Raw genomic sequence first — 72,089 nt, 5'->3', positions numbered from 1 at the left:
AAGTACATTTTTTGTCAATGTATCATTGTATTATTGCCACAACACTTACAAAACCTAATGCCGTTACCAAAGAGAGAAATGTGAATTCACAAAATGAACGCATGCTGTGCCATCATGGTGGTTTAACGTTAAGCTAGTCAGTCAATGAAACTCCACCTGACATGCTAGCAAACTCTTTTCAAACTCGAAATCATATTGAGTAGCTAACGCTACTAGAAAAGAAAGATTTCTACATTCTGTTTATTTGGCAAGATTATGCCAAAACATATTTCTGAAAGGACTTCAGATAAGTTAACGTTATTCATGTTAGCGTAACTCCGTTTTTACATGCTAACTAACAGTGTCCAAGTTAACTCGCTATGTATAAACGTTAGCTGTGGACAAGGCTACGGCAACTTGGCAGGCAAATCCATAGAAAGTCATTTAACTAACCAGACTGCATAGCTATTGCAACATTATCGCTAGCTCTAAAAACACAGATAACTTCGTTGCAAGCTTTCTATTGGAATAAAACGTTTATATACCTCAATATGCTTCCGCAGGTTAGACGTTGAGTTTTTTTAGGCTGTGATGTGGTTTGTTTTCGGCAAACAAAGCAAACATTTAAAACAAAACGTATCTTTAATCCTTTCAGAAAACTGAAACATGGGTTCCAAGTATGGCCATGAGTGCGTGCATTCCCCAGAAGTACCGCCTCCTTCCATTCTGCTGTCAACTGATTGTGTTAAATAATGCTGCTGAGAAATCACTGAACTTGATTTTATACAGTCTATGGACGTGACATGACCCTAGTGATTACTGATAGACTGCCTCAGTGTCACCTGCGAAAAAAACATCACGTTTTAGAAAAGAAAAAAACATCCACTTTCAAATCTGCTTCATAGTAATGAGTAACGAGGACCTTGACAGAAATGTAGTGGAGTGAAAAGTACAATATTTGCCTTTCAAATGTAGTGAAGTTAAAGTCATAAGTTTCCCAAAAAATTAATACTCAAGTAAAGTGCAGATACTCAAAGTGTACTTAAAGGAGATACGCAGAGCCTTTACATTTAAATAAATTTCTGAGTGGATAGTATCTCCATCCTTGACTCTTGTATGCTGCATAAATGGGAATTAAAAATATATATGTTTGAGAGTTAAAATCGACTGCAAAGTTGGCATTCGAGCTGCCCCGCTGAGCCAGCCAGCCCTGAGTGCATGACGTCACAGCGGTAACCGGTTTTAAGGCCGAGGCCTTTGACAGCTATCGATCAAAGTCATATAAATAAAAATTTATGGTGAAAGTAAGAAATACCGTTACTGACTTGGTCAGAGACTGATTTGACTTCATTGATTGTGGGTTGACTCTCATTAAAACAGGATAGGTGTTATAACTTATGCAACATACATGTACATGCATGCATTTTCACTGATAAAACAAAAAAGGCTAATTAAATAATCAGATTAACTGAGACAATCACATTCTGAAGCAAATTAAATAATCTTATACCGGTAACTTAAACACACAATACAAGTTAAATGTATTAATCTAAATACAGATAAACAACATGTTGTTTTTTTTACCCAAATGAGAGTCGGAGCTTACCCGTCTGTTCTCGCTTCTTGAAGGCCGATCTTGCGGCCGATTGTTTTGAAACAATCTGACTTTTAGTTGTTCGTTCAGTTCTCCGTTCATTCGCTTCTTCCACATAAGGGCGAGATGGCAGCAATATCCAGTTTAGAAATAAGACAGCTGGTCCACTCATTCACTGTTTTCTTCATACTGTGTATTCCGCCATTACTGCTCGGCTCAGGTAATTACTAAAACCCGGGACGGAACGGGACGTCACCGGTTTTAGCAACAACTGCAGGGAGGTCACTACCCGAGCGATATGTCTCGTTCCGTCCCGGGTTTTAGCAACAACCCTCGGCTCACTCCAGGAGGACTGGTGCAACTGAACTCACTTTCCTTTTAAAAAAAAAATACTTTCCTTTTCTTGTAGTTTTCTTTTCCTTTAATTGTTGGGACTGCACCCTCTTTCAATACGGGCTTATAGCCAGCACTACTCAACAGATCAGAGGTCTTGTATGAGTCTTCAGTAAAATGTGCAGAGCAGAGGAGAGACCACATCGTAGGCGCCCAATATGCCTGTGAACAACTCGCAAAACGCTTCCAAATCTTTGCAGTTTGAACATTATTGGGTCATGAATGCAACGTAAATCCACCTTCTGTCGTGTTGCTGCACTGGCCAGCAACACATCTATGTGGCATGGCGATAGACTGGCTCAAAATGGAGGATCGGAGTTGCAGTCAGCTCTGTGTTTTAGTATAGCGGAAATGGCGATGAGACCGATAGACTTCCTGCTGTGACGTCACAGATGTCAAGGTCATTCACTCAGACCGCTACCTATATGAATCACTTTAATCGTAAAAATTACTATATTAGATTTATTGTTAACACTTAAAACTATTCCTGTGCCATTCTTGAGGTTTCAAGGCATTTATAAATGAAAGTGAGGCCATGGCTCTGCGTATATGCTTTAAGTACAGTACTCAAGTAAATGTACTTCGTTACTGTCCCCCTCTGGTCATTAAGCATTACATATATAATGTGGTAATTAATAATTGAAACTATTTCACATTTCTGGGCAAATTTTATTTTATTCCAAGCATGTTTTTTGAATTAAATGAATAAATGTTCATTCAGGGCGGCACGGTGGTGTAGTGGTTAGCACTGTCGCCTCACAGCAAGAAGGTCCGGGTTCGAGCCCAGTGGCCGGCGAGGGCCTTTCTGTGCGGAGTTTGCATGGTGTCCGCGTGGGTTTCCTCCGAGTGCTCCGGTTTCCCCCACAGTCCAAAGACATGCAGGTTAGGTTAACTGGTGACTCTAAATTGACCGTAGGTGTGAATGTGAGTGTGAATGGTTGTCTGTGTCTATGTGTCAGCCCTGTGATGACCTGGTGACTTGTCCAGGGTGTACCCCGCCTTTCGCCCGTAGTCAGCTGGGATAGGCTCCAGCTTGCCTGCGACCCTGTAGAACAGGATAAAGTGGCTAGAGATAATGAGATGAGATGAGATTAAGTTAATGTGTTCCCCGTGCCTGCTCATTTCACTGTTACCCAAATATGCAGTCAGGATTATTTTAACTCCACAATGCCAAATTGGCAGTGTTCTCCCGTGTGTGTGTGTGAGAGAGAGCGAGCGAGAGAAGTTTTGATCTGTGTGTACCTAAGGAGGTTGAATTGACCTCCCTATATAAATGGAGGTCAATTCAACCTCCTGAAGTACACACTGATCAAAACCTCTCTCTCTCTCTCTCTCTCTCTCTCTCTCTCTCTCACACACACAATGTTGGAGGTGCAGAAATGTGTCTCAGGTATGACACTAAATGAGATAATTGCTCGCCTAATGGAGTTAAATTTGAAAATGTGGTGATATCAGTGTGACATTACGATATCCATACATATTTATATAACATATTGAAATTAATTCATGTTTTTTGTATATTTATTTAATAATTAACTTCATGTACTTGCAATGTACAAGAAAAATAATTTAACACCAGCTGCAGATTCAACACCAGTTTCCCCCGTTGACTGTGAGAATCCCTCAGAGGCACATGCACATTCTGTGTATTCGGCTGCAAGCGAGTTGCTCTTCGTTTTGAACGAGTGGTCCAGGTCCCTCGTAAATTCAGAGCGAACTAAAGGACTACTTGGGTTATGATGATGTTCGGGAAAACCACGTTAGCTTGATGATGGATCTTAGGAGGTAATTAAAGACACTATTGGCCTTAAGAGGCTTTCGGGAAACCCACCCCAGGTCAGCTGAACTCATGCACAGATCTGATGCATGGCCAAGTATATACATGCATCATGCAGGACTGGGCATAATGTTAACATTCAATTCATTGACATACAGTTGATGAATGAACTGTAGATGATAACACAGCAGCCAATCATACTTATTTTCAGTCCAAATCTATCCACTGAACCATCATTATATGGGCGGCATGGTGGTGTAGTGGTTAGCAGTGTCATCTCACAGCAAGAAGGTTCTGGGTTCAAGCCTAGCGGCCGATGGGGGCCTTTCTGTGTGGAGTTTGTATGTTCTCCCCATGTCTGCGTGGGTTTCCTCTGAGTGCTCTGGGTTCCCCCACAATTCAAAGACATGTGGTTAGGTTAACATGGGGCAGCCATGGCCTGAGGTTGGGCTGACGTGCCCTTGAGCATGTGTGCAGAGAGAGAGAGAGACAGAGAGGGGTTTTGATCTGTGTGTACCTAAGGTGGTTGAATTGACCTCTCTCTCTGTGTCATATATATACAGTGGTGCTTGAAAGTTTGTGAACCCTTTAGAATTTTCTATGTTTCTGCATAAATATTAACTAAAACATCATCAGATTTTCACACAAGCCCTAAAAGTAGATAAAGAGAACCCAGTTAAACAAGTGAGACAAAAATATCATACTTGATCATTTATTTATTGAGGAAAATGGTGCAATGTTACATATCTGTGAGTGGCAAAAGTATGTGAACTTCTAGGATTAGCAGTTAATTTGAAGGTGAAATTAGAGTCAGGTGTTTTCAAATCAATGGGACAACAATCAACTGTGAGTGGGCACCTTGTTTTATTGAAAGAACAGGGATCTATCAAAGTCTGATCTTCACAACACATGTTTGTGGAAGTGTATCATGGCACGAACAAAGGAGATTTCTGAGGATCTCGGAAAAAGTGTTGGTGATGCTCATCAGACTGGAAAAGGTTACAGAAACATCTCTAAAGAGTTTGGACTCCACCAATCCACAGTCAGACAGATTGCGTACAAATGGAGGAAATTCAAGACCATTGTTACCCTCCCCAGGAGTGGTCGACCAACAAAGATCACTCCAAGAGCAAGGCATGTAATAGTTGGCGAAGTCACAAAGGACCCCCAGGGTAACTTCTAAGCAACTGAAGGCCTCTCTCACATTGGCTAATGTTAATGTTCATGAGTCCACCATCAGGAGAACACTGAACAACAATGGTGTGCATGGCAGGGTTGCAAGGAGAAAGCCACTGCTCTCCAAAAAGAACATTGCTGCTCATCTGCAGTTTGCTAAAGATCATGTGGACTATTGAAGGCTATTGGAAAAATGTTTTGTGGATGGATGAAACCAAAATAGAACTTTTTGGTTTAAATGAGAAGCATTATATTTGGAGAAAAGAAAACACTGCATTCCAGCAGAAGAACCTTATCCCATCTGTGAACCATGTTGGTGGTAGTGTCATGGTTTGGGCCTGTTTTGCTGCATCTGGGCCAGGATGGCTTGCCATCATTGATGGAGCAATGAATTTTGAATTATACCAGCGAATTCTAAAGGAAAATGTCAGGACATCTGTCCATGAACTGAATCTCAAGAGAAGGTGGGCCATGCAGCAAGACAATGACCCTAAGCACACAAGTCATTCTACCAAAGAATGGTTAAAGAAGAATAAAGTTAATGTTTTGGAATGGCCAAGTCAAAGTCCTGACCTTAATCCAATCGAAATTTTGTGGAAGGACCTGAAGCGAGTAGTTCATGTGAGGAAACCCACCAGCATCCCAGAGTTGAAGCTGTTCTGTATGGAGGAATGGGCTAAAATTCCTCCAAACGAATGTGCAGGACTGATCAACAGTTACCAGAAACATTTAGTTGCAGTTATTGCTGCACAAGGGGGTTACACCAAATACTGAAAGCAAAGGTTCACATACTTTTGCCACTCACAGATATGTAATATTGGATCATTTTCCTCAATAAATAAATGACCAAGTATAATATTTTTATATCATTTGTTTAACTGGGTTCTCTTTATCTACTTTTAGGACTTGTGTGAAAATCTGATGATGTTTTAGGTCATATTTAATCAGAAATATAGAAAATTCTAAAGGGTTCACAAACTTTCAAGCACCACTGTATTGTGTGTACATAAATTCAACCTCATTAGGTACACACAGATCAAAACCCCTCTCTCTTTCTAACCCACAACTGCTCCATGGGCACTGTAGCATAGCTGCCCACTGCTCTGAGTATGTGTGTGTGTGCGTGCTCATTGCTCACTTGTGTGTTCACGGCTTCAGGTGGGTTAAATTCAGAGGTTAAATTTCACTGTGTGCTTGAGTGTATGTGTGACTTCTAAAGTGTGAAGAGTGTAAAGGCTTCTTGGCATTATAATTAACTTTGTTGCTGGCACTGGTTGACTCCACTTGTACCTTTAGAGAGAAGAGTCACTGCAAATCAATACAAAGTTTGAACATTTCTATCCTGATGGGTGTGGTGCCTTCCAGAACGGCTCTTTCCACATCCACAGGGTATGAAGGCTCACTGAATGTTTTCATGAAGACGAAAATGATGCAAGTCTTATGCTGTGGCCTTCACAGTAACCAGGCCTTTTCAACACAACTGAACACATATGGGAGAATTTATGGTGACATGTTAGACAGCGCTCGACCACACCATCATCAAAACCTCAACTGATGAAATATCTTTTGGAACAATGGCGTTCATTCCTCCATTACAGTTCCAAAGATTTGTAGAATCCATGTTAAGGTGCACTGAAGTCATTCTGGCAGCTCTTTGGTGTTCCAACTCTGTGCAAATAAATAAATAAATAAATAAGTCTTCAAGAAGAAGAAATATAATAGGCTTAGTAATGCACCAAAAACTGATCAAATTAAAGGTTCAAAGATATATTTTAAAAATAAAACTTTTTTTTTTTTCAGGGCTAGCCAAATCTCAATTCAGTTAGTGGGACATCACACTATTTGGGCTCCTTGCACAAGATGCCTCACTTATCCAATCTATTGTTTATCTTGGTCTTTCTCTTGAACAAACCTGTAAAATAATAACTTTATCCCCAACAGTTACATCCATCCAAGAAGTGTAATAAATACTTAAGACCCATTCCATCAGCTCGCTATTGGTTCACTGTTATTATTTACACACATCTGGTTATTTAAGGTGTGAACTAAGCAAACTATATAAACAGTAAACACACATTTCCCAAGGCGTTATAGTGAATTTCATCTCTTTCAGTGAAATTCCTCTTCAACAATAGTGCTCATTGTCACAGAGCTGAGCTGTATAAATGGAACGGTTGCTTTAATGTCTAGATTACAGTCTTTAGTGGATTAGTGTGATGTGGCAGGAATGCAGAGACACAGAGTCTTCTTCAGCTTCTTCATCAAACCTGCTGTAGTCCCATAACTAATGACTCTATGGCATAATAGGAGGTTATTTGATCTGTTATGGTTTATTCAGGGTACTGTAATCACCCATTAAGTCTTTTCAGCGCTCAAATTGGAACAAAAGTTGGAAGAGTTGCTTGTAAAGGCATATGACACATGCTTTTGACCTGTAAATGAACTGACTTTTATAGGAACAAAAATGGTATTTCGTCTTTTCCAGAAACACCAGTTTAAAATATTACTGGACATACAGGGGGTATTACAGGGGTCAGGCCATAGAATTACACCACAGTTCTCTTCAATGCTTGATTCTGTTTGGTCAGAAGGTGTTGATTAATTTTTTGTAACAGCAGCTCTGATAGTAATACTAGCCGCAAATTTCTAATACATTTTCATTTTGTTCAGTTTGAATTGTGAATAGAACAAATACATGTAAAGACGTTTAAAACTGTTGGATAGAGTGGTTAAATTGGAGCACAGTTCACCTTTGTTAGTCATTATGTGAATACATACAAGTATTGAGTCCTGGGTATGAGTTTAAACTGCAACCGGTGGTGAGTCTCAGGTCCAGGAGGACTTGAGTATTGGGGAAAGTGGAGTTACTCCTAATCACCATAGCTACCAGGTCTGCTTTGACCCAGAGTGGTAGCACTTGCCTGGGTTCCAGCTATGGGTTAAATAGTACATCACCAATAAGGCACTGGCAGCAGGGCGCTTTTTAGTGCACTATGGCAGATGAACCCAACAGGGTCAATGGGACACCACCAGATGGCATGCGGAAGAGCCACTCAAATGGCCAACAGATGGCCTCACTCGGCAAGTCAGTTGTCACTGCAGGGCAACTTCCATACCCGTCAGGTCTGTGGCACTTTTGTGCACCACTTGGCATCAGGTCTGGAGGTCCAGAGACACAACACGATGGGGGCACGACATTGTTTGTCTTACCTTACTGTGCAAGGCACTTTGTTAGGAGAGGAGAATAGTCTGTGAGAGCTCACAGGGCCAAATGTTCCATGGCGGCTCAGCCGGGCCGTTTGTGCTGCCGCTACGGGCAATTCTGTCACTCTGGTGTGGGCCTTGTGGCCCATCTACATTTCTGCACATTGTAATTAAGCAGTCATCATCGCTAGCGATGGACAGCCAACAACATGCAAGACTAGCACACCTCACCTCCTAAATCCCGATTTAACCAACGATTGGCTCCCTCTAAGTGTGTGGTGATAAAAACACATACACACTGCATGGTGCAAAATATAAAAGACTTGTTTCTGCTGACATCCAGTGAAGGTTCCACATTAAATAGGAACATGGTTTTTATAGTGCCTATCATGCAGGTACATGGGTAGGAAGCCTTGTAGTCATGTTGGATCTGGTTCTGAAGCTCTCACACAAACATGGCAGAGAAAATCTGGCTAAGGGCTTGGCTCTTTACCCAGAATCATCTTGATTATAATGTAGCCACTGCCAAATAGCCCACTGACTATCCATTCATGTAAACCTGAGCTCTGTGCACTTACATTCCACTTGTTGTATAAATAAGCATTAGTCTTATATTTTTCCAAACTACTGTGAGGCCTGTGAGATTATACAAACCATACAAGAACATTGTGGCATTATTTGTCATTTTCTTGACATCTTTTACACACTAATCCTTCTTAGGAGGTTTAGAGTATTGAAAATACAATGACCCAAACCAGAATAAATCCTTAAAGCCATAACTCAGCCACTGTTTCAGGCTTTTTGTCAGTTAGTCTATCAAATTGTCTGTCCGCATTGCACTGCTGAAGGGGATCAGCAGTGATGGAAAAATGAAGCTGTGTGAATATTTCAAAGGAGGGTGGGAACACAAAAATGTATTTCCCTATTTTACTTTTTGCCAAGTCATGGTAGTGTGTACTGGTGTGACTGTATAAGCCACAAACATTCTGGAAAAACACAGTTTTTGCTCATAGAAAAGCAGTGGAATGGAGACAGTGTCCAGTGGTGTGGTTGTAAGAGTACATTCATTGTGCTCATTTTAGCTGCTGTTTTGAGGTTGCTGGAGTGGTTTAGAATGAAGCAATAAGCATTTTCTCATACTTTAAGCCCTTGGGGGTTATTTACAGAGAAAATAAAATGTCAGAGTAGAATATGCACTCTCAGTGACTCTGAAGCAATACAGGAATGTAATCAAGGGAAGCCATGGCCTAAAGGTTAAGCAGCTTTGGGACCAAAAGGTCACTGGTTGGATTCCCTGGACCAGCAGGAATTGCTGAAATGCCCTTGAGCAAGGCATCTAACCCCCAACTACTCCCCAGGCTTCCCATTGCTGTGGGTATGTCAGGATCTTGTTTTACGTCACTCTGGATAAGTGCGTCTGCTTATTGTCTAATCAGAAAAAAGGTTTGCGTTTGGTGTAAAAACTCCACCAGGGCTTGATTTGATAGCCCCTGGATAAAAATTACAAAAAAATAATCTGCCTTTGTTACAGTTGTGGTCAGAAGTTTACATACAGTGACATGAATATCATCTTGGATATGAATGTCATGGCAATATTGGGCTTTCAGTGATTTCTCTGAACTGTTCTTTTTCTGTGGCAGAATGATTGTACAGCATACATCTTTAATTAAAAAAACAGAATTTGGATCACAAGTTTTAATTTTCTTTGGGTTTTCTGAAATCAACACAGTGTCAAAATTATAGGGGAGAGTGGGGAGGAGTGAACCACTTAAAATTTTTCTAAATTTAGCCAGGGTTTATCCCAGTTAACTTGTCATATGACGTCACCAGGGAATTCCCCTGACTTCAACCCACAGTGGATGGAAGCCTGGCACCCTGCTCACAATAGGAGAACAAAAGTCTAAAATTCAAGGTAGTAAGTAAATATTTCACTTAACATGTTTTTTCATCCTATTGTCTAATAAACCAAGATAACAATCACATTGTTGTTGTTGTTTATTAGGCATGTACTATGGTATTGTGTGATGACATAACCTGGGCCACATCCTTCCGTTCAAATGTAGGTCGACATCAGAAGCAATGGCGGGTCGTTTTGGGAGGAGTGAGCCACACAGTGCATGGGAGGAGTGAGCCTAGGTTAGTTGGTTATTTGGCTAAGCGTGCCCATTACTAGTATCTCATTTCAGATTATTTTGGTGTTTCGGCTAAAGACAGGCCTCAGGTTTAATTATGTTTTATAGACTGTAATGCTGCTGTGCAAACACGTGTTCCTACAAAAAAAAACAACTTATAATAGCTGGACTTTTTTTGTTAAGATTTTAGATTTTTTTTATATCTTTACTGTTTTACAAGTTTTACAGTCTGATTTGTTTTTTTTTAATACGTTTCATTTGTTACAGTTCAAATAAAAGTTTGTATTTCATGACAAATGTCATTTGTTCATGATTTCAAGCCAGTGGTCCAGTCCTCCCCATGGGGTGGTTCACACCTCCCTTAGATCGGGAGGAGTGAGCCATAAAATTAACAGGCTTTTTCTCCCATCTGTAGAACTGATGGTTGCACGATTAGTTGTACAACTTGGTTCATGTTGCAACTACTCTGAATACCTTTAATTTGCATAGGATCATTTTAACTTCAGCCCTTTTATTTTGGCTAGGGGTCCAAAAATAAAAAAAGCGGCTCACTCCTCCCCACTCTCCCCTACATATAGGGTCAAAAGTGTCTCTTCGCTCACTGAGATTATTAATTCAGAGGTGCTGAAACTTCCAAAATGTCTCTTATCTTGCCAAGGCGGACTTCTTGTTATTGATCATGACTGACGACAGCTGGTAGCTTGTCTGTGCCTTCATAACAAGGGTTTGTTTACAGCACTCATTAGATTGACCAACACACAGTAAAATGGGAAAGTCCAAGGAGCTCAGTGCAGATCTGAGAAAGAGGATTGCAGATATATACAACTCTGGAATGTCTCTTGGAGCTATTTCTAAACAACTGCAAATTCCAAGATCAGTTCAGACAATTGTATGCAAGTTATTGTGAGGTGTAGTCACTTTGCCAAGCCACTTTGCTTCAAGGAAACCCAAACTGTCACCCTCAGCTGAAAGGAAATTGGTTTGGATGGTCAGGAACAACCTGGGAACTACCATGGCACAGCTCTGCTATGAACTGGAAGCTGATGGATCACTGTCTACAGTTCACATCACCATGGACTAAGAGGCTGCTATCCAAGAAATAACCCCCTGCTCCAAAATTGACACCTTCAAGCTTAACTAAAGTTTGAAGCTGACCACACAGACAAAGAAAAAGCCTTCTGGAGGATAGCTGTATGGTCAGATGAGACAAAGATTGAGTTGTTTGGCCACAATGGCCACCATGTACAGAGGGACACTGTACCTGCTGGTGGTAGGATCATCATGCTCTGGGGCTGTTTTGCTGCCAGTGGAACTAGTTCATTGCACAAAGTGGATGGAATAATGAGGAAGGAGGACTACCTCAGAATTCTTCAGCATAAACCATCAGAAACTTGAACACGACTTGGGACTTGGGAGTTACAACAGGACAATGAACCCAAACACGCATCAGAGCTAGTTGTGGAGGATAAATCAGGCTAACATTAAGCTTAAAACAAGTCCTGACGTCAACCCTGTTGAAAATATATGGACCATGCTTGGAAGTCGAGTCCATGACAAGAAAAAAAAAAATTTAATTGAACTCTACCAATTCTACCATGAAGAGTCATGAAATATCCAACCAGAATTCTGCCAGAAGTTTGTTCGTGGTAAACAAAAAATGTTTTTGGTCAGGGTGAATCTTGCAAAGAGACATTTTACCCAAATATTAGGTGTGATGTATGTAAATTTTTGACCCTGTGTGTATAATTTTGACCCTGTGTTGATTTCAGAAAACCCAAAGAAGATTGTGCACTAAATTCTAGTGTGTTTTTTTAATTAAATAAAGTATGCTGTAGATTCTGCCACAGAAAAAGAACAGTTCAAAGAAATTACTGAAAGCCCAAATATTGCCATGACATTCATATCCAAGATGACATTCATGTCACTGTATGTAAACTTCTGACCAAAACTGTATATAATGCTACTTTTGATATCTATTATTGATCATCTTCAGAAATAGCAAAGCAGTACAACAAGATCTTCTGACTGTCCCTACAAAAATAATTACTAAATGAACCCGGAAAATTATCCATTCATCATTTAGCTTCAGTAACCACTTGATCTCGGTCAGGGTCATGGTGCAATTGAAGCCTAGCCTGGAAACCCTGGGAGGGAGACAGGAATACACCCTGTTTAGGAGGGATACTCGTCCCTCACAGGGTACCATTACAGACATATTAGAAGAAATGAAGGAAACCTTTTATTTGTCACATACAGTATATATTTTGCTTGTTATTTGTAGTTTGAGAAAGGTGCTATATTATCATCCATCCATCCATTATCCATAACCGCTTATCCTGTGCAGGGTCGCAGACAAGCTGGAGACTATCCCAGCTGACTATGGGCGAGAGGCGGGGTACACCCTGGACAAGTCACCAGATCATTGCAGGGCTGACACGTAGAGACGAACAACCATTCACAGTCACACCTACAGTCAATTTAGAGTCACCAGTTAACCTAACCTGCATGTCTTTGGACTGTGGGGGAAACCGGAGCACCCGGAGGAAACCCACGCAGACACGGGGAGAACATGCAAACTCCACACAGAAAGGCCCCTGTCAACCACTGGGCTTGAACCCAGAACCTTCTTGCTGTGAGGCGACAGTGCTAACCACTACACCACCGTGCTACCCTTTATTATTATTATTATTATTTGTACCACTTTAACAATAACACAAATCATCTCTGGAATAATTGGTGAATGTGTATTAAGGCCTGACTCAACACTGCTCGGAGGGTTACACACAATATTTCTAAATTTTGAACATCGTCCATCAGTAATCTAATTCTCAGGCTGTGAGAAGTTTGAATAAATTGGAGGATCATATTTGATCCTTCAATGAGAGATACACTATACGCCAAAAGTATGAGGACAGTTGACCATTACATCCATCTGTGCTTGGTGAACATTCCATTCCAAAGGCATGGCTTTTGTATGGAGATAACCCCCACGTTGCTGCTAGAACAGCCTTTACTGTGGAAACATGGCTGGAGGGATTTGTACATTCAGCCACAAGACCATGAGTGAGTTTTGTATATTGATGTCAGGTGAGGAGGCCTGGGGTGCCATCAGAGTATGAATTCATCTCAAAGGTGTTAAGTGGGGTTGAGGTCAGGGCTCTGTTTAGGGTACTCAAGTGCTTCCAAACAACCTTGCAAACCATGGTTGTTGTTTCATGCACAGGGGTATTTTCATGCTGGAACAGTTTTAGTCCTCTTAGTTCCAGTAAAGGGAACTCATGATGCTACAGTAAATAAAGACATTCTAGATAATTTTGTGCCTCAAACTTTGTGGCAGAAGTTTGTGGAAGTCCCCATATGGTTGTGATGATCAGACATTCACATACTTTTGGCTATAGAATGTATTTATATACCTGCAAAAATGACTTGTTTTGATTATCATGGCAGATACAGTTGTGGTCAGAAGTTTACATACAGTGACATGAATGTCATCTTGGATATGAATGTCATGGCAATATTTGGGCTTTCAGTAATTTCTTTGAACTGTTCTTTTTCTGTGGCAGAATGTACAGCATCTTTAATTAAAAAAACACTAGAATTTGGTTCACAAGTTTTTATTTTCTTTGGCTTTTCTGAAATCAACACAGGGTCAAAATTATACATACAGCACACCTAATATTTGGGTAGAATGTCTATTCGCAAGATTCACCCTGACCAAACATTTTTGTTTCCCATGAGCAAGCTTCTGGCAGAATTCTGGTTGGATATTTCATGACTCTTCATGATAGAATTGGTAGAGTTCAATTAAATTTGTTTTTTTTTCTTGGCATGGACTCAACTTATAAGCACAGTCCATATATTTTCAATTGGGTTGAAGTCAGAACTTGTTTTAAGCTTCATGTTAGCCTGATTTATCCTCCACAACCAGCTCTGATGCGTGTTTGGGTTCATTGTCCTGTTGTAACTCCCAAGTCCCAAGTCGTGTTCAAGTTTCTGATGGTTTATGCTGAAGAATTCTGAGGTAGTCCTCCTTCTTTATTATTCCATCCACTTTGTGCAATGAACTAGTTCCACTGGCAGCAAAACAGCCCCAGAGCATGATGCTGCTACCACCACCACCAGCTGGTACAGTGTTCCTCTATACATGGTGGTCACTGTGGCCAAACAACTCAATCTTTGTCTCATCTGACCATACAGCTATCCTCCAGAAGGCTTTTTCTTTGTCTGTGTGGTCAGCTTCAAACTTTAGTTAAGCTTGAAGGTGTCAGTTTTGGAGCAGGGGGTTATTTCTTGGATAGCAGCCTCTTAAGGCCAATTTATGCTGACAACCCAGTCCTCGCAGATGGCGTCGCAGACGCCATCTGCGAAGCCCCCCCCCTTCGCAGACGCTCTGCGCGCACCTCCCAAAAATTGTGACGACTGCAGACAGCCTCGCAGACAGCGTCGCAGACAAGAGGGCTCTGATTGGTCCACTCTACATCCGCTGTACACGCACTTCCGCTTCCCTACTTTCCCGGTTTGGTTTGTTTTCACGACCGCCATTTTTAAAAACACGAGCGAAGATGGAGCAGCACGAAGAGCGGTTGATGGAGGAAGTGAGGAAGTACGTACATCTATACGACTCCAGTTCTAGTCATTATAAGTTAGTGGAGTGTTTATCCTCCGGTTACTTATAATGACTAGAACTGGAGTCGTATAGATGTACGTACTTCCTCACTTCCTCGATCAACCGCTCTTCGTGCTGCTCCATCTTCTCAATTATTAATTCAGAGGTGCTGAAACTTTCAAAATGTCTTTTATCTTGCCAAGGCCGAGGTCTCTTAACTTCCTGTCAATCATGATCATTAACAGGAAGTTAAGAGACCTCGGCCTTGGCAAGATAAAAGACATTTTGAAAGTTTCAGCACCTCTGAATTAATAATCTAAGTGAGCGAATAGACATTTTACCCAAATATTAGATGTGCTGTATGTAAATTTTTGACCCTGTGTTGATTTCAGAAAACCCAAAGAAAATTAAAACTTGTGCACCAAATTCTCATGGTTTTTTTTTATTATTAAAGATGTATGCTGTACATTCTGCCACAGAAAAAGAACAGTTCAAAGAAATTACTGAAAGCCCAAATATTGCCATGACATTCATATCCAGGATGACATTCATGTCACTGTATGTAAACTTCTGACCGCAACTATATCTCCAAAATCATCCATGGAAAGTCATCTCATTTCATTATCTCTAGCCGCTTTATCCTGTTCTACAAGGTCGCAGGCAAGCTGGAGCCTATCCCAGCTGACTATGGGCGAAAGGCGGGGTACACTCTGGACAAGTCGCCAGGTCATCACAGGGCTATCCATGGAAAGTTTTCATTATTATTTGGAACAAAATGTGGATGAAGCTAATTTCCATATTTCCCCCATTCCATGCTGCTAGAATCTAAATATAAATCAGGATCCACACAGTTTGGCTATGCACCTCTACCTGTGACGCACTGCAGTGTTTATGATTAGTATCTTAGGAGCACATCGAGTTTTTTTTTTTTTTAAATCTATACTTGTGGATTCGATACGTTTCTAAAGGGAAAAATACAACTCCTCCTCAATGTAGGACAGCTCCATGTGGAAAAATGTGTGAGGATGTATCTGTATCAGGTTTCCAAAGCCTCACTCTTACTCACAGGACTCAGTGACATGAAACCGTAGAATAACAGCAGCTCAGTAGTCAGTCTTTGTCATCATGCTGGCACTAGTGCTCTGTTTGTTTGTGTGTGTGTGATGCATATGTGCTTCGTTTTCATGAGAACATTGTGTATGCGGTTTGCACATTTGTTCAACTTAAATGTGTCTTAGTCATCCGGTCATTAAAGAGAAGGAACAAGCAGCATGTATTTAAAATGTCTAAGAAAAAAATACTTTAAATTAAGAAAATCTCCAGAGAGAATGCCAGGAAACAAAAAGACTTCACCATGGAGAAGCCGCTTTGCTTTGTAAAGATGAGACAAACATGTACTTATTCTACTTTTAGAATTCTAAAGACTATTGTATTTAATTCTGATTTATTCCACATTGGAAACTGTATGGATATGTGTAGATAATAATCCCTCTCCTGTTGTTGTCTGTATAGGGAGGGCACATGCTTTTATTTTATACACCAGAGTTATTGTGATTAGTCACAGCAAAGACTGGAAACAGTGGCAAAATCTGAAACCAGAAATATTTGAAAGTTAGATTACTCAGGAATGCTTTTAATATCTTTTTCCTCTCTTCTCTATTTTCAGAATGGATTTAATCTGGTTATGACAGTACTTACAGAGACTGTTTGTATAATATGATAAACACAAAATCCTACTGAGGGAAACTAAATGGAAATAAACCATCCATTATCCGTAACTGCTTATCCTGTGCAGGGTCATGGGCAAGCTGGAACCTATCCCAGCTGACGAGGGACGAGAGGCAGGGTACACCCTGGACAAGTCGCCAGGGCTGACACATAGAGACAAACAACCATTCACACTCACATTCACACCTACGGTCAATTTAGAGCCACCAATTAGCCTAACCTGCATGTCTTTGAACTGTGGGAGAAACCGGAGCACCCAAAGGAAACCCACGCAGACACGGGGAGAACATGCAAACTCCGCACAGAAAGGCCCTCGCCAGCCGCTGGGCTCAAACTCAGAACCTTCTTACTGTGAAGTGACAGTGATAACCACTACACCACTGTGTTGCCTGGAAATAAACCGTTTTAATGAATTAGCTTATTTCTGGTATCATGGGACTCGTTTAGTTACAGACAAGAAAAGTCACTGATCTTACCATAATGCCATGAATGTATTGTTACGATGTATCCTGAAAATCATTATCTAACGATGTATTGGACTAATCTGAGGAATCTAATTTAAAAAATAAATAAATAAACAGGCGGCACGGTGGTGTAGTGGTTAGCGCTGTTGCCTCACAGCAAGAAGGTCCGGGTTCGAGCCCCGTGGCCGGCGAGGGCCTTTCTGTGCGGAGTTTGCATGTTCTCCCCGTGTCCGTGTGGGTTTCTTCCGGGTGCTCCGGTTTCCCCCACAGTCCAAAGACGTGCAGGTTAGGTTAACTGGTGACTCTAAATTGACCGAAGGTGTGAATGGTTGTCTATGTGTCAGCCCTGTGATGACCTGGCGACTTGTCCAGGGTGTACCCCGCCTTTCGCCCGTAGTCAGCTGGGATAGGCTCCAGCTTGCCTGCGACCCTGTAGAACAGGATAAAGCAGCTAGAGATAATGAGATGAGATGAATAAATAAACAGAAAAAATTGACCTCAGTCCACTACCAAATGAATATCAGTACTTGGATATTCTGAATTTTTCATTTTGCTAATTAAACATTGTGTTTTAACATTGTAAATAAATGAATTGATTACCTTTCCTGTGCTATCTTTGAATAGGAGCTGGCTCATGAAAAATCTTTTTTTTTTTTTTTTTAAATGCAGCCATTGACAGACTTTGCAGATGAGTCACTAAAGATATCTGGTGATAAGATTTAACTAATGGAAAAGAGAGAAGAGCCGTCCACCCGAACATCTCTCGGGGCGGATGCAGGGTGGGTGGGTGTTGGGGACATTATGGAGATAGAGATCAGCAGTGAAAAGCCCTTCTCTTCACTATGATAAGCGCTCCCCTTATCACCTCAGGAGGGAATCGGATGGATAGCCTGCAGGGGGCCTGTTTTTTCTTGTTTTTGTTTTTTGTTCTTTTTTCCTCCGCCCAGACCCCGTCCTCAGCACACACTGTTGCAACACACAGCTTGTAGTTTGTCCACACCACCCAGAATTTTTTTTATTTTGGTGTAGCAACACTGTGATGTCATGTTGAAGCTATATCATTTCATTATAAGGAATAAAAAGATGTAATGATTTCTCAGTACTACAGCTCCTCCTTCTCTGAATCACTAATTTTCTGAATCACTGATTTGTCCCATAAGTTCCTTTCTAAATGTACAAAGACAGCAATGTTTTATACATTAAACAGTAAAAGTGCACTGCTGCAAACCATAATTCAGTGCTTCCTGAACTCTGTGTATGTGTGTTTTAGAGGAAACTTGCATGCCATGCTAACTCAGTCTCTCCTGCAAGTGATTTCTCGCACACAATTCGTCAACCACAAATGAAAAACTACTTTTGTGACTCAACACTTTCATACTGGCTGCTACACACTCACATCCGAGGAATTCTCTCCATGTGTTTTGGTGTAACTATGGACACAATCCTCCCCCATTGGAAGCAGTCATCACATGGAAATAGTAATTCTCAGGGATAAGTTATAGCATTGACAAAGGGAAAGAAGGCAGAATGGATTACCATACTGATGAAGTTAGGGTCCCCAGTGAGCATGTTTTGACCGTTGAGCATGGAACTGGGATTTATTATTGATATTTATAATGTTATTGGGATTGACTTTTAATGCATCTAAACTGAGATTTCTAGAGATATAAGATCAGGGTTGTATCCGTTTCTGGATGTACTGGGAAAGAGATGTCTGTGGTTTTGACTTCCTTGATATGCTGCAGATCTTCTCCAGGGTTCCGTGCTCCCTCCACCTCCTGACCTCTCTCTCTCACACACACACACACACACACACACACACACACACAAAATCTGTCTCTCTTACACAAGCACACAGTTACGCATACAAATAAATAATGCATTTGGAGCAGATGTCAGAGAGACTTTTTGGATGATTTGTTTACACAAACTCATTCCAAACACCAAAACTGATCTTAACTAAACATTGTTATAATCTCCATGTAAAACTTCTTTCCTTCCAAACCCAGGGGAAACTCTCAAAAACTTTCAGCTCTTTTAAAGGGTTTAAATAAATAGACACTATACAGCAAAGGAAGCTGCCCTGAATCTGAGCCCATTACACTTAAGGTTTGCAAACTTTGGCCCATACAGCTGACCAAACCCAACTCTTTAAATAATGCATTTGCAGTTATAATGCAGTGAACAATATTGTAATCAGGCTTTAATATTGGTTCACAAAATCCTCACAGTGATTACACTCACTCACTGTAAATAACTGCTTTATTTTGTTCAAGGTTGTAGTGGATTTTGTGAACTCTGGGCATGAGGTTCGAGGTGAGAAGAAACTTGAGAAACTGAAGGAAACCAACAAGAACAAGAGGAGGAGTCCGTCAAGGTTGTAGTGGATTTTATGAACTCTGGGCATGAGGTTCGAGGTGAGAAGAAACTGGAGAAACTGAAGGAAACCAACAAGAACAAGAGGAGGAGTCTGTCAAAGTTGTAGTAACCTGAGGTCAGCATGGAAACAGGAACCCAGAGCACTTACCTATTTCATACTTAAATATTTTGGACTGGGGCGGCACGGTGGTGTAGTGGTTAGCGCTGTCGCCTCACAGCAAGAAGGTCCTGGGTTCGAGCCCCGGGGCCGGCGAGGGCCTTTCTGTGTGGAGTTTGCATGTTCTCCCCGTGTCCACGTGGGTTTCCTCCGGGTGCTCCGGTTTCCCCCACAGTCCAAAGACATGCAGGTTAGGTTAACTGGTGACTCTAAATTGACCGTAAATGTGAGTGTGAATGGTTGTCTGTGTCTATGTGTCAGCCCTGTGATGACCTGGCGACTTGTCCAGGGTGTACCCTGCCTTTCGCCCGTAGTCAGCTGGGATAGGCTCCAGCTTGCCTGCGACCCTGTAGAACAGAATAAAGCGGCTAGAGATAATGAGATGAGATGAGATATTTTGGACTCGAGTGATAGTGCCTTAGTGCTGGTGTTTTAATTTCCATAATAAGGCATGCTACGTACACAGTATGTTATCACATAACACAACTAAAATGGCAGTCATGTTATGTAACCTAACAAGCTTCGGGGAAAAAAGTGTTTTCCCTACACATCTTCCATGATGCCTTATTTTAATTAAATTCTTCTCCTTTTTTTGTAAAAGGAAGCAGAATTAAGGAATCTGAGTTTGGTTGAGCCCTGTGATGGACTGGCATGCCATTCAGGTTGTATTCGCACCACTCGCAGTGCTCCAAGGACAGTTTCCAAATCCACCACAACTCTGATAAAGCTGTTACTGAAGATGAATGAATAAAGTTTGGCCAATAAGATAATCCATCCATTTTTTAATATCGCTTATCCATCAAGGCCACAGGGGAAGCTGGAGCCAATCCCAGCCGACAGGTGGGGTACACCCTGGACAGGTCACCAATATATCACAGGGCTAACACAGAGATGAGCCCATGGCCTAATGGTTAAAGAAGCAACTTTGAGACCAAAATGTTGCTGGTTCGATTCCCTGGACTAGTAGGAATGGTTGAAGTGCCCTTGAGCGAGACATCTAACCTCCAACTGCTCCCCAGGCTGTTCTGAGTATGTTGTATGTTGCTCTGGATAAGAGCATCTGCTAAATGCTTGTAATGTAATGAACAACCATCACACCTACAAGCAACTTATACCCCTTTTCCACCAAATCAGTTCCAGGGCTGGTTCGGGGCCAGTGCTGGTGGTGGTTCACAACTCGTTCAACTTGCGAGCCAGCTGAGAACCAGTTTGCTTTTCCATAGCTCGCGGTGCTAAGGGAAGCCACATCATTACTTCATTGTATACGTCAGTTATGTCGCTGTATACGTCATTACGTCGCTGTATACGTCAGTTACGTCGCTACGTTTGCATAAACCTTGGTGCGAATATCGAAGCAAAAACAACACGGAAGAAGCAGCAGCAGCAACAACAATAATAATAATAATGGATGACTTCGCGTTTCTACAGCTGCTGCTTCTCGTCGCTTAAAAATGGCGATCTTTCGCGGTCTTGTTATTGTTGTTGGTCTTAACAACTCCGCCCCCCCGCTGACGTAAGCGGTTCTTTCCTCTGGCCCAGCAGAGAGTTGGTGCTAGCCTGGAACCGGGTTTTCTGGCCCCAGAGCCAGTTCTTTGTCAGTGGAAACAGAAAACCCGGTTCCAAACTAAGCACTGGCCCCGAACCACCCCTGGAACTGCTTTGGTGGAAAAGATTGCTCAGAGTAGTTAGTTGACCTAATCCGCATTTCTTTGGATTGTGGGAGGAAACTGGAGCACTCTGAAGAAACTCACATGGGGAGAACATGGAAAGTCCAGACATAGGATTCCATTCTGATTCACGCACCAAATTTTGAACCGTTTGGAGCATTTCAACCAAAAATAAATTGGTTTGGAATCTGAAAAGTTGGTTCCCAGCTGGAACCAAAATATGGCTGTTTTTTTTTTCCAGCACTAACCATGATGACATCAGTGGGTGTGTCATTAGTTTGGAGAGGAAGCAGAGCACAGCATTGGAGAATGCAGTGGAAAAGGGTTCATCTTCAGTAAAAATGGACCAAAACAATATCTGCAATTACAGAATAAATGCTTGCAGGTAACCAATGCGATCTGCCATCTTGCTACTACTGTTTACTCCTGTTGTGAATTGTGCAAAGCCCTCCATTCATGAGGTATCCTTCATTACAATGGTTCTGCTCAAAACTAGTGAAAAGGTGAACCAGTTTGCTACCTGGCACCAAGGTTCATAAACCCATTCCCTGTTGGTCAAAAAGGGGTAACAGAAAGACCCCAGTTGGCCATGAGGTTCAAGCCCAGAACCTTCTTGCTGTGAGGTGACAGTTCTGACCACTGCAATACCATGCAGCCAGTAATATAATCTTTAGAAATTCTCATCTCATCTCATTATCTCTAGCCGCTTTATCCTTCTACAGGGTCGCAGGCAAGCTGGAGCCCATCCCAGCTGAATACGGGCGAAAGGCGGAGTACACCCTGGACAAGTCGCCAGGTCATCGCAGGGCTTCTTTAGAAATTATTTTATAGTAATAAAAAAAAAAATATTTGGAACTCATATTTCTTCATTTTCCTTCAGATACACAAATGTAATCAAGTGAGCAAAGGGAGAAAACAACTACACCGTTGGAGACACTGATTTAAAGTTGATTTCCAGGGCAGATGACTACAGGATGATTTCGTGCTGAGTTTTGATATTCAGTACAGTCTGGTTTAAAACTGATGGGGGTTGCAGCTGCACCCCTCCCCTCTCCTCTGGGATGATGATGTCATGGTCTGGAACAGTGGAGAGATTACAACAGACTGTGGCCAAAAGTCGCTCACGTTTTTGTATTGCACTGCATTTATAAGATTGCATATATAATACTTTGCTCTTTCTAGTTTTACTTGTAGTTTTTCCCTCAAGGTGAGCAGCAGAATTTATCTATTATGGCTCCTTGAATATTTCCAGGCAGTTTATAAACTACCTAATTTGTTGTTGTTGTTGTATATCTTGCACTAGTCTGCTTAAAATGTGGGAATGTTTTAAGACTGTTGTGCATGAAAAGGGGGAAAAAAACAGAGGTGGTTATCTCTATCAGAGTGACTCATAGTGAGTTTGAGCACCAGACTCTATATGGAGCTCTCTGCCACTAAGCCCAGATTTTTTTTTCTTCCATTTCCAGGAATCATTCAGCACTTCGGCTTCTACTTCTCTGACTAAGTAGACCATACTGAGCATAGTTCTTCCATTTCTTTCCTTTTACCACCAAATTTCCTCCTATGGGAAAAGTGATAATGAGGATTAATGCCACCCACTTCTTTTGGTGATTTTGGCAAAGACCAATGATTGAGAAATGGCTTGCTTAGATCTAACCAAGTGCTGTAGATCAACCACTCTGGTTTAGGAAAAACAAAACTGATTCATTCAGAGAACATAGTTTATGGTTGGAATAACATGTTGAAAAACCACTAAGATACAGACGAATCATGACATTTCAAAAGGATAGCCAATATCGGATGAGAGAATGGATGAATGGCTGAATTAATCACTGGGTTAATTATAATGTTTAGAAACAAGACCAAATGTTGGGTTTATATTAAATAGGCATGGACTGTAAATATGTCTCAACAAAAAAATTACCCCGAAGAACTAACAACAAAGCAATGAACAAGTCTTTTGCATATTAACACCTAAATGGATTCACACACCCCTTAGAAAAGGTGAAGAAAAGGAGGTGGGAGTGTGTGGGGGAGAAATCTGACTCAAATTCAACAGCTGGTCCTGAGACAAAAGGGTTTCTGATTCATGTGTTGTAGAAAGATTGATGTGATGTCATCATATACACTGTGACTAGGGGTAGCGTGGGCTGTGATATATGTTGTCACGTCTCATGCTTGTGAATATATTAAATTGTAAATGGTAAAACTTTCCATGTCAGTTTAGTGCAAGGTGACTCACTGAGCGCAGTCATCCTCAGTGAGAGACACAGAGGCTCAGTTTTTAAATGAAAGAGTGCTGATATCTGGAGTGGCCTCTACTGGCTGCCCTGGAGATAAACTCTGAGATAAGAGAGAGATGCAGACACAGACTCACTCAAAGAGCTGAGAGGTTCTGCAGGAATTCACTGCTCTTTCCCCCAATCTACCAGAGGATGGTTTTAAAGACATTTCTGACAATCCAGAGCCAAGGCCAGGGAGCAGACGAACAGGCTAAACCGACTGTCTGCTAGCTGCACAGAGTCATCACTCAGGGTCCACTACATCGAGACTGTGTCTGTTCCCCGAGTTCAACAAAAAAAGTAGAAATATTCAGAGAGTTTGTTCCAGTAACCTCATCTCATCTCATTATCTCTAGCCGCTTTATCCTTCTACAGGGTCACAGGCAAGCTGGAGACTATCCCAGCTGACTATGGGCGAAAGGCGGGGTACACCCTGGACAAGTCGCCAGGTCATCACAGGGCTGACACATAGACACAGACAACCATTCACACCTACAGTCAATTTAGAGTCACCAGTTAACCTAACCTGCATGTCTTTGGACTGTGGGGGAAACCGGAGCACCCGGAGGAAACCCACGCGGACACGGGGAGAACATGCAAACTCCACACAGAAAGGCCCTCGCCGGCCCCGGGGCTCGAACCCAGGACCTTCTTGCTGTGAGGCGACAGCGCTAACCACTACACCACCGTGCCGCCTGTTCCAGTAACCTAATCAATATAAAATTAGATCATACTAACTGTACAGCCGCTGCCAGCACCTTTGATCTAAAGGTGGGGCTATTAAATATTAGATCTCTTACATCTAAAGCGCTAATGGTTAATGAACTCATTACTGATCAGGAATTTAATGTACTTTGTTTAACTGAAACATGGATTAAACCAAATGAATATATAGCATTAAACGAAGCTAGTCCTCCTGGATACAGTTATATACACCAGCCTCGTCTAACTGGCAGAGGAGCCGGCGTCGCAGTTATTTATAATGATTATCTAGGTGTAACACACAAACCTGGTTATAAATTTAATACATTTGAAGTTCTTCATACAAATATAATGTATGTAGCCTCGAAAAATAGGTCTACCCAGTTGATTCCGTTACTTATTATTTACAGGCCCCCGGGGCCATATTCTGAGTTTCTTTCTGAATTTGCAGATTTTATCTCAGATCTGGTTATTTCCTTAGACAGAGCTTTAGTTGCCGGAGATTTTAATATTCACTTCGATAACCCAGAAGACCCTTTGAAAACAGCGTTTGTGTCCATTTTAGATTCAGTAGGGATTAATCAGAATGTCATAGGACTGACCCATAATGGTGGTCATATCCTCGATCTAATTTAACATTAGGGTTAACATTTAAATTTAACATTCGGGTTAAACGTAGAAAATATAGTCATACTTCCACAGTCTGAAGTTATCTCAGATCATTATCTCATCTCATTCAAAATATGTCTGAGCAGGGGCGCCGCCAGAAATTTTGGGCCCCATGAAAGATTAGAATTTTGGGCCCCCCAACTTTGCCCACCCTCGTCACAATTGCATTATTGTCATTATTTGACTTTTGATAGCCCATGGACCTTGAGTTTGTGACTTTGTTATTACATTTTATGTATTAGCCAATGGTTGAAACCAATGGTTTAGAACGTGTGAACATTCCACACACGTAACCATGTCAGACACTTGACTGGTGTCCATTATTAGTGTAACGGGTTTATTTTTTTCCACTTGCCATTGTGTGTAGTGGTGGGGAAATTCTGCGCTGGCCCTTTAAGAGCGCAGGTAGTTATGGGAACAAGGCGCTGGCCTCCTTCAGTTCGTTTTGGAAATAAAGCGCCAATGCCACTGGACGCTTGCAGCCCGTCCTCAGCAGTGTATTTGTGTCTCATTTCTTCAGAATAAAAAGACTGGTGAACAACACAACGCAACGTCTGTTACATTAGCAACACTTTAATCTAGCAAACTGTATATGGCGTTCGCTCATTAAAAACTTCAATCCTAAAGCATTTATGGGTTGTATTGCTGCTTACCTCCTTCTCCAAAGGGGGGTTCAGTGGTTTGGTAGGGTGGAGGTCCCCCTGAGGCTGAATCTGGGCATATTTAGGGCACCCCATTAGTTATGAAACTGGTTATTAACACTAGTTATTAGCACCAGCATAACATAATATTTCATCCTGTTTATCACACAAGTCAGTTCAGTTATTAAAATGGAAAAATGTCACTGTACAAACTGTAAAAGTGTTCTCTTGATAGGCTAATCCAACCACGTTCATACTGTTCATTTACCATTCGCTAATATTTTGAACACACATGTGAGTGATAGCTACCTTTCTTTGGGAAAAACTGAGTGACCAGTTGCCTGCCTCTCCGGTCCCTCTCAGCTTTCAGCTGCCTTTCTTTACGTTTTTGACAGCCACTCTTCATATTTAGCGATCATAGACCGTACGCACTCCACTGCTGGCTGGCTGGCTGCTGCACCGCGACACAGCAGCAAGTAGCGTTGCACTGATCAGCACACAGATTTAACGCATCGCGCTTCTACCAGAACTGGACCGTACCATTTCACAAAAGGGGGAGGGTTAAATGACAATATGTTGAAGAACTCAAGAAATAGACAACCTTGTTCAATTAGCTCATTTTACCAGATGGAATATTGCATTGTTGTTATTTCAAAAGTCTTATTAAAATCATTAAAAGCATATTATCAGCCCCTTAAAGGGCCCCATGGCAGTGCTGGGCCCCTAGAATTGTTCTAACCTTTCCCCCCCTGGCGGCGCCCATGTGTCTGAGTAATAATATATGCACCTCACCACGCTACTGTATTAAACATACATTCACATCAACTACTGCACATGATCTCCCAGAGTTATCAACTTTGATTGGGTCACTGTCAGCCCCTGCAGAACTTGATCAGGCAACTGAATGCTTAGAGTCAACGTTCTGCCATACTTTAGATAATGTAGCTCCTCTTAAATGGAAAATGATCAGAGACAAAAAAATTAGCACCCCGGTATAATGATGACACTCGCACTTTAAAACAGACCACTCGAAAATTGGAACGTAAATGGCATCAAAGAAAATTTGTAGCGTTCAAATTAGCATTGAAGGAGAGCTTCCTGAAGTATAGAAAAGCTCTTAGTGCTGCTAGATCAACATATCTCTCCTCCCTAATAGAAGATAACAAAAATAATCCTAGATTCCTATTTAATACTGTAGCAAAATTAACCAGGAATATGTCCACTATAGACACATGCACACCTGCAGTATGTAGTAGCAACGACTTCATGAATTTTTTGAATGACAAAATTGAGAATATCCAACAAAAAATTGAAACTACTAATTTAAGATCAGACAATGTAAGTGACCCTGTAGTTAACAATATAACTGTATCAGATCAGCAATTAGAATGTTTCACTCCCATTCGAGAAATTAAATTACTTTCATTAATCTCCACATCAAAAGCCTCAACTTGTGTACTAGATCCCTTACCTACATGTCTATTCAAACAGATAATACCTGAAGTAATTGAACAGCTTCTAAAAATAACAAATTCTTCTCTTACGATTGGCTATGTACCCAAATCCTTTAAACTAGCAGTTATCAAACCTCTAATTAAAAAACCTGACCTTGATCCCTGTTAGCTGTCCAATTATCAGCCAATATCAAACCTCCCCTTTATCTCCAAGATCCTTGAAAAAGCTGTGGCACAGCAGTTATGCTTATATTTACATAGGAATAACATCCATGAAATGTATCAGTCAGGATTAAGACCTCATCATAGCACAGAGACAGCTCTGGTTAAAGTAGTAAATGACCTACTGTTGGTGTCGTTAAGGGAACGGCCCTCTCCTGGCTCAGGTCTTATTTAACTGATCGCTATCAGTATGTTGATGTAAATGGTGATTTTTCTAGACATACTGAGGTAAAGTTTGATGTTCCACAAGGTTCTGTCTTGGGTCCACTGCTTTTTTCTTTATATATGTTACCTCTGGGTGATATTATTCGTAAACATTGCATTAGTTTCCAGTGTTATGCTGATGACACACAGTTGTATGTTTCTGCAAAACCTGATGAGAGACACCAGCTTAATAGAATTGAGGAATGTGTGAAGGACATTAGACACTGGATGCTTATTAACTTCCTTCTGCTTAACTCTGACAAGACTGAAGTACTTGTACTCGGCCCACATGCAGCTAGAAGTAAGTTTTCTGATTACACAGTAACTCTGGATGGCTTTTCTGTTTCTTCACGTGCAGCAGTAAAAGACCTCGGGGTGATTAATGACCCCAGTCTTTCATTCAAAACTCACATTGATAACATTACCCGGATAGCTTTCTTTCATCTCAGAAATATTGCTAAGATAAGAAATTTAATGTCACTACATGACGCAGAAAAACTAGTTCATGCTTTCGTTACCTCCAGGTTGGATTATTGTATGCCTTACTGTCTGGATGTTCAATAAGTGCATAAACAAGCTCCAGTTAGTTCAAAATGCAGCAGCAAGAGTCCTTACTAGAACTAGAAAATATGACCACATCACCCCTGTCTTATCCACACTGCACTGGCTCCCAATCAAATTTCGTATTGATTATAAAATACTACTATTGACCTTTAAAGCACTGAATGGTCTCACACCACAGTACCTGAGTGAATTTCTGGTCCTTTATGACTCGCCATGCCTACTTAGATCAAAAGGTGCAGGCTATCTGCTGGTACCTCGTATAGTGAAGGCTACATCAGGGGGCAGAGCCTTTTCTTACAAAGCCCCACAGTTATGGAACAGCCTTCCAAGTAGTGTTCGGGAATCAGACACAGTCTCAGCGTTTAAGTCTAGGCTGAAAACATATCTGTTTAGTCAAGCCTTTTGTTAATGGTGTTTATAAGGTCAAGGTGTAGATCTGGAGGGTCCTCAGGCATAGAGTGTTTTGGTAAACTGGGATGTATGGATGCTGTCAGTCCCCCACTTGCTAGCTCACTCGAGTTTGTTGATGGTGTAGCGGCTGGCTGCTTTATGTCCCGGGGCTCCCTCATGCCTGTGTTACCTTCTGGCTCTCCCCTTTTAGTTATGCTGTCATAGTTAGTTGCCGGAGTCCCTGCTTGCACTCAGTGCAATATGTATCCTGTTCCTACTTATTCAGGTGACATTGGGCATACCTAACCACCTGTGTTTTCTCTCTCTCTCTCTCTCTCTCTCTCTCTCTCTCCCCCCAAAAAAATCTGTCCTTCTGAGTACATGTCGGTCCTGGGATCGAGGTGCTGACCTCTTCTGCTCCTCAGACCTGCCTGATCCATCCTGGTGCCCTGTGTCTGGTTGGAGTCTCATCGCATCGCTCCTGTGGAGGACGGCCCCATGTGGACAGTTGAAAGTCGCACTTGGAAGACGCTCTGGACGCTTACAGTCATGCTTTTATGGCTGAGGACTACAGCTGACTTGCTAACTTTGGGACTGCGGTTGTCATGAACAGTTTTGCACTCAAGTTTCCATCAATGAAGAGTGAAAACATCAACGAAACTGACTTCATGTTACAACTGTTAATGTTATAGTCATGTTGTCTGTTGTTGCCCAAATGAGGATGGGTTCCCTTTTGAGTCTGGTTCCTCCCAAGATTTCTTCCTCATGTCATCTGAGGGAGTTTTTCCTTGCCACCATCGCCACGGGCTTGCTCATTGGGGATAGATTAGGGAAAAAATTAGCTCATGTTTTAAGTCGTTCAAATTCTGTAAAGCTGCTTTGCAACAATGTTTATTGTTAAAAGCGCTATACAAATAAACTTGACTTGACAGTTCAAGTTTAAGTTTAACTGCACATGATCGATATTCTTCACTTCTGCTACATTTACCACTTAAGGAATGTTAATACTTCTTCATATTTATAGTTTTTGCTTATCATTTAAGGATCTCTCTCTCTCTCTCTCTCTCTCTCAAAGAGTGATAATTACGTCAGATCGACTTTATCCAGCCACTTCCATCCAGACGCAATTTCAGGTTTTGCTTTACCTAATTATTTTCAGATGAGTGTAAGAAATCGAGGCCTCACCATCAGCCAACAGTCTAACACATGCCTGTGTACACTCTCATAAAGTACTTTCTATTCAGAATTAATTTTGCCTAAGGCTACAACTTCTACAGTTTCAGGAAAAAAATTATCAAAAAGCTCATCCAAGGAGCCATTGCACAATGAATGACACTTATATATAACTGCAGTCTATTTAGCATGAAACGGGTTGATTATTTCCTATTTCAGGTTTGATTTGTTTTAACATTGCCGAGGAGATCACTGTGTCCTCAAAATTCCCTGCATAGTCTTTAGTTGGATTGTAGTCAAGGCATGTATATCCATTCATCCATCCATTATCTGTAGCCGCTTATCCTGTCCTACAGGGTCAGCCTATCCCAGCTGACTGTGGGTGAGAGGCGGGGTACACCCTGGACAAGTCGCCAGGTTATTGCAGGGCTGACACATAGAGACAAACAACCATTCACACCTACGGTCAATTTAGAGCCACCAGTTAACCTAACCTGCATGTCTTTGGACTGTGAGGGAAACCGGAGCACCTGGAGGAAACCCACGCGGACACGGGGAGAACATTCAAACTCCACACAGAAAGGCCCTCACCGGCTGCTGGGCTCGAACCCAGGACCTTCTTGCTGTGAGGCGACAGTGCTAACCACTACACCACCGTGCCATGGCGTGTATATCTCTCATCTTAAATCATACAATCAGGATTAAACTTGTATAAGTTTTTCACGTTAATGATTTTTTTTGTAGGATTTGATAAAGTGTATGCTGGAAAGGATAGTGGATCTGAACATCTTTTAAGAAAGCTCAAAGCAGAGCAAATTCTGGAATGAGGTAGTCTGGCTAACGCGCTTAGGATGGGTGGGCCCAGGCTAGGAATGAGGTGATTTTTCTTTGGAACAATGAGACATCCAGTTTTCAAGAATAATCTTTCTTCCTTCCTTCTTCCACACATGTGTGTGTACATGTACATGTTCACTGCTTCAGATGGCTTAAATGCAGAGAGGAATTTCACAAGTGTACGTGTGATGAATAAAGTTATTATTATTATTACATTTTACCTGTTAGCAGTGTGCTGGTAGAACAATGCATCTTGCACCAGTCATAGCATGTCTAACTGCAGCATAGTCACAATTGTTTAACACACTTACACAGCACTATTAGAATACCATGGATACGTTTAACATTACAATGACAGAAATAAACAAAAAAAATCCCCAAGAGGAAGCTCAGTTACTTTCAAAATTCTATATATCATTTTAATAATAAATCAGATTGGGGTGGCATGGTGGTGCAGTGGTTAGCACTGTTGCCTCACAGCAAGCAAGTTCTGGGTTCGAACCAACCGGTTGACTGGGACCTTTCTGTGTGGAGTTTGCATGTTCTCCTCCTGCCGGTGTGGGTTTCCTCCCACAGTCCAAACACATGTACATTAGGTTAAATGGCTACTCTAAATTGCCCGTGTGAGTGAATAGCTGTTCGTCTATCTGTGTTAGTTCCATTTTAGATTAGTGACCTGTCCAGGGTGTACCCCATCTCTCACCCAATGTCAGCTGGGATTGGCTACAGCTCACCCGGAATGGATAAGCGGTATAGAAACTGAATGAATAAATCAGACCAGCTGACAAGTACCATACTTGTATGCCCAGAGACAGACCAGTGTCAGCCACCATCCTTGAACTTTTTCCACTCTGATGTCAGATCACATTGAAGGTATATTCTCTCTTTGGCATATCACTGCAATGACATGGCCACTCTGACAGCTCCAGCCATCAAAGTTACAGTACTGGTTTCCCATTGCCTTCTACTGGATTATTTATAGAGGTCTTCTCCTCTCATACGCATTCACACCTATGGGCAATTTAGTTAACCTAACCATGTATCTTTGAACTGTAGGGGAAACCAGAGCACCCGGAGGACACCTAAGCAGACACGTGAAGAACGTGCAAACTCCACACAGGAAGGCCCCCGTCAGCCACTGGGCTCGAACCCAAAACCTTCTTCCTGTGAGGCGACAGTGCTAAACACTACACCATCATGCCACCCGAAGGTATATTCTCATCTCATTCTCATTATCTCTAGCTGCTTTATCCTGTTCTACAGGGTCGCAGGCAAGCTGGAGCCTATCCCAGCTGACTACAGGCGAAAGGCGGGGTACACCCTGGACAAGTCGCCAGGTCATCACAGGGCTGACACATAGACAACCATTCACACCTTCGGTCAATTTAGAGTCACCAGTTAACCTAACCTGCACGTCTTTGGACTGTGGGGGAAACCGGAGCACCCGGAGGAAACCCACGCGGACAACATGCAAACTCCGCACAGAAAGGCCCTCGCCGGCCACGGGGCTCGAACCCGGACCTTCTTGCTGTGAGGCGACAGCGCTAACCACTACACCATCATGCAACCCGAAGGTATATTACTTCAGGATATTATAATATCTTGTTTCAGTTATGGTCAGAGTGCTGTAGGTATTTTGACTGAACTTCTTGAGAATTTAGATGCACAACCCAATGATGGCACAACACAGCAATGTTATTACAATATCATTGTTGATTTTGCAATAAAGGAAAATTCAGCCCTTCCCTGCACATCCCCTTGTAAAAATAAATAAATAAATAAATAAAATAAAAACCACTGGACTTGCCTGGATTTCAGTAGCCTTCTTTTAGGTGAGTGTGATTCATGTTTGAGATTTATATGAATTGCTCTGCATGAATCAGTGAATCTGTTTATAAACCTTGGATAGTGTAATTCAAAAGCATGACTGGAGTGTGTGTGTGTGTGTGTGTGTTAGCTCCTCCCGTGGAATGTGGGGCGCAAATAAAACCGCTCTCAGCTGAAACTTCTCCGCAGAGGTGCGCCAGCAGGAGGAGAGGGAGACTCAGTCAGCTACAGCTCTCTACCTCTCTCAGGTCTCCTCCACTACAAAGAACAGGGTTTTGTTTGCTGGTGTGGTTCCATCTTTCCCCGTGAATATGTCCGGTGGCTGCGTGGCCACGGTGCTGGTGGTGCTGCTGTTCTCCGGTGCGGTGCTCTGTTTGCCCAAGAGCGCACGGAAAAGCAGGAGGCAGGCGCATGAGCGCTCCTTATCATCCGTGTCTCAAGGTGGGTCGACCTGCGGACCGGCTCTCTGTTTGATCACTTCACTTGAATCTCAGGGTTTTGGGTTCGAATGGATCAATTTGCTCATGCAAATGGTTTTAATGGTGACCTTATAGTTGAATTAGCTCTATATTCATCTCAGACGCATGCACTGTCTTCAGGTTTAGCTGAGTTCTGTGCCTGTATTTGGTGGTGGTGGGTGTGGGTTCAGAGCATTTTTTAACATAGTTACTGGGAGACCAAATGGTCTCCCAGTGGCCAGATTTGGTCTCCCAGTCAATGCCAAACCAGCTTCACTGGGAGACCAAATTTTAAACCAAGTTATGTCTTATCATTTGGTTCAATCAGTTGCAATTAATTAACCAAGTACCATACGTATACATTTAACAAGGAAAACGAAGATCTGTGTTATAAGATATATACACAAGATCATGTTGGTTAAGAAAAACAAAACTAAAATTTGGTTACTGAGATGGCTGATGTCAGAATCCGATGTCATTACTGTGTAACTTTGAGTGTCTTTGACATAACATTTGTGCTTGGTAATTGCTCTTGATAGCTGTGTAGTCACTGTAGTGTGTTTGTCTGTATGGTGATTGGTGAACCATTTTGCATCACAGAATATGCCACAGCGGTGCAGCCACATGGACTCTGGGGCCTGTGATTGTATTGCCCAGACCAGTTGGTCTCCTAGTGGAAAATCCTTAAAAAATGCTCTGGTGTGGGTGGGTTGTTGGGTGTGTGTGTGTGTGTGGGAGGCTTTAGGTTATTCACTTGTACAAGAAGTAGGGAAAACCTTTCAATAAAAGTTTTCATAAACATATCTGCTTTTATTAAAGCTTTCTTTGTGTTTCAGAGTCGTTGTTCTTTCTCCTCTATAAAGAAATTAATTTAACATTACATTTTTGTGCACCCCCACCAGTATTCTGTTTTTGTCTCTTCCTTATATTCCATCACTTTAAATGTGTTTTCATTAAAGGGATTGACCCTTTGCCAGCTTGTGAATGGGTGCCAGGAGTGAGAATTCAGACATCTCTTTATCACTGGAAACAGGCTCAGACAAGACTATCTTTTGATTCAGATTGAAATTTTAAATGGCTTTGATGTGTCAACCTCCGTTCCTAAGCTGCTATTAGCTACTGTAAATTGCTATACAGACCAACTCTCAGTTTACCAACCAGAGAGAGAGAGAGAAAGGGGCTTTGACTTAAGACTGATTACTTGGGGGGAAAAAGTAGGTAGTTACGTCATCAACAACACTGTTGTTAAATGCACAAAAATGTTTAGTACAAGTATTAATCCTTAATTGTTGTCCATAAATGGATTGGCAGAGGATCAGACCTAATATGGAAAAGAGCTGTGCTTTGTTTCCAGTGTGTGTGTGTGTGTGTGTGTGTGTGTGTGTGTGTGTCCTTGTGGTTAAAAAGTGTTTCAAGTAAAGAATTGTACTGGCTTCATTTCTGCCATTATTTTCCACCCAGATGGCTGTATAGAGTATGGACAGTTTTATGGAGTTGGTGAGCAGTGGGAACGCACCTATCTGGGCACTGTGCTAATCTGCACTTGCTATGGAGTGGCTGGCATTAAGTGTAAAACAAAGCCAGAGGGTAAGTTCACCTCTATTGTGCAGTAGCATGCTGCAATGAATTTCTGTGCATGAACTCAATGCCAATTAACTGATGATGTGGTTTATTTTTACGTTAGCTGAGGAGACTTGTTATGACAAAGTAAATGCTCGCTCATACCGGGTGGGAGAAACCTACGAAAGACCAAAGGATGGGATGATTTGGGACTGCACATGCATTGGCTCTGGCAGAGGGAAAATAAGCTGCACTATTGGAAGTGGGTAGAACCTTTATTTTTTTAAACGTATTCAATATCATACTGTCTCAGTGCCTTATATTTTTACTTCCTTTTATGCCCGTGTAGACCGCTGCCATGAAGGGGGAAACTCTTATAAGATTGGAGACACATGGATGAGACCTCATGACACTGGAGATTACATGCTGGAGTGTGTCTGTTTGGGCAATGGAAAAGGGGAATGGACCTGCAAACCTGCTGGTAAGATATCACAAAAAATGATTCATTTAGGCATGGGCTTGGATGTTGATGTACCGGAACGAATGTTAAATCCACGATTTCCTTTCTTTCCCTGTTAGCGGAGCGCTGTTATGATAATTCAGCTGGCACCTCTTACACTGTGGGGAAAACCTGGGAGAAACCCTACCAGGGCTGGATGATCATCGACTGCACCTGTTTAGGGGAGGGAAGTGGGCGCATCACTTGCACATCTAGAAGTAAGAAAACCTCTGCATTACGAAACACTACTTTGGTTTAACACTCAAAACCGTGCATACCTTTCTCTCAGGCTCACTGCCTCTCAATTTAATTACCTAATTAAAGCCATTACAGTGAAACCCACTGGCATCAGGGGGTAGCAATTTAATGACAAAGGAAAAACATTAACCTTGATTTGCTAGAAAAGTGCAGCTTTTTATTTTATTATTGAATGTTATGGACTGAATGAAATAAAAACCTCTGTGTATTTGGTATTCTCAGATCGCTGTAACGACCAGGACGTTCGCATGTCTTACCGCATTGGGGATACTTGGACTAAGACAGATGCCCAGGGACACATCTTGCAGTGTTTGTGCACTGGCAATGGCCGTGGCGAGTGGAAATGCGAGAGGCATGCTTCTTTGCAGACTACTGGCCTTGGTAAGATCTTGAATATTAGAGTGGCTTCCAAAAATGAGCTGCTTATATGCGGATATTATGTAGATGTTATATGGTTGCACAAAGATATGAAGTTTATCTTCGAGTGGGGAATGTATATTTCACAATATGTTTTTCAACACGAGAAGATAAACTTCGTATCTTCATATCTTTGTAATGTTCTTTATATTATATGGACACATCCACACACAAAAAACATGCGAGTTAATCAAAAGAATTTTCATTTTGAACCGGTTCGCCATTTTGACAACGCGCATCAAATCAGTGGGAAAACACTGGGAGGGACTTCATCGGAGTGAAATATCGGAAATTATTATCCATACAGGACACTTTTTCGATGGAATAAAAACATGTATTCTATTCCCTTCTAGCAGGTTTCATTCATTTGGTTTGATAGCATGCAGTATTGTTATCATATCGCTTATCCTACGTGTATTGCGCCACTCTAATCAATGAAGAATGAGCGTTGAATATGGTTTACGATATTGCATGGTTGTCAAGACAACATGATGTCACACTTCGGAGACGTAAAACTTCTGTGCTAGTGAACGACTGTGACAATTTGCAAACAAACATGGCCGCCTGGTTTGCTTCATTAAATACGGAAGATTTTGAGAGAATTTTGAAAGACACGTTGAACACCCGAAAGGAACGTGTATGTATCATAATAATAATGTTGTCTGGCTTTTTCGCATGGTATATCAGATATATTTCATTCATCTAGCATGATATTGAACTTGCCTTCGAGTTGTTCAGTATCATGCTAGCTGAATGGAAGATATCTGATAGACCACTCAGTGCCAGCCAATATTATTTAAATATGTCACTAAGATCTGGGATGTATTTTGTATGAAAAATGCAAGTTTTTCAACGTGAGAAGATAAACTTCATATATTCAAGCCAACGTATGATTTTCTTTTTATTATATAGACACATTCACATACAAAAAGGACCCAAATTTATTAAAACAATTCATCAGTTTCCTTACAAGTGGTGTACAGAGATTTATGTCACGGTCTTGGTTCTCCACGTCCCAGATATAGCTTGTATGAAAAATACGAGTGGTATATTTCCCAATAAAACACTTGTGTCCATATGGTGGTCTGATAATTATCATGACAGTTGGGGTTTTTTTTATAGATGGTCAGAACTACATCAGTTTATTTAGCTTTGTACATTTTTGAATTTACAAAGCTATAAAATCTTGAGCATACCACAATAAAATCTGTCAGAACTGAATCTTTAGTGCTCAGCCAAGACAGTAATGGAAACAGTTGATAACACTTTAATCACATGTGTTCATCTTCTGTTTTTTGGCTATTGCAGGCACTGGTTCTCGTGTGATCACCAATGTACAGCCGGCTGTGTTCCAACCCGTACCCCTTCCCATGGCCCCTATTGAGGGCACCTGTGTAACAGAGTCAGGAGTGTCCTATACTGTGGGAATGCGCTGGATCAAGACTCAGGGCAGCAAGCAGATGTTGTGTACCTGCCAAGGAAATGGTGTCAGCTGTAAAGAGTGGGGTCAGTTTCATCCCTTAATATGTCCTCTCAAGCATGCCACCAGGTGCTCTTGTATTGTATTGGAAAAAATAGAGAAATTATTGCTGAATTTATTCTTATTTGGTGAACTTTTTTTTTCTTCTTGTGCATAGAGGGCCATTCTAAAGTTTATGGTGGCAACTCAAATGGCCAGCCGTGTGTTTTCCCATTTGTGTCAATGGGCAAGACCTTCTACTCATGCACCTCAGAGGGGCGTGATGATGGGCAGCTTTGGTGCAGTACCACATCTGATTTTGAAAAAGATCGCCAGTACTCCCTGTGCACAGAAAAGAACGGTGAGTGGATGAATATTCATAATGAACCCCCAAAGCCATCAGTTAGACTTTAGCTGTAACTGAACAATCATCAGATCCTAATCTTGTTGTCTGTTACTTGTTTTGCAGTTTTGGTTACCACCAGAGGAGGAAATTCCAATGGTGCGCTGTGCCACTTCCCTTTCCTCTACAATGGCCATAACTACACGGACTGCACAGCTGATGGACGCAGGGATGGCATGAAGTGGTGTGGCACCACATATAATTTTGATGGCGAGAAGCTGTTTGGATTCTGCCCCATGGCTGGTGAGTGCAAATAAAATATCATTTAGCGCTCCCCAATGGTGGCAATGTTAAGAAGTGCCCCATGGTTTAACATCCTCACCTACATGAAATACAGTCAGAATCTGGTTACTGTCAAGGTCTCATATATACCGTACCTGTTTGCACTTTCTTAAAATCCTGATCTGATCTTAAACATGCATGGATGTGTTGGTCAAACTAATCTTTGTCTTTGGAAGATGGTTACCCTACTTTGTAAAAGATTGAAGAGATAAGATAAACTGCATCATGTGTATAATCTGATAATGGAAACCTTAATCCCTAATGCTGGGAGGAGGCCAAATAAGAGATAAGAGGGTCCCACCAGTGAGGAACAAAAGCTGAGTCAACACCTATCCAGTCACATTTACATAGACACACTGTTCTGAGTTGGGACTTTGATGGGCATCTGTGACTTCTAAGGGCTAATTAAGAGGAGCCAGGCAGGATTTCACAGACATTTGTTAATAGTAAGATTTATTGATCATGTTTGGTGCTTGGGAACATTATGCATTTTAAAGGGTAGAGGACAAAGTGGATTTTCTCTTTATAGGGTACAGCTCATACTTTTGGGATCATTGTTTGCAAAACACTGAAAACTAAGTTGCATCTGTCTTTTATTTTCTATTTTTTCCCCTCTAATCCATAATACTTCTATTCTGTACGTCTGTTCACCATCTGAGAACATTTAAAACGAGTGGCCAGTTAATAAGCCACTCATGTCACCTTTTAAGAGTGCAAAAGTCACTTTAAAAGTAATTAAGCCAGTAAATAAATGAGAGCGACTCTCTGGCTGGATTATCTTTAAGACTACATCTAGAATAGCGGTGGCCCTGCAGCTGCCCTGGTTTGCAAATGGAGGGGGTCTGGTTGTCAGTGAAGCATTATGGAGTTGGCTGTGGTCCAAGGCAGCTGCTTTCAGATCTGTGAGCTCCTCCTTAAACTCCCTTTCACTCTCAACCTTGGTGTTCTTATCCAACTTGAAACCACCCCCTTTCATTTCCCTAACAGGTCAATCAGCTCTGTCTGACTCTCAACAATGAGATTATTCTGTAGTGCTTCACCAGGACACTTTTCAAAGCAATCAGAATTGTTTGTGGTAGGAGTTTGCAGGTAGTATTTCCATCATGGTAATGGGTTTTTGAAGTTTTGTGAACAAAGGGTTATCTTTGGCCAAAGATTGTGTGCGTCATAATGCATGTCCTTCAAATGTGGTTAATGATCCATCCATCTTTCATGTCCTATCAAGACTTAAATATTAAGGCTACATCCACACGACAACGGCAACGAGATTTTTTTTTTTAAATATCGCGTCCACATGGGCAACGGATCATTAAAATATCAGGTTCATATGGCAGCGCAACGCTTGCTGAAAACGATGCAATACACATGCCACACCTCTACGTGCGCTGTAAGACGGTCCCATCGGAGACACCAGAACAATAGAAGAAGTAGACGCATGCGCATAAACCCCTTCTTCTGTAGCATCAGCCACATAAAGTTTTGATTATTAGTCAGTAGCGTAAAATAGTATCTATTATCTAAGACACTTATTTATATTTCATATTAAAACATCAATGTAAATTAATACATAGAAAGCCTGGCCAGGCGCTGAACGTTCTTCTGCCTTCACTTTAAGAGAAATTCAGGGCGAGCATGAGCCTAGGTTCTTCCCCGTCACTCACCCTGTCACTGTCACACGCGCACACCTTCTCACTCCCTGTCCTATGGCTATAGTCCCTTTAAATCACGTGCTTGTTTTTTGAATGGAGACGCGGAAAGAGGAATGAATGGGGGTAGATGGAAGCCGGTACGCCAACATTCTGAGATCCTCCAGAATTCTTTAATGGTCCGGAATAAATTGAATGCTACACGTTGATGGATTACTTTGTTCTTCTATGCCCTTTTTGAGGAATGTATTGTCGGACTTAAACCAACATCTGAAGAGGTGAGATCGCTCCTTTTTTTCCCTATTTTTGCTGGCGGGATTGTCATGTGGTTATGACGTCATCGTAAACAAATCCATTCTACTCATCCAGACGACTTCGCAACGGCGCCGTTGCCAGATTTTTCCACTCTGGAACCCGTTCTCAAAAGATTTCGTTTTGGGGCACCCAAAACGCCGGTGCCGTGTGGACGCCAGGCCGAAACGATAAAGAATTTTATCAGATTCACCTGAATCCATTGCCGTGTGGACAGGGCCTAAGTCTCTGTATAGGTCATTACCTGGAGAAAATAATCACCCAAATAATCTCTTGCCCTTTTAGAGCATGAGGAGGTTTGCACCACCAGCGAGGGAGTAATGTACCGTGTGGGAGATCAGTGGGATAAACGCCATGATGTTTTGGGGCACATGATGCGCTGCACTTGTGTAGGAAATGGACGTGGGGAGTGGAGCTGCATCGCCTACTCACAGCTCAAAGGTAAGGTCTCCACTGGAGGTAAAAGTTGAGGCTTGTTGTTTTTTGTTTTGAGCCAGTGTTTGCTCACCTGTACTGTGTGCACTGCATAAAAAAGATGTAGTTTTGTTTTGTTTTTTTTCCACCAATGCAGGCATTTTATATAAAAGCCAGTTTTAGAAAATAATCATCTTTTGGGTATCAGAGTAATACCAATGCTTCTGTTGTTCTCAGACCAATGCATTGTAGATGGTCTGACTTATGAGGTGAACCAAACCTTCACGAAACGTCATGATGAGGGCTACATGATGAACTGCACCTGCTTCGGCCAGGGCCGTGGACGCTGGAAGTGTGACGCTATTGGTGAGTTTACATCAACAACGTGATAACCTGGAGCTATTTTTACCCATCACCAGAGACAACACTGTTACCCCAACTTTATTAAACGTTTAAATGTTTTGATGCGTTGTTTCAAGAAACTGAAAATATAGACATGGCACTGGAAAATTAGAGGTTAGGATTGAACATATGACTGGCAGGTGTTACTGCATCCAGAAATATGAGAACCAGTCACATTTCAAGGGGTGGATGTCTTCTGTTATGTATTACATATTACCTGCTGGGCGGCACGGTGGTGTAGTGGTTAGCGCTGTTGCCTCACAGCAAGAAGGTCCGGGTTCGAGCCCCGTGGCCGGCGAGGGCCTTTCTGTGTGGAGTTTGCATGTTCTCCCCGTGTCCGCGTGGGTTTCCTCCGGGTGCTCCGGTTTCCCCCACAGTCCAAAGACATGCAGGTTAGGTTGACTGGTGACTCTAAATTGACCGTAGGTGTGAATGTGAGTGTGAATGGTTGTCTGTGTCTATGTGTCAGCCCTGTGATGACCTGGCGACTTGTCCAGGGTGTACCCTGCCTTTCGCCCGTAGTCAGCTGGGATAGGCTCCAGCTTGCCTGCGACCCTGTAGAACAGGATAAAGCGGCTTGAGATAATGAGATGAGATGAGATATTACCTGCTGGGAAAGGGAAAGGGCAGGCATGAGAAGGTTTGGGGAGAATCTGGATTTCCTTGTGGTAGTCAGTGCTTTGGCACTTCTCTGCTGTTATTTGTAGAACTACCTTATCAAACAGTTTGTTATAGATCAAAGAAATCTAGTTCTTGAAACCTAAGTTGGTGTTGTGTAAGAAAAATGGAGTGAGACGATCAAATTCTGGTTTTAACCTTAATCTGCTGCATTCATTTTTCTTTTAACTGTTAACTTTTGTTAACTGAGACTTTAGTAAGTAGTTACTTTAATAACTGAACAATGACCCAACACACATTTCCTCTTCCAGACCAGTGCCAGGAGCCAGACACCAAAGTTTTCTATCAGATCGGAGAGTCGTGGGACAAAGTCATCCATGGACTTCGCTACAAGTGTTACTGCAATGGTAATGGGCTGGGAGAGATGAGCTGTGAGCCCCAGCACTCTTTCCATGGTGAGTCAAGCCCATCTCTATGAGGGTTACTGTTCTTCGTTTGCAACCACGTGACCAAAACTGCTTGTGTCATTGACCGCTGCCATGTTAGAGGATATACAACATAAACACATATATAAACACACAGTGGTAAGACTACAGACTGGAAGGTAAAGAGGAGTTTCGAAGCTTGTAGTCATTTCTCAAATCTATTTTAAAAACAAACATTTTGACTGCTTCAAAAGATAGGGCTCTAATACACTATTTTACATATTTAGTTACTGTATAAAAGCGCACTCACTGGGCGAGGAGGGTGCAGTATTTGAGGTAGTGGATTGACATGAATCTTGTTCGATTGACTCTGTGATCATTTAGGAAGATTCTTCAATAATTTTGCGTTTCTTTCTGCGCTCTGTAAGCCTAGCATTTCGAGCTACCACTTTAGTACCATCTTTGATTTTGTTTGTGGCCCATATTTTGTGCTGGAGCCCAGTCTGGATCTGTAAAATTGTAGAGCTCAGCTGGTTTCCCTAATTGAAAAAAAGCCAAATAAAAGCAGCGTCATCAAAAATTATACACAGCTCTTTTTAAAATGAAATAATCGTAGAAGCCTTTGATTGTCAGATCACGCAAACGATGATCACGACTTTGTCACGTTTGACAGCGGTGAGTTTCTGCACGACCAGGCTATTAAATGAGCCAATATTTCTTATATATTGCGATCTTTCATTAATAACTAGTTCACAGTACTTACCATTTGATAAAATGTTCACTGCAGACTCGTGTGGTTTTTGCTGTCTCATCGCTTAGATCAGCCCGGATTATGTTGGACAGCCACTGACGTCTACACTCCCTGGACAGCTCTTTTTTTTTTTTTACCTTTATTGGATAGGACAGTGTAGAGACAGGACAGGAAATGAGCGGGAGAGAGAGACGGGGAGAAATCGAACCCGGGTCCCCGGATTTATGGTATGGCGCCTTAGCCACCTGAGCCATGACGCCCCCAGCTCTTTTGTTTTTTCTCAGTGATTATTTTTAACTACTGGAATTCTGAAGAACTTGTAAGTCCCCTTGTCTCAAATAGAGTTGTGCCCGCATCCAATTACAGCACAAAGAGTCGGCATAGCAAAGAAATAAAAGGAATTCTTGAGCATAATGACCTCTCGAGCATATCTTCTATAGGAAATGTGTGCCACGTGAGTTTGTGTATATCCTCCAACATGGCCGACTTCCGGTTCAAAGCCTCATGCATAATTAGCTTTGATGTCACATGCAAACGAAGAATAAAGCATGTGTATCTACACACGTGTGCACACACACACACACACACACACACACACACACACACACACACACACACACACACACACACACAGAGCTCATGCTGAGAAGTGCTGTGAGTGATCCTTTGAGCTTAGGTTAAGGGTGGGTTAGAAGTCAATGAGCTCCAGATGTTTCCAGTGATAGAGGCACTGCTGCTCACTTCCTCTTTCAGATGTTTGAGAGATCCTGTCCATGTGTTCCATAGAGCGGTTGCTCTGCTTTGAACAAATGTTTGTCCTTTTTAGATGTGTTGTTTGAAACCAGTGCTTTGCGCTTTAAATTGTTTCATGGCTTTGAAGTTGGGAGATGGAGAAAGACGGCCATGCAATCAACTTTTCACTCTTTTGGCCCCTATCGCTTTTTTATTCTTTGTTTGCCTGGTAGTGCTACAGCCTTTAGAAATTCCTTGTCATGTTTTCGTTGAGAAAGTGTTAGAACTAATTTATGTTTGTCTGCTGGTTGCACCACTACAGCATCTGCAAAGACGTTCACTGGTTTACATCATGTCCATCGTTGACGGCTCAAGTTGCAAAATGATGGTTATTATTCTTGATAACCTTAATCTCTTCAGGCACTTTTTTTTTTTGCTTTTACACCAGATACATCTATAGCTCTAGTGTAAAGAAATAGACATATACATTGAAAAATTTGCACTCAAGGCTTGGAAACCAATTTTTTTTTTTTTAGTTACGATAGGAATGTTGCCTCTGTGTGGCTTGAATGGGGTCAAAAGAGAGCTTTAAGTGTTGGGGACCCGAGAACAATAGCTCTGCATAATGGCATACAGCTGTGAGAATGCTGGAAACACTGCAGCCCGGCCTGCTGGTGGAACATAACACATAAATAACACTAAATGGGATTTAAATGCTGCTGTAGACACACTAGCAAGTTATTGGCCTTTCATAACAGTAATTGGGAGAAATGGAGACCAGATTCCCCAAACTCCAATGAGGCAAAGTTGCCACGTGTAGCTGATGTACTTTACGCTTTATGTGAAGGTGAGTTTGTTAAACAGTGTTGGGATTAAAGTGCTTCAAGAAATTACTACATTAAAAGGAACAAGGTTTGGGAAATAGAAATAAAATTGCAACATGCTTATAAAAGTAAATAACTGTCTTTGAATCAAGAAAGTTGTGTATTTATTTTTAGCTCTTTTGGTTGAGCAAATGTGAAAGAGCTTTTTGTTTTGTTGGGTTTGGCAACCTCAGAAAGAAATGGTAGTATTACACCAACATCAACCATGTGTGAGTGTAGAAACCTCAGGAAGAATCTTGCAGAGCTGTGTCAAATTTCCCATTTCGGTTTCTCACTAAAGTCAGGTAGCAGAAGTGTACAGACATGTTTTGACCTGTGGTTCATCTCCTTTAAGTATACACTTTCCTGGGTTTTTACTGCTGTGTGTGTGTGTGTGTGTGTGTGTGTGTGTGTGTGTGTGTGTGTGTGTGTGTGTAAGAGAGAGAGAGAAAGAGAGACCTTGATATAACAATCCATGATGTGGTGACTGCTTCATTTCATATGAAGCAATTAAAAATGCCTTCTATTGACTGACTCTGGATTTGAAAATCTGATCTGTGTCTCAAACGATCTTAAGAACTGAAAGGGAAAACTGAAGTCTTGGCTTCTTTGTCAGGTGGTAATCGTCCAGTACAGGTGATTATTACAGAAGCTGGCAACCAGCCCAATTCGCACCCAATCCAGTGGAACACTTCCCCCTCTGCCCATATCGTCCAGTATGTCCTCAAGTGGAAAGAGGTCAGTTTTTTATCAATTTTTAGTATTTTCACAGCCATTTCTGAAGGGTTAGCATGATGATTATGATATGTCTCTCGTATTCAGAGGTTGTGTGCTTAGTGGGCATATTTTGTTCAATAGAAAAACACTCGTACTCCATGGAAGGAGGTTACCATTCCAGGCCATCTCACTTCTTACACCATTGCTGGACTGAAGCCAGGCATCACCTATGAGGGTCAGCTCATCAGTATTTTAAGATTCGGTCGCAGAGAGGTCACTCGTTTTGAATTCACTACCAACTATGGCTCCTGTGAGTATCCAGTGTGTCAGTCAAACATAAAATGTAATTCCTCTTTTCTTAAACCACATGCTCCATGTGTCCCATCTCCTCCCAGTGGCTACAACTGAAGGAGACACAACTCCTCCACCTCCATTGGTGGACACCTCAGAGTCTGTGACTGAGATCACTTCCAGCAGCTTCGTCATCTCCTGGGTGTCTGCCTCTGACACCGTGTCTGGTTTCAGAGTGGAGTACGAGCTCACTGAGGAGGGAGGACCGCAAGGACAACCCATGGTTTTGGGTAAGTTACACGTTTTATCTCATCTCATCTCATTATCTCTAGCCGCTTTATCCTGTTCTACAGGGTCGCAGGCAAGCTGGAGCCTATCCCAGCTGACTACGGGCGAAAGGCGGGGTACACCCTGGACAAGTCGCCAGGTCATCACAGGGCTGACACATAGACACAGACAACCATTCACACTCACACCTACAGTCAATTTAGAGTCACCAGTTAACCTAACCTGCATGTCTTTGGACTGTGGGGGAAACCCACGCGGACACGGGGAGAACATGAAAACTCCGCACAGAAAGGCCCTCGCCGGCCACGGGGCTCGAACCCGGACCTTCTTGCTGTGAGGCGACAGCGCTAACCACTACACCACCGTGCCGCCCATATGTTTTATGTGCAATGAATATAAAATATTTTAAAAGTAGATGGCCTTTCGATTTTATAAAACCAGTGAAATTTAGTTCCCTCTGAAATTTGGTCATTGTGATATATGTTTCTGTAATATCTAAAAAAAAAAAACCAGACCATTCTGTGGCTGGGAAGTTATTTAATTTGAGGGGATTCCCTAGCAAATAATGTGCATGAAATCGCTTGCATCGCGCAGGCAAGCAGACCAAGGAAGTCCATGTGCGCATGCGCAGGTTTACATTTTAGCGTTGTCTTCTTCTTCTTCTGTTGGGTTTTATGGCAGCTGGCATCCAGTGTTGCATTACTGCCATCTACAGGTTTACCTTGACCATGCACTGACAGTTCCATCATTCTGTCGCTAAACGAACAGCTGATCACACCGAGGTGCTCGCTGACCGCCAATATTTATTAGTTTGGTCCTGCGTTTCCTTTCCTTTGCAACATAACGTCTTTTCTTCTCGCTTTCCGTTACTGTACTTGGTCTTTCACATTTTATTCGCGTCCTCCGTTTTTCTTTCCTGTTTCAAATTTGTATCCCACAATGCCTTGCATGAATGGGGAAAGCCCACCACATGATGCATGATGTAGTATCTTGTATTGCGTCACGGTGAAGCAAGAAATAACAGCAGAGGATTTAGGGCCACGTGGCCCCAAATTCATTAATTGTTCTATTAAAAAAAACTAATAAAATTGGAAGTCTGTAATTCGAATTCAGTAGCTTTCGGTCCACTAAACAAAGATAATTGAGTGTCAAGGAAAATTCTTTTTATGACCTAAACCTGAAAAATCTGAAAGGCAGTCTACCTTTAAGTGTTTTAGAGAGTAAAGCGTTTGATTTGGTCAGAATGAAGTTTCTGCAAGTTTTACCCAGGATTAGTACACCCCAGCTTAAACTGAAAGCATTAAAAAAAAGTAATTCTGGTGAAGTGAATCCGCACATTGTAAAATTACATAGGTTGTACTCCATATTGTGGACACAAAACTAGATAGCAAAATAAGTAGAGCAAGATTAGAAGGTGGTTACTGATTAGAGGTCCCTGGGACTTTAACTGTATTGTATATTGTATAAAAAACAGTGTTTCAGATGTCTTGTTAACTTACTATTTACAGATCTTCCACGTACGGCTACCTCTGTGAATCTCAGTGAACTCCTGCCAGGCAGAAAGTACACAGTTAATGTGTATGAAGTTACTGATGAAGGAGACTCCAATCTAATCCTCACCACCTCCCAGACTACAGGTAAATATGTGGAGAAAAGGTTTTCTTCCTGGTTGAAAGAAAGAGGTGGTGCAATTTCCTAAAAATGAAAGCCTACTACAGTATCTCCAGGCTAATCTCGTCTCCTCTCCTTCCGCAGCTCCTGATGCTCCTACAGGTCACGAGGTGGGGGATGTAGATGAGACTTCCATCACGGTCAGATGGTCCAAACCCCTGGCTCCCATCACAGGTCTGCTCAGTCTGTCTTTAATGTTAACCATGTTTAATGTCCTACATGTGAAGGGGGGAAAATGTGCTGACCTTAATTCTATGCCCGTAGGCTACCGTGTGGTTTACACTCCATCTGTTGAAGGGAGCTCTGGCAGCACTGAGCTGAATCTGCCCAACACAGCGACCTCTGTGACTCTTGGTGACCTTCGACCTGGCCAACTATATAACATCAGCATCTATGCTGTGGAAGAGAATCTGGAGAGTGAGCCTGTGTTCGTGCAGGTCAACACAGCTGGAGAACCAGTGCTAGGTACACGGACACTAAAACATCATAAAATACTTAAAACAGATTTTAGAGGCGCGAAGTATGCCATGAATAACAGGATAAAGAGCATCTGTTTGTCGACAAGATTTGGATCCTGTTCCAAGTAGAAATTATTTCTGTAAAAACTCCAGGGCGTCAGTGCTTGTGAATCTTCCCTGACATGCAATTATGTGAAGATCATTGCGATGTTTTTAAAACCTATGACATTTTAACTGTAGCCTGTACTTGAATTTGATAAATATCTATGGATGTAGTAGAAAAACAAAGTTGCACTATTTTATTTGAAAAAAAAATTCAATCAAATATTAATTTTCATTTGAAAGATTTAGATAGTTTATCTGTCGATCTTAGTTTAGTTAAAGTTTCCAGAGCACATCACCAATTCCACACTCTGCCCAGACCTGGTCATCTTCTCAGACTCCACCAGACAAGTCATCATGTGGGAACTCACAGTGTTCTGGGAAGAAAACATGGAGGAGGCTCATGAGAGGAAATTGGGAGCTCATGGAGGAGTGTAGAAGCAACAGCTGGCGAGGTCGCTGTTATGCCATCGAAGTTGGGCTGTCGAGGTTTCATAGGCCACTCTCTCTGCAAAGCTCTGACAGTGCTGGGAGTGACTGGAGCACAAAGAAGGGGAGCTATACGCTCCATCACTGAAGCCACAGAAAGAGCCACAAGGTGGTTCTGGATGAAGAAGCGACACCCCTGGCTTGTTGCTGCTGGGATGCAAGCCGGGACCTGATCAACCCCGGCTGGGTCACCTGGGTGAGGGGGTCTGATGTTGAAAGACCCAAAACCCCCAATGACCCCAGGCACATCACTGAGGATGCATCCCAGCGCATCATAAAGATGTATCTTGAAACCTAGATGTTGGTGTGCCCTGACTTAGTGAAGATTTTCATTATTGTAGATTTGATTGTTACAGACAAAACAAAGTTTGCTCAGGTGCTAGTGCTAAGTATGAGTCTCTCCTTTGGAATCCTGTCCTATGGCAATAGGGTTCTGCTCAGACATTATCCTGGACTAAAACATTTGTGCTGTCTCCATTGCAAGACTATTTTTCCTCCTCTTAGGGCAATCTGTATGCCAGTAGGGTGTGTGAATTCTTCTCTTAAGATGGAAGTGTTTTATTGGATGGAAAATACAGCTTGTCATGTCTCAGTGAATGGAAATTACAGGTTGAAATGAGTTAAGACCTTGTTTGGATGAAATGTAATGTAGTTTAAAGTTGGTGCAGAGAAGAACATCCTGGAAAAGTTAAAGCAAAGTTTAAAAGCTGAAGATTTGCTTTTGAAAATCCTCCATTATAATTTGTTTGGTTAATTTGGTTGGTTTTGTTTTGTTGCTGGAAAATTTACCTTTGAGCCATGATTAGAGTCATTGAGAGTTTTTAATCCAAAGCTACTCTGTTTATCCCACAGAGGAAATCCCATCCCCGACTGACCTGCAGTTCTTTGAGGTGTCTGACTCAAAGATCACCATCACTTGGACTGCTTCTCCTGATGTCTCTGGGTACCGTGTGTCAGTAGGACAGGTTGGTGCTGATGGACTGCTTGAGAAACAGACAATGCTACCCATCATATACAATACGTATGCAGAGATCACGCCACTAGAGCCTGGAACCCTCTACCGCTTCTTTATTTTCGCCATCAAGGCTGGAGAAGAGAGTGAGCCACTGGTTGGAGAGTATGCCACTAGTAAGTACTTGCAAAATGCAGGGTGGATTTATTGCTGGAGTCACTTGCAGGAAAAAAACAAACAAACAAAAAATATTCACTCGTAAAAGTGATGCCCATTCCATTTGTAGGTAGTAATTATGCTGCTGTAGATGGTCACGCATGGATGCCGTAAGAATTTGCATTTCCAAAAAACAGTTTATACCCAAGACACAATCTTTATTCAGTAGATAATCTCTCCTGACACTGCAGGTTTGTACATAAGAACTGTTGCTGTAATCATAAAGACTATCCTGTGCTCATTCCAATATGCACATACTGAACATCCTTTCAACACACATGGATCTGTTAAGTCCACCGTTTAAAAGCACTATACAGTTAAAATGTAATTGAATTGATCCTGTGCTTCATGTTTTTCTGAATAGAGCCAGACGCCCCCACAAACTTCCACTTGTCCAATGTGACTGAGGACAGTGCTCTGATCATCTGGTCAGCTCCCAGAGCTCAGGTCACTGGTTACAGGCTATTCCTGACTGTCGAAGGGTCAAACCCTAAGCAGCTGCGCCTCCCTAGCCGCCTGACACAGTACACACTTCTGAACCTTCAGCCAGACACGCCATACACGGCCACACTGCATTCTGAGAAGGGCAATGTGCTCAGTGAGGGAGCCACAGTGACCTTCAGGACCTGTGAGTTTCAGCCTACACCCCACTGGTCACACTGATGAGAGTGATTTGAAGGACACTGATGTCCTGGGGAGGATTGGTTTTGATCCTTACTATTTCTACTCTCTGTCTGCTTGATAGCCTTGCCAATGAGAAATGCCCCTCGTTTCACAACTGATGTCACGGACACCTCCATTATAATTTCCTGGAATCCTGTTCCCAGAATTGGATATAAGGTACATTTTAGGCTGTTTGCCCTATGTTTCACCTTACACTGTGCATACACAGTGTATGAGTTCTTTCCCAAAACTGCAGTTAATTAATGCGAAAATTCAAAAATTGCGTGTTTTGAGTCAGACTGCCTCGCCCATAGTCAGCTGGCATAGGGTCCAGTTTGCCTGTGACCCTGTACAGGATAAGTGGCTACAGATAATGGATGGATGGATGGATGAGTCAGACTGTAATAGTACTTCATCCATATTAAAGCATGACCTTTACAAGTTTATTGGCAGTTTGCAAAGCAGTTGCAGATGTGCATGAGGAAAACGTAAAATTCACTTTTACTGTTAAGTAATCATTTGGGAGCTTTTATGTTTGCAAATTGCACACAATGCCCCAGGTGTAGTGTTAAATTAATCCCCTGTTTAATGCTGTTCAGCTCAAATGTTTGCGTAGATGTCAAAAGAAAGATTAGAATGCCTTATTCAGTGAATACTGATTAATGCACGTTTCACTGTTAAAATTCTGCTGAAATTCTGTAATGATTACATCACATTCAAAGTATTTCAGTTTTGGTATATTTGGGTCAAGCACATAGATATACACCTTCCCTCCAACTCACACACCCTACTTCCTTTCTTCAGTTAACTGTGAAGCCCAGCCAAGGAGGAGAAGCCCCCAGAGAGGTCACCTCTGAATCAGGAAGAATTTACATCTCAGGCCTGAGCCCTGGAGTGGAGTACAGCTACAGCGTGCAGCTGGTCACCGATGGCCATGGGCAAGGCAACCCCATCACACGCCGTGTTGTCACACGTAAGACCACAAAGAACCTGCTCTACTTTTGTTCACTGTGAAAAGGTCTGGCAACATATTGAAGCCAGCTGAAGTGAAGCTATTTCCTATGATTCTGATGCAGTCATATCTTACTGATTATCTCTGTCTTCAGCTCTGTCCCCACCCACTGATCTCAACTTGGAGACCAACCCAAACACTGGAGAGCTAACAGTCCAGTGGAACGAAGCCAAAATTCCAGGTCAGCATTCAAAACTTATCATGTCTGCATAAATGCTTACATATCATTCACAATAGAACCACATGGAAGGGAAAAATTTCTCAGCACTATCACAATTGATCAGAAAATTTGGGAATAAACATCATGCTGTCATTTTAAGCTGGCAGTAAACAAGCGTTTGTTTTACATGTGCATTGTTTGAATGTAAATAGTACTCCTCTTTGGTCAGATTGAGTATTAATCTTCTAATGATAATTATAAACACAGATAGAATCTAAACAAATAATAAATTATGATGAAACCAATTTGGTTTAATGTAACAGATTCAATAAGACGTGTTCTCTTACACCAATCATGCTAACATTCCTACAGTCACCAGTATCGCAGTGTCGTGTAGAATTGAAGCTGTCAAAAGACGTAGCCATGATAAACACAGTTAATTATGCAGTGTTATATACATTTCCTGTAAATGACCCAAACATTGGCATTTTTAATTTTTCCATATTGACAGATATTACAGGTTACAGAGTGTCTTGCAGTCCCACTAATGGCCAGCAGGGTAACTCTGTGGAGGAGTTTGTGAAGGCAGGCCAGACCTCATGCACTCTGGATAACCTGAGCCCTGGAGTGGAGTACAACGTCAGCGTGTTTACAGTGAAGGACGACATGGAGAGCGTGCCTATCTCCAGCACAATCACTCCGGGTGTGTAGTACACCTGCCTCTGTACACACAAGCTGTTCTTTCCAGATCTAATATGGCCACTTTCACATATTGGAATGGTTGCTCCATCCCATAATTGCAATCTGGCCTCAGATTAATTGCAATTGTGTGAACAAAACTGCTTTGTTAGGCATTGTCTAGCAAAATCATATCCTTGGTACAGTAAAGTGTACCTGGGTTATTCTCTAGAGAAAGTGGCCATTAGAAGTTGAAACCACTGCTTTTTTTCCTGAAAACAAAGCTCCATTAATACAAATGCTGCATACTGAGTTTACTTTTTTTTTTTACTCTGACAGTGTTTTAGTCGAGTCACTAAACCTCGAATCCGAGTCCAGCATCGAGTCCCCAGTGTTCAAGTCTGAGTCATTAAAGAAAATGTTGAGTTGAGTCCGAGAACAAGACACCAACTTCACCATTTGACGGTGGCTGTTGCTGTCTTTATGTAAAACCGTCTCTGCTGCTGTGTTGGACTAATGTTACTGCTTGACTGCCCCATTTTAGTTAATAGGCTACAGATAAAAAGCTTGTTTGTCGCTCAGCAAGCTCCGCCCACTATCAACAGGGCTAATAACACGAAAGAGGGTTAACACTCGCTAGTTCATCGCTCAGCAAGCAAACCCTGCTATCAACAGAGCAATGAACATAGCGTGTCACTTCCTTCTCTGGGTGGAGTCTTGCCAAATGACGATTGAAGTTCGAGGTTGTCCCCGTCGTCTCCTCGATAGCTCGATAGCTCCTAGATAGACATGTGGAACATATAGCAGTGCCTTTTTTTCCCACTGTATGAGAAGTCTGTATAAGCAAAGCAGTCAATCCTAGGGGCTTCTCTCCAGGCCTTTTAGCGCCATTAACGTTAGTTTGTTCCTGAACATGACGTATGAACAGGTGAATGTGCATTCTCTTGCACAAAATTTGTATAAAAATTAATGTAGATATAAATATCTTATGCCACATTATTATGGCATGTTACAAAAAATAAAGAAAAAATCCGAGTCCTCGTCTCCAATTTACGAGTCTGAATGCAGTTAATGCACGAGTCCGAGTCCAAATCCGACTCATCAGTGCTCAAGTCCAAGTCAAGTCACGAGTCCTTAAAATTAGGGTACGAGTCGGACTCGAGTCTGAGTCCTGGACTCGAGTACTACAAGCCTGCTCTGACATAAGTGATATGATGTTACCACAATATTACATAGCTGATCATGTAAGAATAGTATTCCTGTCATGATCAGTATGCATTTATGGTCTTGGATTTAAAGGAATCTGTCAAATGTCATTATACAGGGTGTTTTAAAAAATTCGATATTATTTGAGATGTAAATATCCCAGAAACTACATAGTCAAGGCAGATGAAACTGAACGGGCTTAATGTTGAGCAATATAAGATTTATTCCTCAAAATTTGAATGAGAAATTCAAAGGTTTGTGGATTCCATGAACAATTTCACAAATTTTCAATATTCTTGAACCCGCTCGACCATCTCTTCTGATGCTGTTGGTCGTCCAGATCCTTTTGCCCTGCACAGACAGCTTTCCTCTTTGAACTTTTTGTGCCGTGTCCAAATCTGCATTGCAATTGGTTCATTTTTAGAGAATTCTCTCATAAATGCACGCTGCACAGTCTTGTTCGACTGCATTTGAGCGTACTCTAACACACAAAACGCCTTTTCTTTTCCAGTGAATGGCATTTCTACAGCTAAAAACAAAAAACATTAAGCATAAAATTTTGACCTGTTTCCACACATGCTGTTAAAATTTGAGGTCAGTTGAATGAGAATTGGCAAAGTTATTAGATTGTGAAATTATATCAATTTTTTTGAAACACCCTGTACATCTTGCAGCAGATTTCAATTTTAAACACATCTTTATCTCATCTCATCTCATTATCTGTAGCCGCTTTATCCTGTTCTACAGGGTCGCAGGCAAGCTGGAGCCTATCCCAGCTGACTACGGGCGAAAGGCGGGGTACACCCTGGACAAGTCGCCAGGTCATCACAGGGCTGACACATAGACACAGACAACCATTCACACTCACATTCACACCTACGGTCAATTTAGAGTCGCCAGTTAACCTAACCTGCATGTCTTTGGACTGTGGGGGAAACCGGAGCACCCGGAGGAAACCCACGCGGACACGGGGAGAACATGCAAACTCCACACAGAAAGGCCCTCGCCGGCCACGGGGCTCGAACCCGGACCTTCTTGCTGTGAGGCGACAGTGCTAACCACTACACCACCGTGCCGCCCACACATCTTTATATCACTTAATATTTTATTGTACCATGGTTCACTGTTACTATGCACATGCTGAACCATGAAGGCTGTGTGTGTTTTAACTCTATACTTCTGCCTCTGTTTTGTACGCTGCTGCCTTTCTTTTGGCCTCCTTCCCTTCCTCTGTTTAACCTCATAGATGTGCCCCAGCTAACAGACCTCAACTTTGTCAATATCACCGACTCCACGATTGGCCTCACGTGGAGTCCGATTAACTCCACTGCTATAACTGGTTACCGCATCACTGTGCTGGCTGCGGGCGATAGTGTACCCATCTTCGAGGACTTTGTCGAGTCTACCAGGGATACCTACACTGTGTATGGCCTGGAGCCTGGCATCGACTACGACATCAGCATCATCACAGTAACTGAAAATGGCGAGAGCAAGCCCACCACCATCACACAGCAAACAGGTATGTGTGTAAAACTGCACTTAAGGACAGATATTACATTCCTATCAACCTTCTTTAAATACGATCAACTGATCTGCTGTTCAGATGTATTACATGGACACTAATATGACTTCCTTACATGTTAAACGTCCTGTTCATCTGTAATGTGTGTGTTGGCTACATGTGGCTGCCACGTTTTCTTCAGGGTCTGGAGAATAGTGTGTTTTAAAGAGCAGGCGAGCATCTGTGTTTTGACTGCATTTCTCCCTCTGTCTCGTTCTATATCAGTATAAAGTTACCGAGACCCATGTGGCAGCAGTCTGTGTAAAGGTTTTCAGATCCACAGTCACTCTCAAGATGGTGCTCATTTTCCATTAGTGGCTTGAGCTCCTTAACTTTTAAAAGATGTAATAAGTCTAGACAGACTGTCTGCCCTGTTCCAGTAGCACAGAGTATTGTGGGTACGTTCCATATTATTACTTTTCTTTTAATTATTTTCTCTCCTCACTCCTTTTCCACAGCTGTGCCAGCCCCAACAGGCCTGAAGTTCAGTAATATCTCTGCTGACAGCATGACTGTGAGCTGGACTGCCTCCATTGTCCCCAAGCCTAACGAGATTGACCGTTACATCATCCATTATCACCCAGTCGATGACGAGGATGACAACACTGAGCGGGTCGTGGATGGAAACATCCACAGCACCATTCTTCGCTGTATGTGAAACATTTCTTCCAGATACAGCTGTGTTGTTTTAAGGTTCTTTAATTATGGGATCACTAATTATGTTTGGTGTCTGTGCTGTGTGTCTGTAGATCTTATACCCAACACTGAATACATGGTGAGTGTGTTCTGTGTTTATGAAGGGAGACAGAGCCCACCTGTGGTCAGTACTCAGAGAACCAGTGAGTTAACTCCACTCTCATTCATTAAATATCAGTGGAATTATTTTCCTTACAGATCTTATGTTGAGCCACAAAATTTGATTCCAATATCTTTTCTGCACTGCAGTCCTGGATTCCCCTGTTAAACTGACTTTCTCTGACATTGGCACAACTTTTTTTACGATACACTGGCTACCTCCTAAAGCCAGCATCTCTGGCTACCGTATTCGCTATCACATGACCAGTGGAGGACGCACCAAGGAGGAAAGACTGCCACCTTCCAGGAGCCAATTCACACTGACAGGCCTAATTCCTGAGACTGAGTACACCATCAGCATCTTTGCTGTGAGCGGCAGTCGTGAGAGTCAACCTCTCACTGAAACCCAGGCCACCAGTAAGCTATTGTTCTGTTTTGCTGACTCAATCCAAACAGCCTCTGCTGAGACATCTCATCTCATCTCATTATCTCTAGCTGCTTTATCCTGTTCTACAGGGTCGCAGGCAAGCTGGAGCCTATCCCAGCTGACTACGGGCGAAAGGCGGGGTACACCCTGGACAAGTCGCCAGGTCATCACAGGGCTGACACATAGACACAGACAACCATTCACACTCACATTCACACCTACGGTCAATTTAGAGTCACCAGTTAACCTAACCTGCATGTCTTTGGACTGTGGGGGAAACCGGAGCACCCGGAGGAAACCCACGCGGACACGGGGAGAACATGCAAACTCCGCACAGAAAGGCCCTCGCCGGCCACGGGGCTCAAACCCGGACCTTCTTGCTGTGAGGCGACAGCGCTAACCACTACACCACCGTGCCGCCCTGCTGAGACATTTGAATTAAAACTATGTCAGAAAAGAAGTCACAGGGATCTTGCACAAGTCTTTAAAATTGTAGGATTTACATTCGTTACTAAACCAGACGTGGTTTTGTACAGCATGGACTTTCTGTTGAGACTAAACTTATCAATCTTTCATGTGTAGACATTCTCTGATTGTCTGTACTATCACAGCGTCCCTAATGTTCAGTTCATGTTTTTGGTTTTGATGCAGTTAAGAAAACTGAATATAGAAAGTCTCGAAAATGTAAATCTAGGGGAAAAATTGTTCTGGATTTTTGTATACTGTTTTTTTACCTCTGTCCGTCCATCCGTATCTCCGTCCGTCTGAAGCACCCTTTTTCTCAGCAACCACAAATCATAGCCACTTGGTACCAAACTTCAGCTTGGGGTTCGATACAGTGTATACCGTTTTCAGGTCTGTCGCACATCGACTTCCTGTTTACCAACTTAATGTATTTACAAAACATATAGCGTGGATTCACAAAATTTTCGTAACACTTTTCTCAGCAACTACAAATCACAACGGCTTGATTCATAATAAGTGTCCTATTCCTTTGATTGCTTGCATTCTGATATAAGCGAGAGTGGGGGTATACGTAAGTGAGCAGTAGCTTACAGTTAAGATTATTATTATTATTATTATTATTATACCCCTGCTCCGAAGGAGGGGGGGTATCCTGGTTTACATCTGTCCATCCGTCCGTATCTCTGTATCTCCGTCTGTCCGAAACCCCTTTTTCTTAGCAACCACAAATCATAGCCACTTGATACTTGGTACCAAACTTCAGCTTGGGGTTCTATACCGTGTGTACTGTTTTCAGGGCTGTCGCACATCGACTTCCTGTCTACCGACTTAATATATTTACGAAACATATAGCATGGATTTACAAAATTTTTCATAACACTTTTCTCAGCAACTACAAATCACAACTGCTTGATATTTGGTACCGAGCTTCAGTTTGGGGTTCTATACCGTGTATACCGTTTTCAGGTCTGTTGCACATCGACTTCCTGTTTACCGACTTAATATATTTACAAAACATATAGCATGGATTTAGGGGCAGCACGGTGGTGTAGTGGTTAGCGCTGTCGCCTCACAGCAAGAAGGTCTGGGTTCGAGCCCCGTGGCCGGCGAGGGCCTTTCTGTGTGGAGTTTACATGTTCTCCCCGTGTCCGCGTGGGTTTCCTCCGGGTGCTCCGGTTTCCCCCACAGTCCAAAGACATGCAGGTTAGGTTAACTGGTGACTCTAAATTGACCGTAGGTGTGAATGTGAGTGTGAATGGTTGTCTGTGTCTATGTGTCAGCCCTGTGATGACCTGGCGACTTGTCCAGGGTGTACCCCACCTTTCGCCCGTAGTCAGCTGGGATAGGCTCCAGCTTGCCTGCGACCCTGTAGAACAGGATAAAGCGGCTACAGATAATGAGATGAGATGAGACTTTTCTCAGCAACTACAAATCACAACTGCTTGATTCATAATGTGTCCTATTCCTTTGATGGCTTGCATTCTGATATAAGCGAGAGCGATGGTATACATAAGTGAGCAGTAGCTCACAGTTGATCTTGTTTTTTCACAAGGAACACAAAGAAAGGAAACGAATGCTACACCACATGACTTTCTGTCGTGAACTCTTGCAGTTCCGATCCAGTCAGAAACAAATCTGCTATGCAAAGGCAAACTGCAGGATCTGCATATTGTGTCGGTGGCAAAAGACGGTCTAATAGCGAATAGGTGACGCTATTGGAGCGTCTTTTGCCACTGACACAATATGCAGATCCTGCAGTTTGCCTTTGCACAACAGAAATATAATCCTAAAAACAGTGTCACTTTTCAAGATTTAGACATATTAATATTTGCATTCATATAATATTAGTATGCATTTATTCATTTGGAAGATACTCATGTACACATAGCTGTACACATCCACATACTATGCTGCATTTACTAGGAATGTTTATGAGCACACGTCCTATTTTTATGTCTGGAAACAATATTCCATCTATCCATTTTGGCATATCACTCCAGTGATGTGGCCACTCTGACGGCTTCTGCCATCAAAGTCTCTAGGGAGACTTTCAGTAGTGGTTTCCTGTTGCCTTCTACTGGATTATTATAGAGGTTTTCTCCTCTCAACCATTCACACCTATGGACAACTTAGAGCCACCAATTAGCCTAACCTGCATGTCTTTGGACTGTGGGAGAAACCGGAGCACCCCCACGCAGACACAGGGAGAACACGCAAACTCCACACAGAAAGGCCCCTGTCGGCCACTGGGCTCGAACCCAGAACCTTCTTGCTGTGAGGCAACAGTGCCATTACACAATATCATTGCATAATATATGAAGAGTTCTAATATGATGGGGGTTTTTTTTCCTTTTTGCTAGTCTCCGATGCCCCTACTGACCTGGAGGTCATTTCTTCAACACCGACCAGCATCAATATTCGCTGGGACGCCCCCTCTGTCAGTGTGAGGTACTACCGGATTACACATGGAGAGTCAGGTAGATGATTCCTAAAACCAAAAAATATTTTCAACATTTCTATGTGCAGCAATATCACTTATTTTGTGTCATTGTTCTGTTGTGTTACTTTTGCTCTATTATGTGCTAACAGTTATAATTGTGTGTCAGGCAACAGTAGCATACACTGCTTATAGCTATAGTTTAATTTAATGTCTGACTTAAATAGCTCATTATTGCCGTAGTGTAACAGCTCAGTCTTGTATTTCCTCAGGTGGTCACAGCTCTCCTAAAGAGTTCACTGTTCCAGGCTCTCAGACCACTGCCACTATTGATGGTCTGCACCCAGGCACTGACTACACCATCACTGTGTACGCTGTGACAGGCAGAGGAGACAGTCCCGCCTCCAGCACACCCATCTATGTCACTCACAAAACAGGTACACCCACATTTCTGATGTCAGGATTGTTCTGATGTGACATTAGAGGTTAACAGATGATTAAATAGAGAGACAGGAACTATATTAGGAGCTAAAGTGATCTGATGGAGAGCAATGCAAAAATGATGTGGTTTGTGTTTCTATAGATATTGACTCTCCATCTGAGTTGGAGGTGACTGATGTAAAGGATAGCACCATCACTGTACGCTGGACACCAGCAGCTGGTCCCGTCACTGGATATCGCATCACTGGAACCCCCCGAAATGGCACCGGACCCTCGTTCTCTGAAGTGGTTGCTCCAGGTAATAAATTAGCATATATATCTGAGTCTAAAACTTAGTTTTTTACTAAATATTAAGCATTAAATAAAGGCAAATAGCTTCATTCACACTGCTCTAGAGATATTTATTTATCCTGATTCAAATGTTTGAATCTTTTATAGTTTCATTGCAGATTCCGTAACTTGCAGTAATCTTCACAGATTTACAGTTATCTCAGTAATGACTTTAATATTGATTCGTTAATATGTTTATCATTAATGATTAATCGTTAAATTTTTCTGTGTAACAAGCAGTTTTTGTTATTTTGCAGACCAGACGGAGATAACATTCTCTGGACTGTTGCCTACAGCAGAGTACACACTCAGTGTCTATGCTCTGGGACAGGATGGAGAAAGCCCTCCTTTGGTAGAGACTGTAATTACCAGTAAGTCAGTGCAATGAAGTATATACAATACACAATACTGTGCAAACATCTTAGGCACCCTATTTTTTTTTTCATACAAACTGTTATAGATTTCTATTTTATGACTTCTACATTATCGAGTCAGTACCAGAACATTTTAGAGTTCCAAACATTCGTTTTCCAGCACAAAATTAAATGTTACAGAAAAAAAATGTTTGTATCTGAGCAGCATATTACAGAAGAGACCACTTTTCAGATTAGAAAAGAAAACATAATGAAGGCTACTGGCTTTTGGGGCAAAATTAAGAAGCAAGCGTGACAGTGTCCAGAAGAACTGTGGCTGGTTCTGTAAGATGCTCAGTAAAACCTACAGCTCATTTCCATACAAAACTGTATTCATTGTACCTGAGCAGAGGCGATTCTAGAGTCTGTTGTGGCCCCAAGCAAAAATTTCCAGGGGGCCCTTCTGACCAGTGTTCATCACCAATATGTTATAAATAATCTGACACCAACGAAAAATGTATGAAACCAAAGTTTTTTAAATTCCAAATGTGAAAATACAATGGTAAAGAACAATAAAAACAATAAAAAACAAAATAAATAAGCCCTCGGGCCCTGACTCTCGGGGGGGCCCTGGGCCAGGGGGCCCCAAGCAGTTGCCTGCCTTGCCTGTTCACAAGCTGCGCATCTGTACCTGAGACTGCTATTTTTAAAGCAAAGGGTCGCCTCACGGGCAGCACAGTGGTGTAGTGGTTAGCGCTGTCACCTCACAGCAAGAAGGTCCGGGTTCGAGCCCCGTGGCCGGCGAGGGCCTTTCTGTGCAGAGTTTGCATGTTCTCCCTGTGTCCACATGGGTTTCCTCCGGGTGCTCCGGTTTCCCCCACAGTCCAAAGACATGCAGGTTAGGTTAACTGGTGACTCTAAATTGACCGTAGGTGTGAATGTGAATGGTTGTCTGTGTCTATGTGTCAGCCCTGTGATGACCTGGTGACTTGTCCAGGGTGTACCCCGCCTTTCGCCTGTAGTCAGCTGGGATAGGCTCCAGCTTGCCTGCGACCCTGTAGAACAGGATAAAGCGGCTAGAGATAATGAGATGGGTCGGCTCACACCAAATATTGACTTTGTTTCATGTATTATGACTTACTGTGGTTTATACTATCTTTTTTATGTTGAAACATTTAATTTAACTTCATTATTTTTAAGCCATTTTTGGTCCACAGCATATCTTTACATGTGCCTAAGACTTTTGCACAGCACCATGGATTTTAACTTCTGATGATTTAAACATGTCCATATATTGAAATGTGTGCACTCCTATTCACTGTATTCATCCATGATTTCTCTCAGCTGTAGACAAACCGAAGGACTTGACCTTCTCTGATGTGAACTCGACATCCTTGCGGATTTCTTGGGATAGCCCTGATGGGGAGGTGACCTCATACAGAGTGCTGTACTCCAGCTCAGAAGAGGGTGAGAGAGAGTTGTTCCCTGCTCCACTTGGTACAGATGAATCTGCAGTGCTGCCTGGGCTCCGACCTGGCACTGAGTACACTGTTAAAGTCATCGCTCTTCATGATCGCACTCCCAGTCCTCCACTGACTGGCACCCAGATCACAGGTACACATGTGGAATATGTACACATAAAGCCTAGGTCACAACCGGACGTATGATTTTTTGGCCGTGCGATTTTTGGCGTATCCCAAATCGCTGCGTTTTTTTTGTTTGTGGAGAAAGACGCACATTGGCCATAAGTTTGTCTTGCAACCTGAAAAAAACGTAAGCGCCCATAGACAGGGTTCTTGCAGGATTCAGTAAGTTAAATTTTAGACCTTTTTTAGACTTTTTAAGACCATTATGAAAATTTTTTTAGACCAACACGAAGCATTACAACCTGCCCTACCCCCGCCCTTCCCAAAAAAAGACAATCGAGTTCAATTCTCAAAACAAAATAATTTGTATTGGTAAACTGACTATCAGGGATACAAACTGATTGTGTGCTTATTTATGTCATATGGCAACATTAGTACAACATTAGTACATTATGTCACATAGCAACAAAAGTACAAGACAATAGATTGATAAAGGGCATTTGTGCAGTAAATGCAGTCTGTAGGGGTTTGGTTTTTTCCCCTAACTGCAACAGAACTCATTTAAACTTTTGATTAGTGGTGTTCTGGTAATAAAACAGCGTTATTATATAATGCACTGTTGTCAGATGATGACTTTCTTGATTGCTCATGTGAACCCCATGCTGCAAACCACAGCATCGCAGACCTCCACTTGCTGTAGCAACCATTTCAACCATATTAACAGTAAAAATGCATTCACATCTTTTAAAACTAATAGTTAAAACATACGTAGTAGCCCCGTAGCACACTTGCTTCCAGTTAAACAGCAAACTCACGCAAGGCGGCAGCGATTTACCAATGAAATCAAGTCATACCTTGCGAGAGGTAAACAAGGGAGACAGCAGGTTTTTAAGCAGTAGCGGAGCAAACAGGGGCCATTTGAGACAGAGGTGTAAAATCATTGCAAAATATGAATGCAAAATTAATAAATACTAAATAATAAAGCCAGGAAAGACACACCATTGGGGAGAGAATAATATATTAAAAAAAAAAAAAAAGAGCACTGTTAGAAAGCTGAATACGCTGACTGGACTCATGCGCTCCATGTCATGGTAACGTTGACGACATGTAATGTGCACGCTAAGATTGTCTACAGTGCAGGGGCTTCAAAGTTTGGGAGAATAGCAGGGTACAAATAATTTACAGCAGGGTGCAAAATGGTAAAATGTCTGCCAGCGGCAGACATAATGCACGCAAAGCGTGCAGGGATATATATATGAGAGAGAGAGAGAGAGAGAGATGCAAGTACGAATTTTTCATGGGGCGGGATGGTTTGGAACAGGTCGTCTAAAATTGGGGTAACATTTACCCGGGACGGGTATTTGAGGCGGGTCGTCTAGCTTAAGCTTGATTAGCGTTGTTATGCACGCCAGTGTTTCCCACAGAAATTTTGGAGACTATGGGGGCAGCCCATGGGGGGGGGGGGGGGGGGGGGGGGTTTGTTTAAAATTGAGTGATATGTTAAATATTAAGTTATTACTGAAAAACTATTGATTAAAAAACAAAGACACTGAGAAATGGTCCTATAAACAACTTTACCAATCTAAAAGATTACCAGGACTACAAAAATGCAGAAAAATAGGCTTTACTTATCCAAATGCACCTGTTGGTTCAAAAGTTAAAGTGCATAGAACCTCACAGCACATGAAGTTACCTTAAAATATAATATAAATGACTCAGCTTTCATGTAAGAAAAAAAACTATTAATACTAGTACTGTGTGCAGGCAGTCTCTCCTGAAGACTAAATTAAACAATAATTATAAACTAATAAAATAAATGGCTCAGGCTTCATAGAAGAAAAAAAACAATTTGAACAGAATCTCACAGTATGATGCTGAAGCTGCCTAAACAATGGAAAATAAAATACCATTTTAGCAAAAATGTTGGCAGCCATTAATTTCTTGTATTAAGGAAAAAAATATGTTGCCAGATACTGCTGACGTTTTACAGCCCAAAATATGTTCAAAACCCGCCAAAATGCACTTAAAACCGCCCAATTGGGCGGGAAACCGCCCAATCTGGCAACACAGGGCAGTAATGGCTGCACTCATGTCGAGGATGTAAACAAAGTTGACGAGGCAACAGACATACATGACATAGTGGATGTAATTTACGTTCACAACTTTTTTTGCCGTCAGAAATATTTAATATTAAATTTTGTGACTCGACTGACAATAGCTGGTGGCATAACAAACCACAGACGGCGATTTGCCGCCAGTGACCGGCTGCTTTTGAGACCGCTGACAGTGTGAAAGCTCTCCACGCTAATGTGAGCGGCTATTTAACCAACCGTTCCAGCCCAACACAGCTCCTTTTAGCGATAGTGTGCTTCAGCCTATTGCTCGCAGAACATTCTCGTTTTTCATACTTACGGCGGTGCTTGAAAGTTTGTGAACCCTTTAGAATTTTCTATATTTCTGCATAAATATGACCTAAAACATCAGATTTTCACATAAGTCCTAAAAGTAGATAAAGAGAACCCAGTTAAACAAATGAGACAAAAATATTATACTTGGTCATTTATTTATTGAGGAAAATGATCCAGTATTACATATCTGTGAGTGGCAAAAGTATGTGAACCTCTTTACTCACTATTATTCGACGCGCTGCCAACACAACCGCTAACCTCCTCTGACTGCCACAGACTGCATAAACTCGGCGGGAACTTAGAAGGTAGAACTACGGTAGGCGTAGTGGACAAACTGGACCGTTGCATACTTGCCGCGATCATCGGTGATTGAAGTTTTTTAGCAGGCAGACAACAACGCAACCGGCACATTTTTTATTAATGTTTTGCAGGCACTTCTAGGAACGGACTGAGCGGATGTAAGAATTTTAGACTTGGATAAATTAAATTTTAGACCTGGGATGAAAATATGTGTGTTTTTTAGACATTTTAAGGCCTAAAATTTAACTTTCTGAATTTTAGACTTTTTTAGACCCCGCGGGAACCCTGCATAGAGTTTGTTTGACATGACAAAGAACCTCTGCGGCCGGTCTGCGGCCAGTCTACGGCTCGAAAATCAGCACGTCACACACGCGCCTTCCGTGTGTTTCTTGCGTTTTTTGCACGTAGACCAGCCGTAGGAGCACGTACGGCCGGTTGTGACCGAGGCTTAACTGTGGTTCATATAAACATGCTGAATATTCCAAATGGTCTGAATACTTTTCCTTTATCTCTTACACTTTATCTCTGTAGCTATTCCTGGCCCAACCAATCTCAAGTTCTTTCAGATTGGCTCCACTTCCTTTACTGTGTCCTGGTATTCAGGACCGAATGTCCAGCTGACTGGCTACCGTGTGGCCATCACTCCCAAGAACAAAAATGGGCCTACTAAAGAGGTTAACATTGCACCTGACTCCACCCAGTACCATGCCACTGGACTCATGGTAACTGTCTTGGCTTTTGAGTTGTATTCTAGGAATTTAAGTATAATGCATCTGTGTAATCTTTGGAAAGTCAGTTATTGCTTAAATGCTGAAGTATGTGTATTGTGTGTCATAGCAACTTATGACATAAAGATGCTGCTTTGTATATTCGTGGGTATCTATTTTCTGCTAAAATCTGTACATTTTGAGAAATCCACAGGATTGACTTGAAGTGTAATGAGAGCCTTAGTGTTCACAGTGGTTGTGGCCTGTGCTTGGTTTGAGAGCAGTAATGTGTTCATCTAGTCAAACCACATACACACTACTGTACTTGTTATTTAAGCCTGTGGGTACGTCAAAGATGGAGGTCTCAGCCAGATTGCAGTTTGCAGGGTTTAGGGAGGAGGGCATGATTTCAAACATGGTGTAAGAAAAAATAAAGTGCAAAATGCATTAAGGAGTGCATTTGTGTGTGTGTGAAACCATAGCCTAATGGTTAGAGAAGCAGCTTTAGGACCAAAAGGGTACTGGTTCAGTTCCCTGGACCAGCAGGAGTGGCTGAAGTGCCCTTGAGGAAGGCACCTAACCTCCTACTGCTCCCCAGGCTGCTCTGGGTACATTGTATGTTGCTCTGGATAAGTGCATCTGCTAAGTGTGTGTACTATCCTTACTGTACTATTTAGACAAAAGGGTGTGCTAGATGCAACACATCTGTATTTGGGCTTTAAGATTGTCAACACATTTATGTTTTTCTCTCTCTCTCTGTCTTTCTCTCTTTTTCTCTGTAGCCTGCCACTGAGTATGAAGTGGAGCTTTATGCTGTGAAGAATTCTCTTACCAGCCGTCCAGTCAAGGGAAACATCACGACTCCTGACAGTAAGCTATAACACCGCAAACCTTTCACATTATACCTTTATTTTAAAGATGCCAATTGTGCATATATCTAACAGTCTTGTTTCTACCACCGCTTTCCAGACATCAGCCCCCCTCGTCGTGTTCGTATCGCCAACGTGAAGGATAGCTCCATCACGCTGAACTGGCGCTCCAAGACAGATGCCGTCTCTGGCTTCCTAGTGGAGGCCACACCCACTATTGGAGGGCACAACCCCATCCTGAAGACCATCCCACCCGAATTTCGCACCTACACCATCACAGGTACTTAAATAACTACTTTAATCTGTAATTATAAATTGTAGCCCTCGACAGAGGGCTGCCTGTTTAGCAAAAAAAAAAAGTGTTTCTCATTCAGTCATCAAAGCATTGATTTAATGTTTGAATTCTTGTCATGCATAGATCTACAGCCAGGTACCTTCTACAAGATCAACCTTTACACTCTGAATGGGAATGCCCGCAGTGAACCATTCACCATCGTAGCCACCACAGGTAACCATTCTGCAACAACAAATGGTTGATGCTTTCATATGACTTTTTAAAAACTGCTATCTGCTAAGTATGAGTTTGTAGGTCGTGGATTTTCTTCAGGTCTTGTGTTAGAAAGTTACCTAATTTTTTAAATGTTTGACTATCCTCAGCTAAACCAGTGATCAGCCCACCAGCAAATATCCGCTTTACCTCACTGACCCCCAGAACCATTTCCTTCTCCTGGGAACCTCCCAAAAGCATCATCACAGGATATGTCATCACCTATGAGGAAGTTGAAGGAGTTCCAAAAGAGGTTCTCCCAAGACCTCTTGCTGGCCAAACATCTGCCACTATCTCTGGTATTTGTCTTGTCTGAACTTGTTGCGAGTCCTTACTGTTTGTCTCATCTCATTATCTCTAGCCGCTTTATCTTGTTCTACAGGGTCGCAGGCAAGCTGGAGCCTATCCCAGCTGACTACGGGCGAAAGGCGGGGTACACCCTGGACAAGTCGCCAGGTCATCACAGGGCTGACACATAGACACAGACAACCATTCACACTCACATTCACACCTACGGTCAATTTAGAGTCACCAGTTAACCTAACCTGCATGTCTTTGGACTGTGGGGGAAACCGGAGCACCCGGAGGAAACCCACGCGGACACGGGGAGAACATGCAAACTCCGCACAGAAAGGCCCTCGCCGGCCACGGGGCTCAAACCCGGACCTTCTTGCTGTGAGGCGACAGCGCTAACCACTACACCACTGTGCCGCCCCCCTTACTGTTTGTGATATTTAATTATTTTCTTTTCTCACTTTGGCATTTTTCTGTCATCTAGCTGTATTTTTTTTTTTTATTTTGCTTATGGTATGAGTACTCATTTTTGGTTTGGATGGTACCCATCTTTTTTTTTTCAGTCTTTCACAGCTGTTTTCAATCGCCTCTGAACTAAATGGCTTTTTGTTGGGTGTTTTTTGTATACAGGTTTGAAGCCAAACACTGAATACATCATTAAAATTATTGCTCTCAACAATGCACAAAGAAGCACTACACTCGTGGGCAAGGCCAGAACTCGTAAGAATCTCTTCTTTTTCAGTTATTTTCTAGGTGGTATAATGTGTAGCTAACAGACATTCAGGTATCTTTAATTCTAGAGGGTTATGCTTGTATAATTTGTTTTTTATACAGTTCGAAAGATTTTAAAGTTTCTCCGCAGCAAGATGATAGTCTTAGATTATGAGGCCCTCTGCAGGATATGACATGGTACAGCACCTCTGAGCTCACTCCTCTCTCTTCTCCTGCTAGAAGTGGAAGAGTTGGCCCCTCAGCTTCCAGTATCTCACAGGCCCAGACCTGGCATACTGGATGTTCCCAATGAAGACAACTTGAACAACAATCATGTGTACCTGGTGGGCCCAAACAGACATGACACACTTGGGCAGCAGGGTCAACACATCTACACTGAGTATCAGAACCTGGGTCTGGCCAACCGCGGGCAAAATCAGCCCCTGGCTCCACACCATGGGGAGCCACTGGTCTATATTCCTCTGCCAGGACCAGATGGCAACAGAGTGCCAGTGGTGAGGGTGAATGATGGCACTTTGCCTGGGCTGTACTTTGAGAACCCTTTCAATGAGACCGAGCTGCCTCAGGAAGCCCAGACACAGACCACCATCACATGGCCATCAGTCCCACTCAGCTCAGAGTATGTGGTGTCCTGGAGTCCCGTTACGGAGATCGACGAGCCGAGCTTCCAGGTGAGAATGAAATTATTTTTTATGTATAAAATATGTATACATATTTTTATTTATTTCTTTTCTGTAACACATGAAATTTCTAATTGATTTTGGCACATTGACATTTGTGAGACTTTTTGAATTTGAGTGTATGTGACCATGAATTGTCTCTTTATCTCTTTCAGACGAAACTTCCTGGCACCTTCAGCAGTGCTACATTGATTGGTCTTACTTCAGGAGCCTCCTATAAAATCACTGTAGAGTCTGTGAATGGAGAGGACAAGGAGAAAGTTCTGGAAGATGTTGTGACTGTTGGCAACACTGGTAAAGCCTGCCTTGTTAAACAACCCATTACAAAGATCATGGCTCTATTTCTAAATGTGTCTTTCTCTAAATATGTTCAATTTTCTAGTTCCAGGACAAGGACCAGGAGCTGGAGTAGTGCCTGTAGGAAGGGATGTGTGTTATGACACCTTCACTGCCATCTATCATGAGGTGGGCGCTGAGTGGGAGCGCATGTCCGAGACGGGCTTTAAGCTCTGGTGCAGGTGTCTCGGCCTTGGCAGTGGTCATTTCAGATGTGATTCATCCAGTGAGTGACTGAGCCAGTGCTATTACATGCTAAACCCCTCACCTCACACTAACATGGGCAGACAAAAAACAATGGTTAAGCCATATCTATTTCTGTCCATCTAAGCACACTGTATTTTTTGACAGACAGAAGTTGCGAATTAACTATATCTACTGTAAACCTGAAATACAAAATATGGTTCATGTTGCCCATGGTAGCCTTTTCTGTCATGTTTGCATCTATTCTTAAACATGATGGTCACTGAGGAGGTGACGTTTGTCTCAGATTTGTATTGTCAACCTGTAACCAGATGATGCAAAACTCTGAGACCAGCTTAGTGCTCCAGCAATGTATGAATGCCAAGATCATGGATTGATCAATTTTATGAACGTGTGCATGTGTGTTTTGATGGATGAATTCACTCAAAAAGAATCAAAAAGCTACATCAATCACGGAGTTTAAAGATTTTGTGTATTGTGAAGCACTGTGTAGTCTGAGCCACTCCACTGCTCTTTTCTTACATATGTTCTATCCATCAAACAGAGTGGTGTCATGATAATGGCCATAACTATCGGATCGGAGAGAAATGGGACCGCCAAGCTGAGAATGGCAACGTGATGAGCTGCACCTGCCTGGGAAACGGGAAAGGAGAGTTCAAGTGCGAACCACGTAAGTGGGTTTAACTCAGGCAGTGGCTTCTCACCATCCTGCCAATACAATTTATTATGCAGCTGGATTGGGATGTTGGTGAGAAATCAGAGTGCCATCTGTTCACTTCAGGACAAATAATTTTTTTTTATTTTCTGTCCTTTTATTTGATTACCTTAAACTGTGCCCAGTAACATGTAGAAGGTAAATTGCTTTCTGTGGTGGTGTAATTAGCAGTTCTGAAGGTTTGAATTTAGCAATAATTTGATCAAACTGGTCTCAAAATTGTGTTTGATAGATGAAGCTACATGTTATGATGAAGGAAAGATGTACAAGGTTGGAGATGAGTGGCAGAAAGAGTACCTCGGGAGCATTTGCACCTGCACATGCTACGGTGGACAGCAGGTGAGACATGCCTCCCTCTTGCTTGGGCACCACTTTCATGTTAATGTGTTTATGGGATTCTTAAAAGTCGAGTATTGTTATGGATGTGAAGTAGGATTGCCTTTTTCCTGGTACAGAACTGAATGTGTTGTCCTTCATCTGAGTAGTAGAATATAGATATATTTTGTACCGAAATGCTGTCTCGTCAGGGCTGGCGTTGTGAGAACTGCCGTCGGCCAGGTGCTGAGGTAAACATTGACCTCATCCAGCCTCCAGTGCGCACAGACGTTTATGACCGCTACAGAGAAAACGCCCTACGCAAACTGGTAGGTCTTACTGAATCATCGCTTTATAACCTCAAATTATCCATATAAATATTCAGACTCTTAGCAAATGATTTTGTAAGGATATTTTCCATGACTGGTAAACATGGCAGTTGTTGCGCATGGAAGATTAGCTTCGAATGGCACACATTTGCTGACATCCTTAACATTCTTCACTTTTGTAGACATGGATTGTTGCATTTAAATTATTACAGAGCTTTGTCGAATACTTGATTCTGATTGGTCGATTATGGCATTCTATGGTCTGTTATTTCTGTATAACAGATAATTGCTGTGAATAACGGACTGTTGCTATGGACTACATCATGAGTGGAAGCAATAAAATATTTTTAAAATCAATATTTTGCATCAATTTATTGATTTCTTTAGTAAGTAGCTATGTAATAAGCAGGATCATGTACAGCGAGCTGGTAGTAGTAGTCGTAGTAGTAGTAGCAATGGTAAAATTAATTTTAAAAAATGCCCCATTTTCATCCTCATCACACTGTTCAGTGAAGCCTTAAGCTTTCAAATGGTAGTTCTCCGTTTTGTGTGATGTTGATTCAGTCTTATACTTTAAATTAACCACTCCCGCTCTTGTTTCTGTTCTACAGAACATCCAGTGTCCCATTGAATGCCTCAGACCTGACCTGCTAGCAGATGCCACCAGCCCTTTGGAATAATTTTCATTATCTTCAGTGTTGGAGAGGAGTACCCCCTAGAGACTTTCCTTATTGTATTACACCTCAGTGCCTTATTTTTCTCCCCTGTCCTGCTGCCTCCACACTGCTCACTCAGTCGTGATACACCTCACTATTTCCTCACTAGTCAGGAAGGGCCGTACTCATCCTCTTCTTGTTGCCCACACAGTAGAGATGCGTTAACATCTCTAAGGGAGACTCCTTCAGTCTGGACAGACTCCTTTCAATCCTGGAGAGATGTGGATGTCTTCTTGATTCGGTCCTGTTTTTCTGTTTATAGTCCTCTCACCAGCTGCATCAGCCAAGACCAAAGACTGTCTGACTTTACCATTTTTGCCATTTGTTGGTAAAACACCAATTTTATTGATGATGTGACTCAGCTTTATGGCCGACATCCATTTTTCTAAGTGGTCCCTTAAAAAAGAGAGACAAGTCATGAAAATAATAATAATTCAAGCACTGTCTTAAAATGGAAGTCTCTGTGCCTTGTAGGCATTTTAATAATGTAGTATTGACCCTATTTTGAATTGGTTGGTTTGAATCTGTGTCCTCTGCTTCCATAAGGAAAGCACTGTACTCATGAAGACATACACATTTTAATGTTTTGCAATTTTTTTATTTATCCCTTTTATCAATGCATTTTTATAGAATGCAATTTAGGATGTACACTTTTTTTATTTTTTTATGATTTATTTGCCAGTCTCAACTACTGTGGACAAAATCCCTTTTTAATAAACTTTTTATAAAAATAAATGTTTGTCATATATTTATGTAACATTTTCTCTTGTTCAATAATGCTGTTGATAGATAACACTTTAGCTTTTTTTGTACACTATTCTCTTTTCACTCATAATAAATTACTTCCAGGTCTCCTCTGTGATAACTCACATCTGGATGGCATTGAATTCAGATGGAGCATGCAAGATCCCAAAGGTTTACTTTTCATGTGCCACTTCCAGGCTTGTAGGAATTTATAAATAGAATAGTGTGTACTCAGGGGTGGTGTAGTGGTTAGCACTGTCGCCTCACAGCAAGAAGGTTCTGGGTTTGAGCCCAGTAGCCGACGGGGGCCTTTCTGTGTGGAGTTTGCATGCTCTGTCTGTGTGGGTTTCCTTTGGGTGCTCTGGTTTCCCCCACGGTTTAAAGATATGCAGGTTAGGTTAATTGGTGGCTCTAAATTGACCATGAGTGTGAATGGCTGTTTTGTCTCTATGTGTCAGCCCTCCGATGACCTGGTGACTTATCCAGGGTGTATCCCGCCTCTCGCCCATAGTCAGCTGGGATAGGCTCCAGTTTGCCCGTGACCCTGCACAGGATAAGCAGTTACAGATAATGGATGGAATAGTGTGTGATATTTTGACATGTAGGGGAGAACGGGGTAAGATGAGCCAGGGGGTAAGATGAGCCACCCCCTGTTTCTAAGAAACAGTAAACAAATGTGACCATGTGACCACATTCAAAGGGGGGCGGGACCATTTACTTACACTTGTGGAGAGGAGCACCACATGTCAAACTAGGTGAGGGAGATATTTATAAAAATGTGTTTTTGTGCTTTCTAAGTCAATTCCATGTTTGTCCACAGTGAAGGTGATTTAGAGAAGACAAAAGTAGAATAATATTTAGACACATTAGGGTTAAGTTAGTGGCTTTCTAAGCTATGATATGAATGCTAATAAAAATAATTTTGATTAGCCTAATCCCCTTTATTAGCATTTTTCTACAAAATGGTGGCCATGGGGTAAGATGAGCCATTAGATGTGGGGCAAGTTGAGCCACTGGCTCAACTTACCCCATTGGTGGCTGAGCTTACCCAATATGGATGACACTTATGTTTTCACATTTACTGGTCATATATGACAACAACAACAAATAAACAAACAAATAAATAACATGTTAATATAAATAATATGTTTAAAAGGTTTTTAATAAATAAAACAATG

At 42.1% G+C, this 72,089-nt stretch overlaps 1 protein-coding gene across 1 annotated transcript; it reads left to right on the top strand.

Moving 5' to 3' along the window:
* The first annotated feature begins 32,382 nt into the window (after positions 1 to 32,382).
* On the top strand, positions 32,383 to 70,902 carry fn1a (fibronectin 1a). The gene is made up of 46 exons (XM_060930188.1): positions 32,383 to 32,659; positions 34,138 to 34,263; positions 34,361 to 34,498; positions 34,586 to 34,717; positions 34,816 to 34,953; positions 35,216 to 35,374; positions 36,719 to 36,916; positions 37,048 to 37,230; positions 37,339 to 37,515; positions 39,798 to 39,953; positions 40,164 to 40,292; positions 41,258 to 41,401; positions 44,334 to 44,455; positions 44,576 to 44,744; positions 44,830 to 45,015; positions 46,522 to 46,650; positions 46,769 to 46,858; positions 46,949 to 47,149; positions 48,586 to 48,861; positions 49,266 to 49,529; positions 49,647 to 49,741; positions 50,369 to 50,537; positions 50,671 to 50,757; positions 51,248 to 51,439; positions 53,867 to 54,139; positions 54,640 to 54,831; positions 54,931 to 55,020; positions 55,127 to 55,393; positions 58,229 to 58,345; positions 58,578 to 58,742; positions 58,889 to 59,044; positions 59,334 to 59,447; positions 60,774 to 61,043; positions 64,255 to 64,445; positions 65,213 to 65,300; positions 65,400 to 65,579; positions 65,718 to 65,807; positions 65,957 to 66,145; positions 66,771 to 66,860; positions 67,092 to 67,543; positions 67,708 to 67,846; positions 67,935 to 68,114; positions 68,637 to 68,762; positions 69,040 to 69,146; positions 69,335 to 69,451; positions 70,063 to 70,902. Exons 1-46 carry the CDS (start codon positions 32,530 to 32,532, stop codon positions 70,129 to 70,131), a joined length of 7,452 nt encoding a protein of 2,483 aa, XP_060786171.1. The 5' UTR covers positions 32,383 to 32,529; the 3' UTR covers positions 70,132 to 70,902.
* Positions 70,903 to 72,089: the final 1,187 nt, after the last annotated feature.

This window comes from Neoarius graeffei, chromosome 9 (assembly GCF_027579695.1).
Source record: "Neoarius graeffei isolate fNeoGra1 chromosome 9, fNeoGra1.pri, whole genome shotgun sequence".
NCBI lineage: Eukaryota > Metazoa > Chordata > Actinopteri > Siluriformes > Ariidae > Neoarius > Neoarius graeffei.
This window is presented reverse-complemented; position numbering and strand designations above follow the sequence as displayed.

Bases quoted from the DNA above. Each gene is read 5' to 3' on its own strand.
- fn1a (XM_060930188.1), top strand. From the start codon at position 32,530: ATGTCCGGTGGCTGCGTGGCCACGGTGCTGGTGGTGCTGCTGTTCTCC. The intron at 36,917-37,047 runs GTCAGTTTCATC...TCTTGTGCATAG, and splicing joins TGTCAGCTGTAAAGAGTGGG to AGGGCCATTCTAAAGTTTAT. The intron at 68,115-68,636 runs GTGAGTGACTGA...TCCATCAAACAG, and splicing joins TTTCAGATGTGATTCATCCA to AGTGGTGTCATGATAATGGC.